Source organism: Lotus japonicus, chromosome 5, assembly GCF_012489685.1.
Source record: "Lotus japonicus ecotype B-129 chromosome 5, LjGifu_v1.2".
Taxonomy (NCBI): domain Eukaryota; kingdom Viridiplantae; phylum Streptophyta; class Magnoliopsida; order Fabales; family Fabaceae; genus Lotus; species Lotus japonicus.
In genome coordinates, this window is record NC_080045.1 from 11080560 (window position 1) to 11141507 (window position 60948).

The window sequence follows — 60948 nt, forward strand, 5'->3', positions numbered from 1 at the left end:
CCAGATGGGGTTCTTAGTGCAATTGCATTTCCACCAGTAGGATAAAAGGACCCAGAAGTTGTCCCCCTACCCTGAGGACGAACATACGGCTTCTTCTGGAAATGCCTACCCTTGTCACCTCTTCCTTGGTTAGTCCTAGCCGGACCTCCACTTCCTTGGTAAGGCTTGTTCAGACCTTGGAATTTGCCCCTTGCATTATCAATGGCCTCAATCCCCTTGGTCTTCTCCACCAGCACTTGGTAGCGATTCAGTCCTAGCGGTTGCACCGCCCTCTGCAGCTCATAACACAGCCCCTCAATGAATCGCTCACACATGTAGCCTTCATCAATCTGTCCTCTAAAGTAACGGAAGTGTTTAGCCAACGACTCCAACTTTGCAGCATACTCAGCAACGGTCATGCCTCCTTGACGGAGTCTCAGAAATTGTGCTTCCTTAGCGGCTCTAGCACTTCTAGGAAAGTACTTGTCCAAGAAAGCTCCACGGAAACACTCCCAAGTGATGGCTTGATGGTCAGCCTCCATCATAGCCCTAGCCCCACGCCACCAATACTCAGCTTCACCCGTTAGCAGGTAGGTTGCATAATCAACTTTCATCTCTGCAGTTGTACGCAAGAAGGTAAAGATCTTCTCCAACTCTTGGAGCCATAAGTCAGCTTCTTCCGGATCGAAGCCCCCAGAGAACTTCGGCGGATCCTGACGCTTGAAATCATTCAGACCCCTGGTCTGAGCAGCAGCTAATTCACGTTCCTCCCGCTGAACACGGCGAGCATTCTCTTCAGCTTGGTTTTGTGCAGCCACCAAAGCAGCAGTAGCAGCACGTTGAGCTTCAGCTTCCTCCCTTGCAGCAGTGTTAGTAACTTGTTGTGCCATAAGGGCAGTCAGATTAGCAATAGCTTGCTCCATCGGATTCATGCTGTCTGAACCTTGAGTCTCGATCGGTTGTGGAAACCTCCTGTTCCTGTTTTCATGAACAGTCAAAGACCACAACAGATACTCAGGCCAGAACAACACAAAGTTCTATAATAACTAACTATGTATATACTTATATCAAATGTATAATTAACAATAACTAGCATAAGGTTATTCACTTACGAATAACCTTCAAAAATAATCTATATAAACAGTAATCAAGCACACTCTTCCTCCGATTGACACCCCATCAATCGGTCTCAGAGTTCAAACATCTTAAGCAGACACTCTACCCAAAAGCTCTGGTTTTCTAGACCAAAGCTCTGATACCACAATTGTAACACCCCAATTTCTCAACTGAGGAGTCACATTAGTAACCTAACAAAGTCTAAGGACCAATCTGCAATCCCTAAAAACCAAGGGAATTTTTTTCTGTAAAACAACTAAACACTTCGGCTAAAAGGTTGGAAACATACCATAACTTTATTTAGATAACTTGTTTCCCGATATACAGTAATAATAGTTTACAATACCATAAGTAAGGTTCAGAATAAACATGCGCACTTTAACAGTGGCGGAAGCAAGACTTTAATAACAGAGTTCTCATAAAGTAAAAGAGACTCCAACATAATCCACAAGAAGAGAAGCAAAGCTGCTTCTCATACCTCTACTCCACCGCTTACAACTCGATCTCCAACTCGAGTAGCTATGCATCGGCGGAAGGATCTCCATCGCCTAATAGCGTTAAGCGCCCAAACAACAAGTAGCAAATAGAAAGGGTTAACTCCATGCAATTACCATGTATAAAAGAGAAAAATCATGCTGTTCGAATTTAATTACCTGGCATGGTAAATAACTAGCAACATAACTCAACTCATATATCAACAACTTAAACATAAATTGGACTCAGATAATAATAACCTCAACAATGTAACATCAAATCAGATATCAATAAACCAATACGAAAATCCAACAACATAGGGTCAGGTGTTAGTTCCCTATAATGCAACTATATGCTGCTAACAAAATGGATCGATCAATATCGTCTCTCAAGACGGGACAATGATAGGACACACCTCCTCATCGCCACTTATAACGTCATACATGACGGGACAATCATAGGACACACCTCCTAATCGCCACTTAACGTCACACAAGACGGGACAATCATAGGACACACCTCCTGATCGCCACTTAGCATCTCGCAAGATGGGACAATGATAGGACACACCTCCTCATCGCCACTTGACTCAAGCCCTATATGCCAAGTCAGACAATAACAAAGCCCACCCAAGGACCAATCCAAAGTAACCACATGTTCCATCCACTAGGAAGCAGTAACGACAGAAACCAGTAAACGGCCGAAGCCTCTCAAAAAAACATTTTCCAAATTCAGCATAATAATCATAATCATCTGCCAATCAATATAAACATCTTCATCTCAAACACAGGCAGTGCGATAAAAGCATGCAAGACTCAAAGACGCTCTAAAACCGAGTTACCCTTACCTTCGTGAGTAGAAGTTGGGCATGAAAATTGCGAACCTAGAACAAAGAAAACACAATCATCAACACAAGCTTCACTAGGAGCAACACGATCTACTAATACTAATCGAAATCGTAAAGAAAGCCTCTAAAGCTTCAGAGTTCCTATTTAGGCACAAATTGACAACGGAGACTTCGTTCGCTAAAACGAGCATAACTCGAGCTACATAACTCAGAATGACACGAAACCGGCGCCAAAATTTCGACAATTGAAAGAGCTACGCAATGGCTCAGGTCATAGAGACCCAAAAATTATTTTTGGACACGGTACCCAAGCAATAAGGTTTCGGCCACTATGGAAAATAGGGTTTTCGAACTTTTTCTTCGATCTAAATCAATTCACAAGGTAGTTTTAGGGTAAAACTAAGGCAAAGAAATTGTCGGAACAATTTTCGGACAATCGGGTCGAAATACGACTATCCAGGGGCATTTAGGTCCAAAATAAAGGCTCAAAACTTCAAAGTTATCAGTTCGGAAAACAAATTTGACAGCAACGATCCTCATGATATCCGTGACAACAAATCCTAAAGGCACGAAGTCAGATTAAGTCTTTTCGACAATAAAGTTTCGAAATGTGAGACAAAAAGAGTTTTGAGTCAATTTTTCAGATCCTGGACAACTGAATCGCAATCAGAGTTTACTGACAGAGGTTTTAGACTCAGGGGAACATAAGGAACATAACCCAAGCGAGAAATCAGAGAAATCGGACAATTGTAGAAAAAGCTCAAAACTTAGAGCACAGAAACGACTTCAGAAACTCAGCAGAAACAGAAATCAGAGGCAGGATTCATGATAGTTACCTCGATACCTAGAAGTAGGGACGAACTGCACGAAGATTGGTCAAGTTTTCGCGGAAATCTCCTCCCCCCTTGCTCCCCACGAAATCAGCCACAAATGGAAAGAAAATGAGAGGATTTTGCTTTTTCGCGCTATTTATAGGCGGGTGAAATCGCGGGAAAATGAAAATTTCGCGATTCCGATTTTTGCAGCACGATCACCGAGAAATTCTAAGAGAGATTCTGGCGTCAGAATTCCAGAACTCAAAACAAATATCTAGGATTGAAAAACGATATCGAAAAACTCAAAAGCGGTGTCGGTTAATCTGCCCCGAAAAACTACTTTTTGCTGTGATGCTCAAACGACAAAACTTCCAACTGAAGAAAGATTGGAAACGTCGAAACAAGTCTGGCAACATGGACGGAATCTTCGTTAGAAGTCCCGAATAGAAAAAGTCTTCATCCATTGCTCGAAAATAGGGTTTCGAAGCAAAGAAATTAGCGTCGGCGGACATCCGAAAAGTGAAACCTATCGTGCGTACAGTCCAGAGTTCCGAAATGAAACGCTGGTCGAAGGAAAAATAAAGAAAATCTTTAAATTTTCCAAGGATTCGAAATCTCACTTAAAACGTTGCTCTAAAGCGAAATTAGCCTATTCTGGACACGCTTGCCATAAGGCGGGTGTGCAGACGACTCGCTCTAATTCCTAAAATGACTACGCAACATTCCTCAAGCAATTCCTGAACTTTCTTCTTCATTAATCTTTCTCAAATATCAAACTCCTGTCACGCTTACACTGATTCTACGCGTGAGTCGGAAATTAGCTTGTTCTGAAAATCCAGGTCTTACAAAAACCCCGAGCTGCCTCCAAGTGAAGTTGTCCTCTTTCGAGCCATGTGATCCTTAGGCACCCTCTCATGGTCACCACTTGCCACACGGGGAGTGCCACGACTTGGAATCACTCCACTACCACCCCCCCGATGACCACGAATAGGTGGGTTGGGTAATCGGGAACCATCCCTCACCTTCCTTCCCCCTCCCCCTCCTAGACCTTCCCCCTCGCCACCTCCCCACTTAAGGCTCTCTCTTTTCCCCTCTCCTTGTTCCCCTCTTTCCGTTCCTTCTTGCCACCCTCATAAGAAAGCACGACTCCCTCACTTTCCTTCCCTTCCCCCACTATGCTACCCTCCCCCGAAGCCTCACCCTCTTTTCCTTCACCCGAGACACCACCCAAACCCCATTCTCCCTCCTCCTCCCCTTCACCACTCCACTCACCCTCCTGACCCGACCCTGAGCCACCGTCCCCCTGCGAACCTCGCGCCTGTGTACCTCCAGGTCTCCACTTTGGATCTATGTATTTACCCCCCTCTACCTCCCAAGGTCCATAAGGAGACGCCTCTGCCGGTAATGGAAATTTGCAAACCTTCTGGACATGATCCATCCTGCCACATCTATAGCAGAAGTTAATTAGCTTTTCATACTTAAACCGCAGCTTGATAGGATCTCCCTTCTCCGGCACTATTAATTGGCCACGGCGGATCGGTGCATCCACCCTCACCCACGCCCGCAGCCTGAAGTAAGATCCATACCTACTTGTCCCATTCCAGAAAACCATCAAAAGCATTACCCAGAGAGCGAGCAACTTCAGTCGTTATGCCGGCAACCGGAAGTCCTTGAACATGAATCCAGAACGACACCCTCGTAAGCGGAACACTGCCGGGGTCACTCTTCCCGTCATAAGTGGTAAGGGCCAACATGTGACGTTCAAAGAACCACGGGTCGGACTTCAGCACTAAATCTCGATCCTTTGGAGATGAGAATTTGAAGATGAAGAAGTTGTTACCTGCATGGCGTATATCCACACAATTTCGAGATGCCCACAGGTCGCGCATCACGTTCTTAAAGCCAAAGACGCTAACCGATTGATTCACCAGAACCACCCCAAGCAGCCACACATCCTCGTCCAATTATGGCAATTTTTCAAAGCATCCCACATTCAGAATCTCCTTCTCAACCCCTTGGAGTTCGAAATCCGGATCATCACTAAAAGAACCCATCTCGGCAAAGTTAGAAACCTGTCACGTAAACAACAAAACAGCAAGACAACAACGTAACTCGTGGAAGATAGCACCAGGTAAACCAAGCGCATAAAAGAGAGCGAGACAGACAAGAAAGGCTATCACCCACAGGACGTAGGCAAGCACTGAAAGCGAGGCGATATTTAATGTCAAGGGTTAGGATCGAAAATTTAAATGAACAACATAATTGAGGTCTGGTTATTTTTCATTTTCTTAACATAGTGTTCTGGGCAATGTGACTTTACAATATACTTTACTGTATGTTTGGATTTAAATTTGTAAAATAGAGTTTGAATGCATGTGGGTTTGTGAAATGAAGTTTGGTTAAAAGTAAGATTGTTGTAATGTGATTTATGTTTGGATATTTTTTGTTTCTAAAGTAAATTTGACAAATGAATATTGTTTAGATAATATTAATTCAAAGTAGTCATCTTCTTCCTCGATATGAACCCTACAGAAGAGGGGTTTCACCCACAGTGAAAAATTGAGGTCAAGGTTACCAAAATTGGAGGTCCACTAGGGTCAACAACAAGCGGAGCCAAGAGTGGAAGGAAATGGGTGGAGTGAGTGAATATTCATCCTCATCTTCTCGTTCGCAAAGGAGAAAGAGAAGAGTGAAATATTGCGATTGTGGAGTTCAATCTCCACTTGTTACGTCTTGGACTGGTGATAACCCTTGTAGGAAGTTATAGGTTGTGGACTCTACGAGGAATGCAATGTCTGCTTTTCATTTTTTTTTTCGTGTTTATCCTCTGTTTCTTCACCCAGACAGTGGCTCATATGCCTAAATTCGTAATACAAAGGGATTCTGTAGTGGTAGAGCTCCCTTTTGACGTGGTGATATTTCCGGTTGAAAGGGGGCATAAAGTTAGATATGAGATCGAGAGGTGGTTATAGACGGGAAACCTTTATGTATGTAGTGCCATCTTCTTCGACGATCCAACCAGCTTCAGCACATAGAGCCTTCAAGTTATTGTCGCAGTGCTTGTGAAGCTTGAAGTTCTCTTAAGCTCGAACGCCAGTGAAGATCTTAGCATCAATCTCTCTCTCTCCCCCCCCCCCCTCTCTCTCTCTCTCTCTCTCTCTCTCTCTCTCTCTTCTTGTTCTCCTTTCCTTCAACGTCGGTAACCTCCTCATCGATCCACCGCCATCCATTGTTCCGACAAAGCCTCCTCTCCTCTCACCTACACAAATCTTGTCACGATACCAAGCAGAACACAAGTTCTATTTCATCGGTTGAAAAGGGGGCATAACCTAGATCTGCTCCTTTCGTGTTCGCCTACATTCTTTCAAACTGTCAATGCTCTGCTTCGTCGTTTCACTCTTTCTCTCTTCTACTTTATCTCCTTCTCTTTCTCTCTGAAATCACAGTGAAAGAACACCCTAGGATGATTTGGGGGAAAGTAATATCTCAATTGGAATTTTAAAAATTAGAAATGATTAAATTATCCCATGTGTAATTAAACTCATATGAAAATCGGAAAAAATAACACATCATCATTTACCTACATGCTGGCAGCACATATTAGCGGTCAAAATGGTCAAAGGATGAAAATCCAACGGTTTACTAAGTTAAGGGATGAAAAATTGAGAAAATTTAATTGAGGGATGAAACCAAAAATTCGCTAAAGTTCAAAGACGAAAAACTTATTCAACCCCTTTACAAATTACATAAGAGTACAGATTTATTTATTTATTTGTAGTGATATAAAATTAAAATTATATAAAAATGGTAATGTATTTTTCTTAGAAGCCAATAATTGTATTCAAAGAAGAAGAAAAAAATGAAACATAAAAAATGATAATGCATGTATTTTTTTGGTTACAAATGAAAATGCATGTATATTGAAACATGAAAATTGATGATTTATTTTCGTAATTCAAATCGGTACTTTTTTGAAAAGAAATGCCAACTTGGTACTCTGAAGTCTGAACCAAAAACAAATCTGATTTTAATTGGATCGCATGATGACACTTAGTCAATTGTTTTTTTAAATCTGAAACAAACTAAAACAATTAAATTAATTATTGTAAACTATATTTTACTCAAAACTCAAATCAACCCCATACCCCCATTGTAAAATGGCAAAAATACAACTCATCAAGACATGTGTTTCACATGATTTATACATATCCAAGTTATATGCGTCTTGCATTGATATGAATTATTTTGCAAAAGGTATGCTTCTCGAATGTCAATAGTGTTATACTAATGAATGATCCATAGTTTGAATGATTTCTTTTCCCTGTGAAATCTAAAATTGACATAATTATACTCATGATAATAGTACAACTTTATGTCCTCGTAGGACATCTCAAGTAGTAGGAGCTGAGGGACATATGAGTTGGGTAGGAGATGATTCAGAAATCGATTCCTGATGGGTTCAATTTATTTTTCTGATGTAAAAAAAAAAAGTACAACTCTATATCATGAAATATTTTGAGATTTTTCAATTCCAGTCTCAAGGGTAAGAGTAAAATAAGGAGCATAACAAAGAAAAATTAGTTATATGTATACATGGTTTGACTTAAGCATGTGAACAATTTAGGTGTGAACAAATCTTGCAAATCCCTACTCCAAATCCTTTGATGATCTGTATATGATAGTGCACATAGTATTTAATGTTGTCACTCGTTCCAAATCCAAATTTATTGGTCGACCAGGATTATTTTTCTGTTGAAGTCCACACTCAATAATTGAATTTAAAATTCCCCACGCGACAATAGAGGCTTTAACCTAATTAAATACGTGAGTTTGAAAAAAAATCCTAATTAAATAAGTGAGGCTTTATCGTCAATTTATATTATCCCTTTCTAAAAAAAAATTATATTATCTGGATTAGTCTTTTTTTTCTTTCTGAAAGAGATAAGTCTTTATCAGTTGCACAATAAAATTAGCACACAAAATAAAAATGCACGATAAAATGAAACAAAAACAAAAAAAACTCGCTTAATAAAAAACATAAGTCAACATTAGTGTTTTTTTTTGTAACAATGGAAAAGAAACAAATAAAGCAACAAACTAAACAACTACATCCTCATAGAGCAGGGGAACAATAACAGCCGGAGGAATGGTCCAGACTTTCCAATCCCAATTCTCACGAACTGCGATCTTGGTCAAAGCATCAACGACTTGATTTCTATCCCTCGGGATATAGACAACGGTAACGTTCCAATCACGTGCGAGGTTATAAAATTTTATATTGTAATGTACTGTTTATTACAAGGTTATGTTTCGTAATTTGAAAAATATCGAGTTGCCATAGGTGTTAGGTTTAACTCTTCCATTCTCATAGGTTGAGAGTTCGAATTGCATTCGGCAAAAATTTCAATTTGTTTCTCGCACATGACAGATGTTCTACGCGATGCTTGGACAACCGGTTCGACAACTGACTAACAGTAACAAAACCAGCAAAATAATAAAGAAGAACACAGAGGATTGGTAACCCAGTTCGGTGAAACTTCACCTACGTCTGGAGGGTATGCACCCAAAGAAAAGAAATCTACTATCTCAAGATTCAAGAATTACAGACACTCATGAACACCACAGTTCATAGTTCACTTCCTAAATCTACCCAGTAGGGTTGGCAATGGGCCCCGTGGGTGTGGGTTTGGTCATTCCCACACCCAAACTCAAACTTAACACCCAAACCCAAACTCAAACCCAAATTTAATATGGGTGCAAAAGTTAAACCCAAACCCAAACCGCTTTGGGTTACCCAAACCCAAACCCAAAACCCAATGTGAGCACCGAACCGACAAAAAATCAAAAATATCAACCCGGAAACAACATGTACATAAGAGAACAACATGAACATAAGCTGATTAAACCTCATTATCATTCCAATACAAAGGAAAAAATATAGTTCATGAACATAAGCCTACTTAGTAACTTTAAAAAAACTCTACTCAGTAGCTTTAATAGTATATATATAAGGGCTGGTAATTACATGCATAAGACTTCGGGTTTGGGTTTGGGTTTGGGTGCGGGTTTAATCAATCTCACACCCAAACCCAAATATGTTTTAAAATTTGGGTGAAACCCAAACCCGAACCTAAACCCAAAGAAATCGGGTTTCGCCCACAATTTCGGGTCGGATTCGGGTTGGGCCCCGTGGGTTTGGGTTTTCCTGCCATCTCTACTACCCAGTGTATTTCTACTTAGTATCTCAACCTAAGTATGAGAGCTCCTCTCCCTTTCTCTCAATCACTGCCACAGTGATTGGTAACAAACAATCAACAATCAGAGTTTGTAGAATAAAAAAACACAGAACACAACTTTGCTTTATAGAATCAGGGAGCAAAGTTTGTTCACAAGAAATAAGGACAAAGAACAATGAACAACCCTAAAACACTTGATCTCTCTCTATTAGCTTCTGTGGTTTTCAAGCTTTAGGTCTTTGTCCTTTTATAAACTTCAGCAGCAGTGGCTTGGGCACTAGGGTTTTCTTGGGATGAAGTAACAGATTGCAGCAACAAATCAAAACTGAATCTCCAAGATATTTTTGCAAAATTCAAACGTAAAGATAGAAACCAATCTTTTAATAAAGATTGTTTCAACAAATAACAACCCACAATTAAAACCATTCTGGCACAGCTACTTGAACCTCAAGTAACTTTAAAAAACATATATTCATAAGATCTTCAAGGGCCCACATCACGTTCCAAGCAAAGGACTGATGTCCTAGCTTCACGAAATCAGATGTCAAGGCATCTGCTTCGACATCAGGTTGTTTTTGATAAAATGCAGACAACAATGTAACAACAATCTCCCCCTTTGTCAAATTTTGTTTAAAACAACTCACAGATCAGAGAGGGTAAACATAGAGAACCAAAGCTCCCCCTTAGCAGCAGAACTCCCCCTCAAATGATACATCCATACCAACAACAATCATACTCCAAAAAGCATAGTTGGATCAAAGAACATAGCAACAGAACATACTAATTATCCAACAAGTGTAAACCAGTAAATCAGCAGTAACTTGAACATAACAGCTTGGAGAACTACACAACAGTGACTTGCCTTGTCTTGAAAGAGTCTTCAAATTATTACAGACCAAAGCTACCAACAGAAAACAAACATGCAACAGAAACAACACAAATTCTTCACCACAAACTACTCCCCCTTTTTACACAAATTTGGCATTGGGTGCACAACATAAACAAACCATCACTTCTAAGACCAGAATGACAACAATTCATGAACATTTTCAATAACTGACTTCTTATAACCGGTAGATGGTTCAGAACCCAAGGTAGATTGATGGATTTGGAGATCAAGTTCAGATGTGTCAACAATGGGGTTTGGATTTCCAACAGAGGGTTCCATATTCACATCTGAAGTAGTCTCAACTAATGTCTCAACATAGGGTTTAACATTGGGAACTGAAACAGATTCAACTGATATCTCATGAATCACACTAGGCACAATAGCATTAGGATCTGCACTTACAGATTCACCTATGCTTGCATGAACAGTTGCTGGTACATTTGAGACTTCAAGAGAACTTGCAGCAGCAAATTTCTTCCTCCACTCCTTCATAACATCTACACCAGAACTCTAAGATTTAAGAAGAGAAACATCCTTTGAATATGATATATTCACCCTAGATGGTTGTGGAGACATCTCTTCCTCGCCGAAGAACTTGACCCTAACTCCTTCTTTAGGTTTCCATTCTTTCCTTGCTGGAGCTACTTGCGAATTAGTCCTTGGTTGATCATGAGACTGAGGATATCCATATAGCTTGTAACAGTAGGGCCTTATATGACCAAGTTTGCCACAATGATGACATCTCCAAGTAGATTTCTTGGATTTTCTGAATTGAGGGTACACATGTCGTACAGAATAATGCGACATTAGGTCTGACATTGGTTGCTTAGTTTGCTTTTCAGATGAAGCAGACTTATTTGAATTCTTGTAGCTGAAGCCTATCCCTTCCATATCTCCAACTGTTTTTCCAACTTCCAAAATCTCCTCTAACACATTAGTACTATTATTCATCATACGAATAGACTTTTTCATACCTTCAAGCTTTGAGTTCAGTAATGTTACCTCCTCCTGCAGCTTTGCATTAGTGATATGAAGTTTCTCATTCTCCTCACGCACCTTGCTGATGGTCTTTACTTCTTCTTGCAAGCTGGAGTTATTACTCTGAAGTTGCTTCTTCTCAGCAACCAAATCCTTGACTTCTTTTCTCATTTTCTCACCATACATACATGACTCCTTCCACTTAGCCAACAACAATTTGTAGGTTTCAACTAGTTCTTCCTCATCATCATCACTTGACTCAGCATCAGAATAGCACTTCCCAATGAGAGCCTTTACATGAATAGCCTTGGTTGTATCATTCTCATGTTTGCCTTTGAGTTGAAATTCAGTATTCTTCACATTGTCCGACACATTGTCCAGGACATTTGTATTTGACGTTCTGCCCAAACTCTTCAACGCTTTGTTAAGTAATGATATAGCTTATGCAATACTTGCATCGGTATCCTTCTCCCTCTGATCTTCATCTTCTTCAGTGTTGGACACAAAAGTTATACTCTTCGCCTTCTTCTCAGATCTACCATTAAGAGACATCTCAAAGGTTTGCAAGGAACCAATGAGTTCATCAACCTTGATGTTACTGATGTCTTAGGCTTCTTCAATGGCAGTTACCTTCATACCAAACCTCTTGGGGAGAGACCTGAGAATCTTTCTTGCTAGCTTTTCTTCAGACATGGGTTCCTCTAGGGCAAAAGAAGAGTTGGCTAGATCCCTTATACGCATGTGGAACTCATATATGGATTCATCCTCATTCATCTTCATAGTTTCAAACTGAGTTGTAAGAAGCTGAAGCTTTGACATACGAACTCTTGATGTTCCTTCATGGGTAGTCTTGAGAATCTCCCATGCTTCTTTAGCCACAATACATGTGTTGATTAGCCTGAACATATTTTTGTCAACTCCATTAAAAATAGCATTCAAGGCTTTGGAGTTTCCAAGAGCTTCATCATCTTCTTTCTTTGTCCACTTTTCTTCAGGCTTCAATTCAGTTGTGGATGCTATCACAGGATGTTTCCACCCCTTGACTATTGTCTTCCATGTTATACTGTCCATAGATTTGAGAAACACCATCATTCGAGCCTTCCAGTAGTCGTAATTGTGACCATCCAAAATTGGTGGCATATAGATTGATCTTCTTCCATCCATAATGTTGTCCTTGAGAACAGAATATATTCCTTGGAGCTCACCCAACAGAATAGGGTGCCTGCTCTGATACCAATTGTAATTACGATTCTCGCACATGACAGATGTTCTACGCGATGCTTGGACAACCGGTTCGACAACTGACTAACAGTAACAAAACCAGCAAAATAATAAAGAAGAACACAGAGGATTGGTAACCCAGTTCGGTGAAACTTCACCTACGTCTGGAGGGTATGCACCCAAAGAAAGGAAATCCACTATCTCAAGATTCAGGAATTACAGACACTCATGAACACCACAGTTCATAGTTCACTTCCTAAATCTACCCAGTGTATTTCTACTTAGTATCTCAACCTAAGTATGAGAGCCCCTCTCCCTTTCTCTCAATCACTGCCACAGTGATTGGTAACAAACAATCAACAATCAGAGTTTGTAGAATCAAAGAACACAGAACACAACTTTGCTTTATAGAATCAGGGAGCAAAGTTCGTTCACAAGAAATAAGGACAAAGAACAATGAACAACCCTAAAACACTTGATCTCTCTCTATTAGCTTCGGTGGTTTTCAAGCTTTAGGTCTTTGTCCTTTTATAAACTTCAGCAGCAGTGGCTTGAACACTAGGGTTTTCTTGGGCTGAAGTAATAGATTGCAGCAACAAATCAAAACTGAATCTCCAAGATATTGTTGCAAAATTCAAACGTAAAGATAGAAATCAATCTTTTAATAAAGATTGTTTCAACAAATAACAACCCACAATTAAAACCATTATGGTACAACTGCTTGAACATCAAGTAACTTTAAAAAACATATCTTCATAAGATCTTCAAGGGCCCACATCACGTTCCAAGCAAAGGACTGATGTCCTAGCTTCACGAAATCAGATGTCAAGGCATCTGCTTCGACATCAGGTTGTTTTTTACAAAATGCAGACAACAATGTAACAACAGTAGACAATCTTCCTATGAGAGATCCCCATCACTCCTACCCAGAAGTGGGCTTCTGCTGACATCCCAGCATGCCACTTGGATTAGGCGATCCCCATCACAGCGTGGTGGGAATGTGACACATGGGATCGACGAGGGCAGAGAGTGACCGCCTAGGTGAAGGAAAACATTTTCTCCATGAAACTACTTTAGTTAAAGCTTGAAAATGAAAACTTTCATGACAAAGCTTAGACTTAGCTTATTTCCTTTTTTTTCAGGTCCACCTCTCTTTCAAACTAACATGCAACATGTTTTTAGAGATCTCAGAGCCAAAGGAAGCAAGTTCCATCAACAAGGAAGTGGTGGCCATAAAGGCCGAGAACGAGAAACTTGATTTCTCTTTTCCCAAGCTTTGTTCCCTTTCTTTGAGCTTCTATAATTAACATGCATGACTTATGGTCATCCCATAACCTTGGAACTAGGAAAAATATTATGATGGGGCCAAAATAAGATATTAAATCTAAATTAAAGTTTTTTTCATTTAGAATGGACTCACATATACAAAAATAATGATTAAATTATATACTCATTGAAAACTTATCATAAGTTATATTTTTTAATGTTTCTCTTGAAAAAATATAATTATTTTAGTTATTAGCTTTTTAGAGACATTTATTTATATATATATATATATATATATATTTAGCAGCATTTATATATTAATGTTATGTTCTAAGACTATTAGTTTTTTTTTACCAAAACAAGACTATTAGCCTTCCTCTTGCAGTAAAATAATATTTTAATTCTTGTATTATTTAATTGCATAAAATTTATTAAGTAAGAATAAGTGAAATAATAGAAAAAAAAGTTTGTCAAAATGGAAAAATAATCAAAGATGTCTTGGAGAGGATTTGAACACACTACTTGGTGGTGAAAGAGCACAAATACAAACCATTGGAACAATTAATTCGTGACCTTTGGGGGGGGCTGAAGCCCTCCCCTATCTCAACGTGGCTCCGCCATTGGTTCAACGCATGCAAGGGCATGAAAATATAGAAAACTAACAAGAAACACTTTAACTTCAATGAATTTGAAAATCTAACCTCCAAGCATGTTAGATGTGGAAGTGGGGAGTATGTTGATAAGAACTGGCTCTAAATTGGTTTCTAACCAGGTCACATGGGTTTTCCAAGTCAAAGACTCACAACTTATGAAGTACTTGAGAGCATAGTTTTAAAACTCGGCTCGGACCGACCGGGACTCAGTGACCTGACCGGTCCGAGCCTCTGAACAGATCGGTTATGCAAGCAGCTCGGTTTGAACCGGCCGGTTCAATGGTTAGCTCGGTGACTCGGCCGGTTTTTAGTCAGACCGGCGAGTCACCCTTTTTTTGTAAATTATTTTCTTTCATTCTGTTAATGGATAATGCATATGATACAATGGGCATTTCAATTTTTTAAAACTCTGCCCACATTTGTTTGAATACAGTGGGCCTCCCGTTGTTTTTGTGACAATAGTTTGATAGGAGTGGACAAAAACCAGTAATTATATTAAAAATTGGTACAAGTGGGATTCGAAGACAGAACCTGAAAGTAAATTAACAAATCCTTTACCACTGTACCATGAAGTCATTTGACTATAAAGACACGTTTTTTATTATTTATAACATAACTTCACAATGCAAGGATTTTTTATAATATTTTATTATATACCGAGTCAAGCATTCGACCCAGTGACTCACTGGTCCGACGAGTGACCCATTGACTCGGTACCCCACCGAGTCGATGACCGAGCCGAGTTTTAAAACACTGCTTGAGAGAGTCTGCCATCTTATGAGCATGTTGAAAGAAGCAACAATGGAATTTGTTCCGAGAGACCAAAACCGAATGGCATATGTGCTCGCCAAGCTTACCAGCTCGAGGAAACTGAGAAATTATCGAACAATAATTCAAGAAACCTTACAAGCTCCAAGCATAGAAGGCAAGATTATTTTTTCGGGTAAGCATGATGAATACATAGATGGAACCAATTTTTGAAATTCTGGCGAGAAGCTTAGATGAGAGCTCAAAGTATCCGAAAGATGTAAGAAGAGAAGCAAGTTACTACACCCTGATTGACGGTCATTTGTTTATAAGAGGATTCACTTCGCCCTTTTTGAACTGCATTACATTAGAGGAAGCCAAGGGCATGACAGATGAAGTGCATGAATGGGTGTGTGCGAGCCACATTGGAGGTTGATCTCTAGCAACGAAAGTACTGAGGGCGGGGTTTGTAACGCCCCAATTTCTAAACTGAGGTATCGCATTAGTAACCTGTCAAAGTCCAAGGACTATATTGCACTCCTAAAAACACAAAGGGTATTGTTTTTGAAAAGAAGGTGGGAGCAATACGTCAAAAAATTGCAAAATTCATCATTCAAATAGAGAAACTTAGAATTTTGAATGTAAAAGAAAAAGGGCAAAGAAAGATAATGGTACAATACCCAGAAAATGGAGGGCAGACCCATACATGAAAGCATTCAGTAGGGCTCCACTATCAATGGCGTTGTTCCGAGAAAGGTACCGCATGTTCTTCTTCTCATATTTTAGTGAAGAGAACTCAGTTCAATAGGCATCGTACTCGACTTCAACTAGACCTTCAGGGATCTCGGTCCAATAAAAGGGGAATCTAGAGGTTCCATCAGAATATGCGAAGGGCTGGCGAAATTTGGGCTAACTACAATCTTAAATAAATTTTTAGTGAAGGAAAACTTTAAATTATTTTTAAAAGGCGAGAAGCGACTTCTATAGGAATGAGCTTTCATAGAAATTCAACCAAAAGTTAATAGGGACTTCTGGTCAGCGGAGTAAAAATAGAAGAGCAAGGTGCACGTAGGGCGAACGCCTACCAAATCGCAAAGGATTTGACGCGGGGTATGATGCCCCAAGAATTTGGATAAAGTTGAGAAGGTGTGACATTTACAGATTCAAAACAGAATAGATAAAAGGCGAGAAAGATTTACTCCCAATTTTTTTGAACAAGTAATTGTATACGTAAAAGAATGAGGACACATGTCTTCTGGGTCGTTGGTTAAAGAGACAAGTTTGTCATCATTTTAAGATTTCTATTTTGCGCATCGGGGCTGACTAAAATACTAGTATACTCTAAGAGAAATGCTACCCAGAGATGACTCAGTTGGTAATGACAAATCACTTGTCCTTAGAAGGTTATGTGTTCAATTCACTACACCAAATATGGTCTTTAACAGCGGTTGAAAATAGCCTTTTACAGCGGTTTTCAGTGGTCCAGAACCGCTGTAGATCTCGCCGCTGTAAAAGCCTTAACAGCGGTTCTAACCGCTGTAAAAGACGCATTATTTACAGCGGTTGATTTAATAAAACCGCTGTAAATACAGACCTACAACAGCTGTTCTCTAGAATAACCGCTGTACTTGAGTCTTCTTTTACAGCGGTTTCAGCTGGTAACCGCTGTAATTGATAATATATATTACAGCGGTTCCTCCACGTAACCGCTGTAATTTGTTTTTTTTTTTGTTGAATTAACTACCACACCTGTTCAGCCAAAAGATCAACATTTCTTTTTTTTTTCTTCTGAAAAGAAGATATATTGATCATAATTTAACCGAAAGGGTACACATTTCAAAAGCTATGAAAGCTGACTGCAAAATTAATACACATCACCAAACTAAAACAAGGTATAGCACAGTAACATAAGCTAAAACAAGGTATAGCATATAAGCACAGTAACATCTCGTGTAAACAGAACCTCTGTTCTTGTAGCAAGCATATGGACAGTAATTCCATGACAGCAAAAAAAAACTCACATAAATGAGTTTCTGCAATAGAAATGTGCCTTGAGTCTCCAAATCATAAGGACCCTCTCCCCATTTGAGTCTTCCAAACAAAAAAGATCAACATTTTCTAAACACAGGATATCAACTCAGCCATAAAATAAACATTTTCTGAACTTCAGCATATCAAAACCAATATATCTAAATATCAAAAGCTTCATAAATTCGAAGCAATTTCTAAAGTGAATAATATCTCAACCACGTCCTTAACTTCATCTACCACCATCTCATAGATAACACTATCCAATAGATTAAATACTAAAAACAATTGTAAAAAACATAAGCGGCCCACTCATCTTTAACTTCACGCAATTGCTCTTCATTGTAGGAAATGAACTGACAATCTTCAAAATACTACAAAACAACATAAAAATAGAGTTAAGTTACAATTAGAGCTTTTAATATCCAATGCGAACGCATATCAAAGTTTCTTACTTTCGTTGGGATCACAAGTTGTTGGTGAGTGATGATATCTTTCATGAACTTCATCACATAATATCCGCAATCAACACTATTAGTCTGACGAGGGCACTACAAAAGCCAAAGAATAAACACTAAATGAATGCTGTAAACTCAGATATCTTTGTTCTATATAGAAAACTTCATGTAAATAAATAGACAAGTTTATAAACAGACACTACTCCATTTTACATTAACTTAGCTACAAGTTATAGGTTGCCAGCTATATCACGAGGCAAAGGATACTTAGCAGCTACTATATCACAAAAATTACAAGTACTTACAGATTAGTGCGACAGAAGCAAACAATGTCTTGTTACAACAAAAGCACTACAAACTTATGACAAATTAGGACAGGTAGCATTCAATCCTAAATACTATAAAATTTCTCAAAATTGTTAGCACTTAGCATTATTACCGCTGTATATAAACGTACTAAACGGTGATAACGAGTTAATATTATACCTCAATGATATCCCACGGAATATAATTTTGCTTTGCTTTGGGTACACTCATACCAGAAGTTGACCGATGAACCTTCAGAGCCCTAATAAATCCAAGAAAAAAATAAGATTTAGAAGTAAACAATTTCCCTTATCATTTCGTATGTCAAAAAAAAAAAACAAAATCTTGTACTTACGTATCAAACATAAGCTTCATTTGTTTGCGTTCTGTCAGCTCTTGACGTAAATGATCCAAATAGTATATTCTTTCTTTAAACACATCAATCACTATCAACACCCAATGTTCCCTATAGATAAAGCAATACATGAAAAAATCCACAACACATGACAATATAACCAAATAATTCAAACTTTTCAGCCAAACACATATGATCAGTTCAATATACACAAATTACTCCTCAACAATTACATAGGTTAATAAAAAAATTGACTTACCCAGCATTGAATGGTGCGAGAAACAATTTATCTCTTCGCACCTGTGCCGTGAAGGCCTCATGTATATAGTTAACTTGTTCATAAGAGAATTTGGTGGTTTGCGCTGGAGACAAAAAGCTGAATCTCTCTCTCAAACCATGTTCGAGCATGACGATGTCATATACAAACCTTAAATGAGAATACACAAATGAATAACTGAAAAAATTATTATTTCAATAAAAAATAGTAAAAAGACACTGGTTGAATGATAGTTTAAGTAATACACTACCTCATGTATAGACAAATCACAGATGCAGATAATTGCTCATGATTCACAACATGCATGATTTCAGGTAAACCAATGTGAAGCATATCTCACATTAGACTCAGAACTTGTCTCACCATGATTTGTCCAACATGTGTACCTTGGATCAATTCCATTAATTATTAGATGATCTTTCAGCTCAGATTGATTGACTCGTCTTATATGGTAACAACGTAAGCAAGGGCATATGATATTATCAATGGCCTCGGCATGTTGAACCGCAAAACTGACAAACTCGTTGACTCCACCCTCGTACTCATTTGACAAACGGTTCGCAAACATCCATTTTTGATCCATATTATCCCAATCTACCAAACTAATTATGAACAACAATTAACAAAAAAAAGTTAGACGAAAGCATGAAAGATAAGGCATCAAATAATAAAAGGAGAGTAGCAAAACCACGGACTTGACAATCAACATTCAGCTATTCAATTATGGTCTCATAGATTGCTCAAGCAGTACCTTGGATTAGTGCTCCAATCATAAAAAGAGTATTGTGCGTATGTAAACATAGTCTAAGGCTACTATTGTTTTCAATCCCCTGTTAATTTCCAATGACTACAAGTACACCAAGCTTAGCAGATTAACATAAAACCAATTAGTTTTCAAAAAATCCTAAATTGAATTTACTCATGACCAAGCAGGAACAAAACTAGGAAACTTAATGAGGGGGCAAAAATTTACAAAATGCTAAATAAAATTTACAATGAAACAGCTATAAAAATCAATTAAAGTACAATTAACTTTAAATGTATGAAAGGTTAAATATCAAAGCAGGTAAATAATATCATATCCCCTTGCTTTCCTTGAATTTCCTAGAAGATGGTAAATAATTATTTATCTAGAGTCTTAGCCTTTAAGTGTTTGAATTGTCAAAGCTTATCAAGTAAAAGTTTGATAAGCATGAGTTGTCAAGTTTGATTAGGCCTTTGAATGAATTCTTACCTTGTGTACTTTGGTTTGTTTTTTCTCTTGCAGAGTAAATTGGGTAAATGGTATTACAAGAGCAAACGCCAACCCACAGTTCATGAGGGGTACATGTTCCCTTTGCTTGTTAGCAAGGAGTTGGATAACTGGCCTGAGATGAACACAAGAAGAAGAAAATGGGTAAGTTAACTACATAGCCTCTATTCAGTGTATTCACGGTCAATTATATTCATCTTCCCAATTGCAAATTTCTTAATTAAGTAACATATTTGTTTGGTGTCCTAAAGTTTCATTGATTTGCATCATGCAGATTACTGTGGCTGAAGCAAAAGAAATATGCCCATATGCTTGGATGAAAGAAGCTTTAGATGAGTTGGTTAATAGACAAAGTACTAAAGTTCAGCCCAAAAAGATGGAGATTTAATTAAGTAGAAGTTGTTAATTGTAGGGTGTTCCCTTGCTTTTGGAATCTACAAAGTTAGTACAGAAGCATTCATTTGATTCTTTAACAGTCTATTATGGAAGGTTTTGCCATTCAAGATCATTTATACAGATCAACTTTGTTGATAACATGCTCAAAAAATTAGAGAGCCTCCTACACTTGAATAAGATCAGTCAAGTTAGGAGCATAGATTTCAAATGATAAATTACTACAGAATGATTAGTTTTCTTTATAATAAAGCCAACCATTATGAAATTTCTATACCAAATTAGAGAGCCTCCTACACTTGAATATTTATGTATGATCTCCATTATGAAATTTCTATACCAAATTTCTCAATGACTGGCCATATCCTGAGAACCAACACCAGAGATAGCTAATGCAACAGACTATTCTATTATAGGTGAAAAGAGCAATTGCAACATCTTTTCAGTTGTAGATTTCACTAAAATCTTAAATTTATAACATTCCACTTCAGAAACAACATTGCAAGAGAACCTATTTCCATAGTAACTCTTATTCAAGTTTCATTCCAGAAACAACATTGCAAGAGAACCTATTTCCATAGTAACTCTTATTCAAGTTTCATTCCAGAGTTTTAACAACAATACAACCACTTAATAGGCTTATATGCTCCTGTGCTCTCACATTTGAATCTCTATTGTTAGTTGCTACCCATTGAAGTATGATGGTAGTTTATTATCAACTTAGTCTTATCAACAATGGTCTAATACCCACATAATCTACATATCATTTATACATGAGTTTGATAACTGTATATTGTCTCTTCAATTAAAAGTTTGTGTGACATATTTACTTGTCATAGCATCCCATTCAACTAAGCAATTTATTTTAAATTGCCAACAACAATTCATATATAGCTATATACAATCATCTGTATCAAAATCAAAACTAAAGCATTACTATTCAACTCAGGGTGCACAAGAATAAGGAGCAGAAATCAAGTTGTACATATTTCCAGTTCTGCAGAGCTTACTAGACCAGATTCTAAAACAATGTTTAAAGAATCAACATTCAAGCAACAGTTATAGTGAGTGAACCGGCGATCATAAAACACACTCAAACCCTAGGTTGCATTTACAAAATTGAAGAAAATCATACCTTATGAGGAAGAAGAAAATTGCTTGATCGAGGAGAGGAACTATGGAGCGCTTTTGAACTCTGAGGACAGGGCAACGAACCGTGCACGAAGGGACACAACACAAGAGCGGCAACGGCGCAGCAGGGACGGAGGCGGCGGCAAGGACGGCTCCGGTGGCGGCAAGGACGGTGGAGGCACAAGGTGCAGCAAGCTTTTGAGAGATGAAACAGAGGTTAAGATGGCAAGAACCGTGCACAAAGGAACACAAAACAAGAGCGGGAAGGACGGCGGCGACAAGGACGGCTCCGACGCCGGCTAGGACGGCTCCGGCGGCAGCAAGGACGGTGGAGGCAGAGGTAAAACGCGTTTGAGAGAAGGAGAAGAGGTTAAGAGTCGAGAGAGTGAAAGTGTGGTAAAGAATAGGGTTTACAGTTACTGGGTTTTGTTAGTGGGGTACGAATTCAATATAATATACTTATATATAAAAACCAACATATTTAATTAAAGCTCAGTCGAGCCCAGTGGTAAGAAGTCATACAATTTTTTTATGTACCCGGGTTCGAATCCCAAATGAAACACTTTTTTAATTTTCAGGATATATTATTTACAGCGGTTAGTAGATACACGCTGTAAATAGTGGAACCCAATTATTTACAGCGGTTTAGAACATAACCGCTATAAAAGCCTATTATCCGCTCCGCGTTTTTGTGTTCACAGCGGCTGCAAAATTAACCGTTGTTAATAAGTAATGATTTTACAGCGGTTTATTCTTTAACCGCTATAAAATCCTATTATCCGCTCCGTGTTTTTGTTTTTACAGCGCCTGCTAGGTGAAGCGCTGTAATAAGGGCGCTGTAAAAGCCCTTTTCTTCCAGCTTCTGATGTGAGGGTTGTGCTAGTACACGATCTATAAGAACCCTGACCTGTAGTGGTGATCGGAGCCGAACTCACCCGAACTTTCCTATAACAAAAAGATAATGCTAATAACATTCATTCTTGAGACTCTCTTTCAACACACTCTCTCTTTTATTATTTAAAATCAAAATGAATACATGTCTTACTAGATCGGGTTAGGGTATTCGGTGATGTTACAAAAAATTGAGAGTGAGGCCAATATAATGTAGTGAACTCCAACGCTTTGTTTGGTAGAAAGAGAGAGTAGAAAAGATAGAAGTTAAGTAGGGAGAAAGAGTTGAGAGATTTAGAGATTGTTTGGTATGATAAAATGAGAAGAGAGATAGAAGTGAACGACAATGGAATTGACTAAAAATACAATTTTACCCAAATAAAAAAAACCATTGAAGGAGTTTGCACAATTTTGGAATCTGTACCATCTCTCTTCAATTTGTGAAGAAGTCAAAAAGTGTGTGGGATCCACACAAACTCTTCTCTCTGCTGTCTCTCCCTTGCACCAAACAAAAGTGACTCCACCTCCTCTCTCGAACTTTCGCTTCTCCATCTCTATCTACTCAAAATGTAAGACCCAGGATTTTAGAATTTAATAAATAATTAATTTCCAACTCACGCGTAGGATTTTGTATCAGCGTGAGAGGAACTTGACTTGTGATTGATGTTTGGATTAGTATTATGAAGGAGAAAGTTCAGGAAATGACTAAGAATAGTATTATAGTCGCTATAGGTTATAGCACGAGTTTTATTCACTTTCGTCTTAGGGCGAAAGCGTTAGTAAAAGGCTAATCCGCTCTTAAAGCACTGTAGAAGCAGAATTCCAAAATATTCAGAGGATTATAAGAATTTCTCTTATTCCTTTCCCTGACGTGTGTTTCGACACGAAACCCTGGAATGTACGAATGATCGATTTCGATTCTCGGAGGTTTGCCGAAACTGAATCCCTGATAGCTCAAGAACCTTAAAGTAAACTGTCGATGAATACTTTTTCTATTCGGAGCTTCAAACGAAGATTCCACACGCGTACACCCATTTCCTTCGATGTTTCCATCTTTCTTCAAAAGGAAGTTTTCTCTTCCGACATCGATTGCAAAAAGTAACTTTTCGGGTTAAATCGATTAACACCGTTAGCGAGTCGTTTGCTTAAAATCCAGGAAACCTATTTCGAGTTCTGGAATTTTGTCGCCGGATTCTATCTTATAATTCACCGAGGAATGCACAGGAAAAATCGAAATCGCGGAATTTTCATTTTCCCGCGTTTTTCATCTCCTATAAATAGGAGAAAAACTCAAAAATCCTCACCATTCACCCATGGTGGCCGCGAGCTCAAGGGAGGAGAGGGAGAGGAAGATTTTCGTCGTTTCTTGCCTGATCGTCGCTCTATTCGTTGCTACGCGTAGGCCTCGAGGTATTGATGCTTTTCCTTACCTCTGATCGTAAATTCTGTCGCTTTTCTCTATGTCTTTCTGTGCTCAAAGTTTTGAGCTTTTTGTAAAACTGTCCAAATAACTTGATTTCTCTGTCTAAACTTATTCCCTGCATGCCCAAGAACATGTTTAGCGGATTACATTTCGCCGAATCTCGCCGAATCGCCGCAGAACTTCAATTCTGCTCAAAAACCCATTTTTATGCTGAGGTTCTGCTTTTTGAATCAAAAACTCTCGACTGAGCTTAGCGTCAGTAGGATTAGTTGTCATAAACGTCGTGGGTATCGACCTCATCCAATTTATTTTTCGAAATTTCGATTTTGAGTTTCCGAGCTAAAACTCTTGACCAAAATACCCTTGTTCTAGTTTTCGATCCGATAATTTTTCTGAGAGTTTCCCTGGCCTAGATATCGCCTAAGAATACCTAGGAATTGATTTAGATCGAAGAAAAAGTTCGGAAACCCTATTTTCTAAAGTGGCCGAAACCTGTTTGTTAGGGTACCGTGTCCAAAAATAATTTTTGGGTCTCTATGACCTGACCTATAACGTAGCTCTTTCGATTATCGAAATTTTGGCTTTGGTTCATGTCATTCCGAGTTCTGTAGCTCGAGTTATGCGCATTTTAGCGAAAACATGTCTTATTGTCCATTCGTGCCTAAATGTCGAACTCTAGAGCTTCGAAAGCTTCTTTTCGGGTTTTAATAGTGTTATTAGTTGTTTTGTTTCTTAGCGACTAAGCAATGATACTTTGCTTAAGGTTTGGAACGAGTTGAGCTGAGGAAAGAGACTTTGGAGCAATTGGTGAGGTTTCACAACTGAGGAGGACGTCGGGGAACTTGCTGGGTTCGGGAGCTTTATTTTGGATTGGACTGGGATATTGAGCTTGGATGGAGAAATTGGCTAAGGTAAGGGTAACTCAGTTTTAGAGCGTCTTTGAGTCTTGCATGCTTTAATCGCACTGCTTGCGTTTGAGATGAAGTTGTTTAAACTTGATTGGCAATTGATTGAAAAATTGGCATGTTTTGCAATGTTGTATGCTTGCTTATGTTGAATGTTTTCTGAGGCTTGTGCCAAATGTTTTCTGGAGGCTTCGGCCGAGTTAACTTATTGAGACGTGTGTCTCCGATTTCTGAGAGGCTTCGGCCGTTTACTGGTTTCCGTCATTACTGCTTTCTAGTGGATATGACATTATTATGTTTTATAGCACTGAATTATTGTTTCATTGCTCAATAGAGCTTGATGTGTTCGTGCAAATGTTGTGATTATGAATAACATGTGATTATGCTGATTTGATTATTGAATTTGAGTTTGTTGTTTGAGTGACTACGGAATTGGATGAGATGTTTTGATTTGCTTGAAGTGGTAGTGGAGTGGATATTTTCACATGACTATCCCGTCTTTCGGGGCGTTATCAAGTGGTAGTGGAGTGGATATTTTCACATGACTATCCCGTCTTTCAAGGCGTTACTTAGTGGTAGTGGAGTGAATGTTTTCACATGACTATCCCGTCTTGCGAGACGTTATCAAGTGGTAGTGGAGTGGATATTTTCACATGACTATCCCGTCTTTCGAGGCGTTACTTAGTGGTAGTGGAGTGAATGTTTTCACATGACTATCCCGTCTTGTGAGACGTTATCAAGTGGCAGTGGAGTGGATGTTTTCACACGACTGTCCCGTCCTTCGAGGCATTATCAAGTGGTAGTGGAGTGGATATTGATATTTGATTTGATGTTATATTGTTGAAGTTATTGTTATCTGAATTAACCTATGTTGTTAAGTTAATGTCTGAATAAATGTTACATCGTTAAGTTGTTGATATCTGAATTAACATATATGTTGTTAAGTTGTTGATAAATATTATTGAGGTTGTTGATAGTTGATTTAAATCTATATTGTTGAATATATGTCGTGATCTATCTTGAATTAAGTTGCTAGTTTATGTGCCATGATATGCACTTAAATTTGAATAGCATGTTTTTCCCTTTTATATGTGGTAATGACATGGAGTTAACCTTTTTCTATTTGCTGAGTGAATGTTTTCACATGACTATCCCGTCTTGCGAGACGTTATCAAGTGGCAGTGGAGTGGATGTTTTCACACGACTGTCCCGTCCTTCGAGGTATTATCAAGTGGTAGTGGAGTGGATATTTTCACATGACTATCCCGTCCTTCGAGGCGTTACTTAGTGACAGTGGAGTGAATATTTTCACATGACTGTCCCGTCTTGCGAGACGTTATTGTTTGATTGATATTGTTGAGGATTGTCGATATCAGATTTGATGTTATATTGTTGAGGATTATTGATATCTGATTTGTTGTTATATTGTTGAGGATTGTTGATATCTGATTTGATGTTATATTGTTGAGGATTATTGATATCTGATTTGATGTTATATTGTTGAAGTTATTGTTATCTGAATTAACCTATGTTGTTAAGTTGATGTCTGAATAAATGTTACATTGTTAAGTTGTTGATATCTGAATTAACATATATGTTGTTAAGTTGTTGATAAATATTGTTGAGGTTGTTGATAGTTGATTTAAATCTATATTGTTGAATATATGTCGCCATCTATCTTGAATTAAGTTGCTAGTTTATGTGCCATGATATGCACTTAAATTTGAATAGCATGCTTTTCTCTTTTATACGTGGTAATGACATGGAGTTAACCCTTTCTATTTGCTACTTGTTGTTTGGGCGCTTAACACTATTAGGCGATGGAGAATCTTCGATGGAGCTTGACCTTCGTACGAGTCGGAGAGGAGAACTTGAAGAACTGTGGAAGACTTGAAGAATAGAGTCGGGTGTAGAGTTAGAGCCTTGAGTTAGAGAGTTAACCATTATTGGTTTAAGCTTGCATAACGGGTTTAGAAATTTATATTTGGGGTTTCGGGTACTCGCCTTGTTCAAGGCTTGATGTAAATCCCTTTGTAGTTGGGAGTATGCATGACATGTTTTGGAAATACATTTGAAAAGAAAAAATATACGCATGGTTATAAATCATTTTGGAAAATATTGCATATTTACTTTAATAAGTTACTAAAGTGACACCCGAAAACGGGGCGTTACACAAAACACCATCTACCAAACAAAGCATAAAAGTTTAAACTAATAAAAAAGAGGGTGTTAAAAGTCAGAGTTGGTAAGAGTGTGTTAAAGTGACTATCTAAACCATACATATAAGTATTTGTGCGATTTTACAAATTACAACCACTTAGCTTTTTCAGCTTTTAACTTTCTTTTAGTTTATGAGTTAAGCGTTATTGATAAAAGAGAGTGTTAAAGTGAGTGTTCACTCTCCTAAAAAATTATATCTAACATGAAAAATGCTAACAACTCACTCTAATTAAAGACACATTTCTACACAATCCCTGTGATTGATTTATTTTTTGAAACATTAACATATTTCTCTTATTTCTAAAAATTGTATGTTGATTTTTCACAAAAGTAAATCAATTTGGAATGTGTGTTCATGTTATTTTTTGTACATCAGAAAGATAAATTACTCTTTCTAAGGATTTGCCACCCTAGGTATGAAGCTTGTCACCCTACCTTTTTTTTTAAATCCCGAAGTACCCTACGGAACTTAAAGTTTCGTATTAAATGAAGTTGAAAATGCCTCTATCTTTACATACTGAAACAAATACAAAATTTTATATCCCGTATTGATACGGAACTTTAAATCCCGTATTGAATAAATGGGGTGCCAAACCCCATACCTAAAGTGGCAAACCCAAATCCCATTTGATCTCTTGAATTTTCTCACCCCAACTCATATATATCGCCTAACCTCCAAATGTGTGTGTATGTGTGTAACATACTAGTATGATAGAACCGGATTAAGAAAACCCTTGGACACACACTTCATTTTTATTTTGTCTTTTGTTGGGTCATAAACTCCCCCCTCCTTTTTCATGTTGCATTTGTTGCTTGATTCGACACTTTAACCAAGGGAGAAAATAACGGTGACGTTGTGTTTAGATCTCAGAAAGAAAGACGCTGCTACCACCACCGAACCCCCTTCACCCACACAGTTTCATTTCATACATACATACATACATACATACATAGAGATTCAGAAAGAAACACGAATCGATTTCGAATCCACAACGAATGACATCCTCTACGACGTCGTCTTCTACCTCCGCCAACCTTCAATCAAGGTTCGCTTATTTATTTATTTTTCAAATTTTAATTCATCAATTTTCTCCTTCTCAAATCTCATGCTATACATACTCTGTTTCATTCATTCGGAAATTCAATTCAATTTTGAAAACAACACATTGCTTTCTTCAATTTATCTATATGTATCTATGTATGTTTTCATTTTTATTTTATTTTTTTGCTATTTTAGATAAGTGTTTTTTGAATTCAATTTGATTCGTTGGGTTTGTTTTGGGTGCACTGCACAACAGGAGGAGGATCTGAAGGCTGGTGAGCAGGAGTAGGGTGTGCTGATTGCTGCAGGCAGTTACAGTGGGGAGCAAAAACGGAGTGGATCGGAGGAAAATGGACAAGAGCAGGAGCCGAACCGATCTACTCGCCGCTGGCAGGAAAAGGGTATCTCATCATTATTGCATTATCAATTTCAATTCGTTTAGTTTTGTTTTTGATAGACAAATGTTAAGTCGTTAGTAATGTTAGTAAATTAGTCCCTCTCAGGTTCGAACCCTAACCTTTCACCCTTCATCTCACCCAACCCTTATGTCCCCTAACTCTTTATTGGTTTAGTTGAGTGCGTGTGTGTTGTTAGGAGAATGAGCTGCACCGCATGCACCTCTTCTGTTTCATGATTTTTTTTTGTAGTTAGATTTTGGTTCAATTTACTGTTGTTTTTAGGAATTAGGGGGGTGGGGTTGGATCATATGAACTGTGCAGGGTGAACTTCAGAGAATAAGATACCAAGATGTGATCACTAATTCACGATTCACGATTGATGAGAACATGAGTGGTTTAGAATTTTATGAAATACAAAATGCCAGTGAGTCTACTTGATTGATTTTCTCATAAATTTTGTGTCATGCATTTTAGTACCTGAAGGCTGATGTGTGAACTGGATTGTTTTTTTTAATAGGATCAGAAAACATGTGATTTTCTTTTTTTTTTTCTCTTCCTAGTTGGTTCCTTTTACTACTCGGTTTCAACATATGTCATACAATTGAATGGCTGCAGTTCTTAGTTTTGATTATCATGTTTTTGTTGTCAGCTCCAACAATTTCGTCAGAAGAAGGATAATAAAGGTGGTAGTAGCCGTGGAAAATCATCAAAAAAGTCTGATAAACCTCAGCTACCTGAGTCTGATGCTGATGCTGACGCTGCAAGTAGTACCTCTATTACAACGGGATCATCACCTGTTCCTGATGGAAGTGTTGAAACTGACAGTGACTCGAATGTAGTGATCACAGAATCATTAGACCCACAATCTATGGAAAACTCGTCAGCTCCTGACAATATTGATCCATCTGTTGATTCATTGTCAGAGGCAACGACTTATGATACAGGCAATGAAACTGAATTGGATTCTAATGCTAAGTTAGCCCTTCAGGTTCATGGGGTCATCGAGAATGATTCTGAGTTGTTCGCCCAAGATCAGGGGCGAAGTGCTCAGGATATTGATGCTGATGTGGCAAAAGATGTGTCTTTGAGCGCTTCAGATATCCTGGGTCCTGAAGCATATGATCATTCATCTGCACCTGTTGCAGTTTTCTCCTCACCTGCTTCTGTTGTAACCGCAGTGGGTGCGAACAATGAAGGTGTAAAAGATGGTGAAAATACGGAAGAATTGTTGCTTTTATCTGAGGATATTCCCAATACATTTGTGATGCAAACAAGGGAAGATCAGGTAACAGATTTAGGTTGTGCTCTCTCTCTCTCTCTCTCTCTCTCTCTTCAATTTAACTTTGTACTTTATGTTAAAGAACTAGAATATTAGTTGGGCATGGTGGGGAAATTGATATGTAGATTTGATTTATAATTTATATTCTCATTTGTTGCTGGGTAGGGGCTATGCAGGAAGCTGATGGTTTAGATGTGAAGAAATCTTGTCAAAGCACTGATGTAATGAACAATGATCAAAAAGAGCTTCCTTGGGTCAAGGATGGTGAGAGTGATCATTCTCTTTCAGGAATTGCTATGGAGAATACTAGAATTGAGGTGGCATCTCATGAAGCTGAACAACTAGGTGAGCCAGTTGAATTATTCTCCTCTCTTGAGAACATTATGCCAGATAAGCTTTCAGGTTCTGATGAAGGCCAGGCAGATAATATTGCAACTGCGGTGACTTCTATGAAAAATCAGGAGAGAGAAACATTACGATGTTCATCTTACAAGGAAATACTTCTTCAGTCTAATCAAGAACAGAGTCGTAAAGGAGTTTGTAGTGAACAGGACATGGGGCTTCATGAGGGGCTTACCCAAAAATGTACTCCTGTTGGATCTGCAGTTGAGGATCACACTCACGAGATGTCACTGGGAGCTCATGAGGGTAATTCAACCAGACAGTCTGACCGCTCTCCTATTTTTGATGTGAGCTCAGTTAATCTCTTGAAGCTGGCTGAAATTATTAGGGGGCTTAATGAAGAAGAGTATCAATTTCTGCTCGAGGCAAGAGGAGCAGTTTCTGATGCGGATCCTTTACCCAGTAGTTCTGTTCTAACAGTGCTTGAATTTGCAGAAGCATTTCAGAGACTGAAAGAAGATTTTTTTCTTGCTAATTTGATGGAAAATATATTCAATATACAACTAGTTGAACAACTGGAGCTACAAGTGGAGTCTGATAATCAGCGCTTCCAATTGATTGGTGAATTATCTCAGCTACGTGCTTCTCATAATGAAGTTAATGAAAAGAATCAGCAACTTACTGATGAACTTGCTAATTGTCATTTTGAACTTCGTGATATTTCTAGCAAGAGAGTAGAAGTACAAAACCATTTCAGTGCTGCCATGGCAGAGGTTGATGCTCTTTCTGCTAGATTAGTTGAGCTGCAGGTTAATTTTGAAATGTCTCAGAAAGATTCATCGGATCTGTCCACAGAGTTGATGGACTGCAGAGGCTTGATCTCTAGTTTACAGGCTGAAAAGAAGGGCACAAATGAAACTCTGGAATTGGTGACTGCTGAGAAAAATAAACTTATGGAGGAAAAGGAATTTCACATGTGTGAAAGTACAAAGCTGGCTGCTGAAGTAGCTGACATCAAGAGTTCAACGGAAGCAGCAAAAGTTGAAAATTCGAACCTAATTGACATGATCTCTTTGTTGACTGAAGAGAGTCATAAGACCAAAGCAGAAGTTGAGCATCTCTTGCTTGAGGTTGATAGGCTATCCTTAGATTTGGTTGAAAATAAAGATTTGGTGGCAAGTCTACAGGCAGAAAATTCCAACTTAAATGGGAACCTTGCATTGTCAGCAGATAAGATTAAAAATCTTGAAGATGAGAATCATTCTGTTTTTATTGAGAATCAAGGGCTCTCTTCTCAAATCGTTGTCCTACAAGAACAATTGTCTATAGAAAAGGGGGAGCGGGTGAGGTTCGAAGGTGACCTTCAAGAAGTCACAATACACTTGGTACAACTTTCCAATGAAAATGTATTTCTCAATAGCACTTTGGAGGAGCACAGGGCTAAGCTAGCAGAAATTGGAAAGAAACACAGTCAACCATTATCTCAACCTGCAGACCTTGGGAATCAAGCACAAATTACACGGGGACATAGTGAGGGTCTTGAAATTGCAGTTGCTGAAGATTCTATGCATGTGGATCAGGAGCCAGATGAAGGTGCACCCAGTGAACTTGAAGTCTTCAATGATTCTCATGGGTTTGTTTCGTTGAAGACTTGCTTGGATGAGGGGGAGAACCTTTTGGTTAAACTTGAAAAGGCAATTAATGAGTTGCATTCTCGATCAGTATTTGCCAGCAGGTCTGATGGGAAAGTTTCTTCACCTGCGGTATCAAAATTGATTCAAGCTTTTGAATCAAAAGTACTTGAAGATGAGCATGAGGCAGAGGAAAGGGATAGCAGTGATGTTCAATCATCATCAAACTCACTTATCATGTTTACCATGGAGCAAATTGAGAACTTGCGAAAATTGCTTTCAAAGTGGGAGCTGGAGGTTCAGAGTGCTGCTGCTTTGTTCAAGGGAGAGCGAGATGGTAGGAAAATTGGTGATGCAAAGTACAGTGATCTCGAGGACCAGTTCAAAGGACTGACGCAGCATTGTTCAGATTTGGAAACATCCAACATTGAACTATCAGTTCAATATGAAATTGTAAAGCAACTTCTGGGTGAAATTCAAGAAAATAAATGTCAACTTGAGGAACTCTATGAAGCTCTCAAGCAAGAGAATACCTGTCGTAAAGGTAAAGATACTGAACTCCATCAAAAGCTTGGATATTGTCTATCAAAAGTTAGTGAGTTGCACACTGAAATGTATGGAGTGAGACAAAGTTCAAATGAGATGGCTATTATTATTGGCAGTCAACTGGAAAATTTGCAGAAGGAGGTGGCAGAGAGGGGAATGCAACTTGAGCAAGGATGGAATGCTTCTATCGCTGAGATTGTTGAGTTAGTTGGGAAGCTGAATGAATCAGTTGGGGAAACTTTGTACTCAACCATATCTTCTGATACTCATGATAGCTTGGATATCAGTCATCAGTTAGAAGTTTCTGTTAAGGCTGCCACTGAATTGATTTTCGATCTGCGGAAGAAACTCGAGGCTACTTATTCAGAACATGAAATGATGTGTACATCATATAAAGAAATGAATATGAAATGCGATCATCTGCTTGGGAGGAATGAAATGTCTATTGGTGTATTACATAAGATGTATAGTGACACTAGGAAACTTGTGCTCAAAAGTGGTGGGTCTACGGATGAAAATGTGATTGATGAACAATGTGAGGCTCTGCCTGATCTACTGAACTATGATAGCTACCAGCCCATCATGAAACATCTGGTGGATTTATTGAATGAGAAGCTGAAACTTGAGTCTGGTACCAAGGAGATGAAGTCAGAATTGATGCACAAGGAAACAGAATTGGAAGAATTGAAGATGAAGTGTCGTGGTTTAGATTCCATTGGGAAGCTAATTGAAGATGTTGCACGTGTGCTGAATGTGGAAAATCCAAATGTTGAAATAAATAAATCACCCCTTTTGTACTTAGATTCATTAGTGTCCAGTCTTGTACAGAAAACCAAAGAGGCTGAAATCCAATATCACACTACTAAAGAAGGCTACGGATCTAAGGAGATGGAATTGGCTGAATTGAAAGAAAAGATGTATTATCTAGACACACTACGTCTTGAGAATGAAAATGAAATCCTTGTTCTAAGGGAGAGCTTAGATCAAGCTGATGAAGCTCTTACTGCTGCTCGTTCTGAATTACACGAGAAAGCAAATGAACTTGAGCATTCAGAACAGCGGTTGTCCTCTATTCGGGAGAAACTTAGCATAGCTGTCGCTAAGGGTAAAGGGTTGGTTGTACAGCGGGATGGCCTCAAGCAGTCCCTGTCGGAGACTTCCAGTGAATTGGAAAGATGCTTGCAAGAATTAAATTTGAAAGATACAAGACTTCATGAGGTTGAAACAAAACTTAAGACCTATGCAGAGGCTGGTGAGCGTGCAGAAGCTCTGGAATCTGAGCTTTCATATATTCGTAATTCAGCTAATGCTTTGAGGGAGTCGTTTCTTCTTAAAGATTCAATGCTTCAGAGAATAGAAGAAGTTTTGGAAGACCTAGATCTGCCTGAGCAGTTTCATTCAAGTGATATAATTGAAAAGATTGATTGGTTGGTTAGGTCAGTTGCTGGTAACTCATTGCCCATGAATGATTGGGAGCGGAAGGATTCTGTAGGTGGAGGTTCAAACTCTGATGCTGGTTATGTTGTTACAGATTCTTGGAAAGATGATATTCAGCTACAACCGGAGTCACAGGATGATTTTAGAAAAAACCCTGAGGAGATGCAGAGTAAATATTATGAGCTGGCTGAGCAAAATGAAATGCTGGAACAATCATTGATGGAAAGAAACAGCTTAGTTCAGAGATGGGAAGAGCTTGTCGATAGGATTGATATGCCTTCGCATTTGCGGTCTATGGAGATGGAGGACAGGATTGAATGGGTAGGAAGAGCACTTGCCGAGGCTAATCATCATGTAGATTCTTTGCAGCTGAAGATTGAAAAATATGATAGCTATTGCGGATTGGTAAATGCTGATCTAGAGGAGTCTCAAAGGAGAGTGTCTGCTCTTCAAGCAGACCTTAGAGCCCTCACATCTGAGAGAGAGTTCCTTTCTGAAAAATTAGAGGCTCTAACGTATGAATATGAGAAAATATCAGTCCAGGCAAGGGGAGCTGAACTTGAGATTGAAAGGCTGAACAATGAAGTAACTAGTTTGAAGGATAATTTGGAACAGAAAGCTGAAATAGAAGAACAAAATTTCACCATTGATGGCAGGATCAGTAAATTGCGCGACTTGGTTGTTGAGGCCTTGTCAAAATCTGAGACAGAATATCTGGTTGCTGATAGGGAAAATATTGATTCCTTGGAAGAATTGCTGCAAAAGCTTATAGAAAGTCATGCTAGTCTTTCATCAACAAAACCCACATGTGGCGTTGTATTTGATGAACACAATTCACAAAATGATCACATTAATCTTCATTCGGAAAGAAGTATAGATATGCATGATAAGGAAGGGGCTGATATTGATAGATACAAAGCAGATCTAGAGGAGGCTTTGAGTGAATTGGTACATTTGAAGGAGGAGAGAGACAGAAATTTGGAAAAGCAAATGTCTTTATCTGGTGAAGTCGAAACTCTGAATAAAAGAACTGAGGAGCTGCAAGAGCTTGTTAACCTGGAGGAGCAGAAGTCAGCTTCTGTTAGAGAGAAGTTGAATGTTGCAGTCAGGAAAGGTAAGTCATTGGTGCAACAACGAGACAGTCTAAAACAAACAATTGAAGGGATGAGTGTTGAGATAGAGCGCTTGAAATCTGAAATCAACAACAGGGAAAGCACACTTGCAGACCATGAACAGAAGTTGAGACAGTTGTCAACCTACCCCGATAGGGTGGAAGCTCTTGAATCTGAGAGTTTGCTTCTGAAGAACCACCTGGAAGAAACTGAGCAACATTTGCAGGAGCAAGAATATTCTTTGAAACTGATTTTGAACAAGTTAGGTGAGATTGAGGTTGGTGGTGAGGGTCATATAAGTGATCCGGTGAAGAAGTTGGAATGGCTTGGAAAATTATGCAGTGATCTGCATGATGCTGTGACTTCTTTAGAACAAGAATCCAGGAAATCTAAAAGAGCATCAGAGCTCCTCTTGGCAGAGTTGAATGAGGTTCAAGAAAGGAATGATAGTTTTCAGGACGAGCTCGCAAAGGTGGCTGCTGAACTTGTGGATCTCAAAAAAGAAAAGGATTCAGCTGAGGCCGCCAAACTGGAAGCACTTTCTCATCTTGAGAAGTTATCAACCGTGCATGAGGAGGTTAAAATGAGCCAATCTTCTAAGATCATGGAATTAAAATCTAGCATGAACCAAGTCTGCAAAAGCCTTGGCGAGGTTCACAATTTATTGACTAATGTTCTTCTCATGGATTTGGACTCCTTTCGGAATCTGAAGGCTGGTCTTGAGTCTTGTTTGAAAGGAAACAAAACGGCAAATATGGTGAATTCATCTGTCAACAGAGAACAGGCTGGCATAGTCTGCAGGTCATCTGATACTAAGGTATTAATATCACACTGATACTCAACAAATTGCTCGAAATGATATTTTACACCAATTTTTTAATTTATTAACTTCAATATTTTTTTGACATGGCATATTATGAGAAAAAGAGAAATAGAACATAGACTGCAATTGGCTGATAGTGACAATGATCTCTCTTTTTTTTTCCTGCTATTTTTTTTCTGGGTGGGTAGGCAGTCTGTGTTATTACGTTCTCTGCTATTTTACTATGCTATTGTTATACTGCCATTCTCTGATGTATCTGGTTCTAGCTGAAAGCAGACTTGTCAATAGCGCGCGTGGTGCGGGGCGGAGCAGTGCTCCCCTGTGATGGCAACTGCCATAGCGGTGCGGATGGCCATTGCAGTGGTCGCGCATGCAAAAGCGGCCAGAACCGCCTGAGTAGCTGAGAGTTTGCAGCGCAAGAGAGAAATAGGTTTTTCTGAAAGAGAAGGTTCAAAAAGTCTAAAATGCCCTCAGAATTAAAACTTAGTGCTATTAGTTGAGGGCATTTTTTGTTTTTTGGTTCTATTAGTTGGGGCTATTTTTGGGTTTTCAGTCTATTAGTTTGGGTATTTTTGGTATTTCAATTTTTTTAACCTAGAGAGGCCCCCAAAATACAAAAAACACAACAGCTGTCTTCTTCTTCTTCCTCTACCTCCTTCCTCCTTCTATGCGTTATACCGCTATCGCATTTTTTAGGTTGCCGCTCCGCTATCCGGGATTGACAAGCCTGGCTGAAATCACCTTTTCCAAGTTGTTCATTTGTGCTTACATATGTGGTATAACGTTGTGCTCATGCCCACTGTTTGATGTTATTTGAATGATTATTGGAAGGTAGTTGTTATTATATTTGGTATAACATTGTGCTCATGCCCTCTGTTTGATGTTTTTTGAATGGTTATTTAAAGGGAGTTTCCTCATCTGGTATGCAGAGGGATTGGACAACTTAAGTACATATTTGAGATCTCTAGTCACATTGCTTAATGCTTTCTTCTAGTTTCTTTTTCCTCAGCCCTTATTGCATTTTGTCACTTTATTCAAATGATATTTTTAAAGTAGAATAAATTGGGCAATGTAAATTTTGTTGCAGAAATATTAGTTTGGTTTTCACATTTTGGTGCCTATAACTGTTATGTGGTCATTACTTTAAATTAATTGTTTCTTGAAAGTAATTTTTCTTAACTTTTTTAGCAATGTAAGATATGTTTTAATGTGCTTTCTAAGTTAAGGTTTGTAATAAACTTCTATGATTAATTGGGTATTTTGGTACATTGTTTTTATGATATTCAAGCCTGTAATTGTACGTGGAAGGTATTTATATTATATATAGAATGTTGCAGCTGCAGTTCCAACACAAAAAACCCTCAAACTCTGTTTTAGTTGATAGCCCAAATTTTATTCCTTACCTAATATGACTTATAGTTTGTCTCGCTGTATTAAATTTTCATGAGGCTAAAAGAACTCGTTGCATTCCTTATTATTATTGTGTAATCCGAGTTATTAACTTCCTTAAATGCTTGTGATATTTCCTGCCCAGAAGAGCTCCATGTCTGCAGATTCTTGGCCAGATTTCAGCTCAATTGACCACCATGATTATAACAACGTAGTTGAAATTTTTCATCTATTTGGGAATCAGCTGAAAGAGTTCTTGGAGGTGGTTGGTTATCTTAAGGAAAGAATAGACATGCACTCAAGTTCGGCACTGGAGCAAGACAAATCTCTGTTTAAACTAATGGCAGATATCCAAAGAGAAATAACTTCTCAAAGAGAGTCATGTGAAACCATGAAGAAAGAAGTCAGCGAACGAGATCGGGAACTTGTTGCATTACGTGGGAACATTCTGTACCTTTATGAAGCATGCATTAATTCTGTCTCTGTACTTGAAAATGGAAAAGCTGACCTGGTTGGGAAAATGTTTGATTCTTCAAATCTAGGGATTAACTTGAAAGCGCCATTTTCCGATGAAATATCTGAGGAATTAATTAAAACCATGGCAGATAGACTGCTTTTGTCTGCAAAAGGGTTTGCTAGTATGAAAACTGAATTCTTAGATGCTAATCAAAAGGAAATGAAGGCTACTATAACAACTTTGCAGAGAGAGCTTCAAGAGAAGGATGTTCAAAGAGACAGTATTTGCTCAGAGCTGGTAAAACAGATTAAGGATGCTGAAAATGCTGCAAACAGTTGTTCTCAAGATCTTCAATCCTTTAGGACTCAAGAAAGTAATTTAAAGAAACAGGTAGAAGTGATCGAGTCAGAAAGGAAGATACTTGAACAGAGAGTCACTGAGCTACAGGACAGGCAAGGAGCTGCAGCTGAATTAGAGCAAAAAGTGAGATCTCAGACTGGTATGCTGGCTGCCAAAGACCAAGGTGGGCATTGTGTGATTCTTTGTGTCTTTAAATAAGTAAACATGTATTATATCTTTTATAGATGAGAACTTATAATGTTTTTGAAACTTAATGGTGTATTGCAGAAATTGAAGCACTGATGCATGCACTTGATGAGGAAGAGATGCAAATGGAAGAACTGACAAAGAAGATTGTAGAAGTTGAAAAGGTTGTTCAGCAAAAGAATCTAGAGATTGAGAACCTTGATTCTTCTCGCAGTAAGGTCATGAAAAAGCTGTCCATAACTGTAAGCAAGTTTGATGAGCTCCACGACTTGTCTGCTAGTCTACTTTCTGAGGTTGAAAAGCTTCAGTCCCAATTGCAAGAAAAGGATTCTGAAATTTCTTTCTTAAGGCAAGAGGTTACTAGATGCACTAATGATGTTCTCATTGCATCACAAACGAGCAACCAGAGAAGCTTAGATGAGATCTTTGCGTTCTTGATGTGGGTTGACACGATTGTATCTCAAGATGGGATGGATGAAATACATCCTGAAGTGAAGAGCAGTAGTCATCTTAATGAATACAAAGAAGTACTTCATAAGAAGCTGATGGCTATACTGTCAGAATTGGAAAATCTCAGGGAAGTTGCAGAGAGCAAGGATTCAATGTTGCAAGTGGAAAAGATTAAGGTAGAGGAGTTAAACCGCAAAACAGAAACTCTTGAGAAGTCCTTGCATGAAAAAGCACTGCAATTGAATTTGCTTGAAGGTGTGGAAGAAACTGGAAAGAGAGTTGGTTCAAGCTCAGAAATTTTGGAGGTTGATGAACCAGTGGTAAGGAAATCATTTTTTTTATGTAGTTGAGTTGCACTGGTACACTAGTCTGAAATAAAGATTCTATTGGATCTAGTTCTATAGTTAGTGATGAAAGGATATTAAAGATATTTTTTTTTGTCAACATTACATTGACACAGTTATGGTCAATTTGATTGTGAAATGTGAAGGGATTGAATTAACTTTTTTTTATATAGGTGAATGAATGGACAGCATCAGGAGCTTTTGTAACCCCTCAAGTTCGTAGTTTACGCAAGGGCAATAATGATCATGTTGCCATTGCTGTAGATGAAGACCCTGGTAGTACTAATAGGATAGAAGATGAAGAGGATGACAAAGGTAATTCTGCACTACGTAACCTATTTCTGGCTTCTGATGCTCTACAGTTCCTTTTATTTAACTTTGGTTCCCCTCTTGTGTTGCAGTTCATGGTTTCAAATCACTCTCATCATCCAAAATTGTCCCAAGATTTACTAGACCTTTGACTGACTTGGTTGATGGCTTATGGTAGGCATACTCTTCCATGTGTTTTATGGTTTTAAATTCCTTTGAATTCAATGTGAATGGTTTGTGTTCATATTCTTCCAGGGTTTCTTGTGATCGGACTCTAATGAGACAACCTGTCTTGCGGCTCGGAATTATAATGTATTGGGCGATAATGCACGCACTCCTTGCCTTCTTTGTTGTTTGAGGTGAGAGGCCCTGATTTGAATGATGCTCTGTGTTAGCCTTGTATAACTAATTGACCTGCTTTGTAAAATTTGAAGCCGGGCACAAGAAGTGCTACATGGATTTGGGATAGCTGATTGAATCTATTGATACGTGAGAAAAGGACTCAGTTTAGTTGTACAGTATCTTCCTGTGGCTTGCTTTTCCCAGTGGTCACATATGACAGTTCCCTATAAACTGAAATAAAGCAAAAGATGCACCTGCCGGAAAGATTAACCGGCAGCGATGAAGAGAAGATGAGAGATTGCTCCATATTTGAAGAGCAATTCAAGTAGATTCTGCTCCAGAAGACCTAGTTGGTGGTGTTTTCTCAAAGGACCTGAATACTTGATGCCTTTTTACCTTTAAACTAGATCGCCACTCTTTTGAAGGGATATATTACTTGAAACGTCTTGGGACACTCGTGTGTGGATAAGTGACCAGTTAGGTATAGAAAAACTAATTCTTTGGTACTTCTTTAAAGGATTTTTTTTATCTCCTTAGCATAAGAAATAACAGTTGCCATTATTTTTGTATTCTTAAATCAATCATAGCATCATTATTAATCTTTTAGCTGCGTCGAGCATTAACATATTTAGATTTTGACCCTCTTATATATGCTTGTGGCTTGGTTTCTGCAACAAAAGAAATTTATTCAGGAATTGGTGGAGGCATTAGCTAAAAGGTTGTTTTTAACTTGGATTTGGCTCTGTTCAGTTGTATTAAACTGGTCAATATACGTATAACAATTATGTTTAAAAAATCGGTTTGGTTTGTTGAATATCCAGAAGCATTGGCGATGCGTAACATTTACATATAAAAGCTAAAAGTTGCAATTTCTTTTAAGTAAATCAAGTTAGGTTTAGCTCAAATGGTAAGAACTAGGGACACAAGAGTTTGGTGGGATGAAGAGTTTAGGGTTCGAACCTTGAGGAGAGACTAATTCACTAACATTATTAACGGTGCCCACTAGGGTGGGCAACTTTAAAATTTGGTCCACTGGTGGACCATCATTATATGCTGTTGGATCTGAGAATCTTGAAATATTCTTTTCTTTAATGGTTAGGATTGAATGATAATAAAAAGGATAGAAATGTAAATTTATAACTTCTCTTCATCTTCCCCAACTCACCCTGTTCTTCATCTTTCCCAACCCACCTTCGTCCCTCTCCCCCACCTCCTCCCCCCTCACTCCCACACCACCACCACAAAAAATTCCCAAAACCAGAAACTCAAAAATCTCCAATGTCTAATACCCAGAAAATCCCCAAAGTCAGCCCACTTTCACCTGTGTGGCACATACTCGGCGGTGTTGCTCATGCCACTGGTGGTGGGATAGGCGCGGGCTTTCTTCCACAGATCTCTAATCTCCGTCGCAATCGGCCCATAGACGCTTCCACACGCCACGAAACCACGCCGGTGAGGAGGAAGAAGGCAAGGTCGTCGGCCAACGGAGAAAATTTTTAGATCTGGGTTTGATTAACATAACCAATTTTCAGAATCAAAGATATCTCCCAGAACAATTTTTCTTCCTTTTTGTTGTTTTCTGATCATCAAGGTATGATGCTTGAAAAAAGCACAAGGGAAGAAAGCATAACAGAAACATAATAAAAAAAAGTGAGATCCAGATGAAAAAATTGTAACTTGTGATGATTTATATATGAAAAAAAAAACGATGAAGAGAGTGAGAGAAAGTTTTTCCGTGTTTATTATAAGAAAATTGAAGGGAAAAACAGGAATGAGAACATAATGGGTAATGGATGAAGGGTGAAATTTCCGTCAGCAGCCATGGCTCTGGATGACAGTGTGATGTGTGAAATTTTTAGGGTTCAATTTTTACATAATTTTATAGAAAATTACCAAAAACACCCTTGGTCCATGGGTGGACCAGTTTTAAAATTGTCCACCCTAGTGGGCACCATTATTAACAATTAACATTTGCCTATAAAAAAAATTACTTAAAACATTATTTATGAATTTGACTTTTTTTTCTACCTAAAGCAAAATTGTTATTGAAACAAATCGCATTGAGACAACGCTTCTCAATATAGGCCCAAAACCAAAAACTGAAGGAGACAATTAAGATGAAAACAATGTCCGCCCAAAATGAACCCAATCCCGCCAAAGACAAAAAAAAAAAAAAAAAACTAACATAGAAGAACACATCCCAAAGGCCAAAAACCAAACAAGGGAATTGTTATTGTCATTACCCCAACATCTATTCATACCATCCTTAAATTCGTAAAATCAGAAAATTCTCATAATATTTTTTTGCTCGGACTTTCAAAGTGCGATTGTAACACACTTTAAAATGCGAAAGCGACACACTTTATTAAATTGCATATGGGTTGCACTTTAAAGTGCATTCAGCCATACAAAATAAATGCCTGAGGAATGAAAATTATCAAACATAGCTAAAGTACTTGGAATGTTAAACTGTCTTTAATTTATGAATAAAAACACTAGTACAATATTCAAATATTACAAATGAATGAGTGAGTCAATATTACAATTTATTCTACTTAGTCAGCGGTGAGATCTAGGATTTCATGGCTATTTAATGAGTTTTGTTGTACAAGAGTTCTCTGATATCGAGCCATGTGATCCAAGTGTGGTTTCTCCCAAGCAAGAGTTGTTTTAACACAATGATGATGCCATTGAGGAGTAGTAGCCGGTATAGGGAATCCATTTTGTAAGTCCACCTATAAAATACGTAATCTTAGTTAATATCTTATTTTATATACATTGTAATGTAATGTAAAACATTTAAGAAAAACCATAACAAGTTATACATGCACCTAGTAATTGTTATTGACATGTAGTAAGAGGTAAGAATGTGGGGCAGCCGTTATGCGACAATATCACAAAAACAACAAGAAACACTAAAGCAACAAGGTTTCCCTCCAGAATTCTCAACCACTTCTCTGTTACAATCTCCTTTGGACTAACATGTAAGGCTTGAATACAATTTATTGGATCATAGAGTTCCATATATTTGGAATTGTTAGTTGTAAGCTCATTTACAATTTTCATCTGCCTACGAGGATCCCTGCAGGGATTGCCCCATTTGAGGCCATGATCTTGGAGAATTTTTCCTCTTGCAGATGAGACGAAAATCCCCCAAAACAAATTTGGGGATGAGATCACCTCCCTGCCCCGCGTGATCCCTCCTCGTGTACATAGGTAAAGATTCAATGCTTATCAAAAAAAAAAGGTAAAGATTCAATGATTCCCTTAATAATAAATTCAAGTAGCTAATAAAAAAATATAAGGATCATAAACACATTCAATTAGGTACTTCAAAACTTCAGTTTGAATAACAGATATTTAATCTTAAAGATGTTCCTTGAGGTAAAGAAATATGTGATTTCTATATTTAACCATACTTATTTCTTCAAAGGTATAGACGTTGTCCCTTTCGTTGACTGGTTAAAAGCAGTAGACGATACTTTCTTCAAACGAGACTTATGGTCTAAAGACGTTAGTGAAGATAGACATAGATTATCCTGAAATAATGGGACATAAGATCTTTAGAGAAATTTTTGTATCTTATAAGAATGCAATTAAGAACGTTGTTATTACTCAAAACATAATATTAAAAAATTAAGTATCTAACATTTGAACTTTACATGTATATGAGCATTTTAGATGATAATTTCTAAATACATATTTTCAGGGTCTTCATTTTGATGATCTAAGCATTAACTCTTAGCATTATTTATATTTAGTTGTTTCAATTTAGTAATTTATATAATGGTTATGAGTTTCTCTAATATAAATAGAGGACTACCATATATATGTGGAAAAATAATAGAAATTTCTCCTCTTTCTATATAGTCTTCATTTTTATTTGTCTAAGTTTTTTTTTGGAACCAGTGAAGATACAGTGGTTTGGAAGAAATTAAATATTGTCACTCGAGACAACTGTGATTGATGAGTCACCGGTGTTTACCAAAATTAGATATTCTTCTAAGTTGTTGACTTTGAGAAGGTGCATAATTTATTTGTACCCGATAGCACTCAAATATGGGAATATTGGAGGCAAAGTTGAATTCAATGAGATTGAATGAGTTTGTGGAATTGCTGGTATAGGAAGTGTAAGACCTGGATTTTCAGAACAAGCTAATTTCCGACTCACGCGTAGAATCAGTGTAAGCGTGACAGGAGTTTGATATTTGAGAAAGATTAATGAAGAAGAAAGTTCAGGAATTGCTTGAGGAATGTTGCGTAGTCATTTTAGGAATTAGAGCGAGTCGTCTGCACACCCGCCTTATGGCAAGCGTGTCCAGAATAGGCTAATTTCGCTTTAGAGCAACGTTTTAAGTGAGATTTCGAATCCTTGGAAAATTTAAAGATTTTCTTTATTTTTCCTTCGACCAGCGTTTCATTTCGGAACTCTAGACTGTACGCACGATAGTATTCACTTTTCGGAAGTCCGACGACGCTAATTTCCTTGCTTCGAAACCCTAGATTCGAGCGATGGATGAAGACTTTTTCTATTCGGGACTTCTAACGAAGTTTCTGTCCGCGTTGCCAGATTTGTTTCGACATTTCCAATCTTTCTTCAGAAGGAAGTTTTGTCGTCTGAGCATCACAGCAAAAAGTAGTTTAACGGGACAGATTAACTTACACCGCCTTTGGGATTTTAGATATCGTTTTTCCCAAATCATAGATAATTGTTTTGAGTTCTGGAATTCTGACGCCAGAATCTCTCTTAGAATTCCTCGGTGGACGTGCTGCAAAAATCGGAATCGCGAAATTTTCATTTTCCCGCGATTTCACCTGCCTATAAATAGCTCGAAAAAGCAAAATCTCTTCATTCTCACCCATTCAAGGCCGCGAGCAAGGAGAGAGGAGGAGAGGAGAAATTTTCGCGAAAACTTGACCAATCTTCGTGCAGTTCGTCCCTACTTCTAGGTATTGAGGTAACTAGCATGAATCCTACCTCTGTTTACTGTTTCTGTTGCGTTTCTGAAGTCGTTTCTGTGCTCACAGTTTTGAGCTTTTTCTAAAATTGTCCGATTTCCTTGATTTCTTGGTTGGGTTATGTTCCTTATGTTCCCATGAGTCTAAAACCTCTGTTAGTAATCGCCGATTGCGATTCAGTTGTCCAAGATCTGAAAAATTGATTCAAAACCCCATTAGTCGCACATTTCGAAACTTTATTGTCGAAAAGCTGTAATCTGACTTCGTGCCTTTAGGATTTGTTGTCACGGATGTCATGAGGATCAATGCTGTCAAATTTGTTTTCCGAACTGATAACTTTGAAGTTTTGAGCCTTTATTTTGGACCAAAATGCCCCTGGATAGTCGTATTTCGACCCGATTGTCCGAAAATTGTTCCGACAATTTCTTTGCCTTAGTTTTACCCTAAAACTACCTTGTGAATTGATTTAGATCGAAGAAAAAGTTCGAAAACCCTATTTTCCATAGTGGCCGAAACCTAATTGCTTGGGTACCGTGTCCAAAAATAATTTTTGGGTCTCTATGACCTGAGCCATTGCGTAGCTCTTTCAATTGTCGAGATTTTGGCGCCGGTTTCGTGTCATTCTGAGTTCTGTAGCTCGAGTTATGCTCGTTTTAGCGAACGAAGTCTCCGTTGTCAATTTGTGCCTAAATAGGAACTCTGAAGCTTTAGAGGCTTTCTTTACGATTTCGATTAGTATTAGTAGATCGTGTTGCTCCTAGTGAAGCTTGTGTTGATGATTGTGTTTTCTTTGTTCTAGGTTCGCAATTTCCATGCCCAACTTCTACTCACGAAGGTAAGGGTAACTCGGTTTTAGAGCGTCTTTGAGTCTTGCATGCTTTTATCGCACTGCCTGCGTTTGAGATGAAGATGTTTATATTGATTGGCAGATGATTATGATTATTATGCTGAATTTGGAAAATGTTTTCTGAAGGCTTCGGCCGAGTGAACTTATTGAGACGTGTGTCTCCGTTTTCTGAGAGGCTTCGGCCGTTTACTGGTTTCTGTCGTTACTGCTTCCTAGTGGATGGAACATGTGGTTACTTTGGATTGGTCCTTGGGTGGGCTCTGTTATTGTCTGACTTGGCATATAGGGCTTGAGTCAAGTGGCGATGAGGAGGTGTGTCCTATCATTGTCCCATCTTGCGAGGTGCTAAGTGGCGATCAGGAGGTGTGTCCTATGATTGTCCCGTCTTGTGTGACGTTAAGTGGCGATTAGGAGGTGTGTCCTATGATTGTCCCGTCATGTATGACGTTATAAGTGGCGATGAGGAGGTGTGTCCTATCATTGTCCCGTCTTGAGAGACGATATTGATCGATCCATTTTGTTAGCAGCATATAGTTGCATTATAGGGAACTAACACCTGACCCTATGTTGTTGGATTTTCGTATTGGTTTATTGATATCTGATTTGATGTTACATTGTTGAGGTTATTATTATCTGAGTCCGATTTATGTTTAAGTTGTTGATATATGAGTTGAGTTATGTTGCTAGTTATTTACCATGCCAGGTAATTAAATTCGAACAGCATGATTTTTCTCTTTTATACATGGTAATTGCATGGAGTTAACCCTTTCTATTTGCTACATGTTGTTTGGGCGCTTAACGCTATTAGGCGATGGAGATCCTTCCGTCGAGGCATAGCTACTCGAGTTGGAGATCGAGTTGTAAGCGGTGGAGTAGAGGTATGAGAAGCAGCTTTGCTTCTCTTCTTGTGGATTATGTTGGAGTCTCTTTTACTTTATGAGAACTCTGTTATTAAAGTCTTGCTTCCGCCACTGTTAAAGTGCGCATGTTTATTCTGAACCTTACTTATGGTATTGTAAACTATTATTACTGTATATCGGGAAACAAGTTATCTAAATAAAGTTATGGTATGTTTCCAACCTTTTAGCCGAAGTGTTTAGTTGTTTTACAGAAAAAAAATTCCCTTGGTTTTTAGGGATTGCAAATTGGTCCTTAGACTTTGTTAGGTTACTAATGTGACTCCTCAGTTGAGAAATTGGGGTGTTACAGGAAGCCATTGAGTGGGTCAAGCTTCTGTGAAGCTAAACTATGTAAAGGAGGATTTTCCTATGACTTTATTCGAACTGAATGGTTACAAATTTAAATATTTTATAAATAGAGTACATACATTAGTAAAATAACTAGTCTTATGGATAAGTCCATAACAATACTTACAAAGATGTAAAGATAAAAGTAGTATTGTGTAACAGATATAGAGATAACTTCTATAACTAATATTTAAGATAGGCATTTCTATAACTGTTAATAGCATTTTGCCACCCGCTCCAGATTGATGGACGGAAGATATTCCCCTCAGAACAACAACATAAAGGCTATCGCATATAAAATATTTATAAATCCATGATACTATGAAATAACATAGTTCCTATATTAATTACAGAAAGAACAACGAATATATAAGCCTATACATTTGAATTTGTATAATCAAACTTTCAAATTGAAAAAAAAAAGATACAAAGGTCACTGGAAAGTGAAAAAGTTGTATGATTGTCATATTTTCTTGTTAGGCTCAAAGACAAATTTGATAATGGAATCTTTGATGGACAACAAATTTGGGAACTCCTTTTTGAGCTTGGAAGCATCCATTTCATTGTTACTCCTAGAAGCAACTATTACCTTTGCCTGCTCTTCCAAAGTAAAATTCTCCCATTTAAATTTTGGGTCCATGTAATCCCTATACAATTCCAGTATCTCATTATGGCTTATAACTCCTGGATTGGTAAAGTTCCATATCCCTTTTAAATTCCTCTTAGCCATCTCAATGGATATGGGTAAGAGCTCATCTAACACGGTCATGCTGTTAGGTATGTTTACCACCTTGCTATAACGAGAAATCTTTGTTATGAAGTTTCTTGGATTGCTAAGATCTGATGATATTGGCATTCTAACTCTCAATGTGCAGACATTATCATAATCTTTGAGAAGGTCTTCCACCTGCATTTTTTTTCTATGTTATTAAATGTAATTAATTCACATTGCTAGAAAATATGCATGATGGATTGTTAAGGCTTATGTGTGAGTAAAAAATAAAAAGATGAATAAATAAGTCCCGCATTTAATTAAAAATTAATTGTTAAATTGTATATAAGTCCCGCATTGAATTAAAAAGATGAATAAATAAGCCTCACATGGACTGATAAACCTAATACTTTAAGTTTTGGGTGAAAAATGGGTTGTCATTCACTAATGCAGCTCATGCTCCTTCTGATGTTATAACTGTGAGAGGTACCCGACTATCCGTCACATTATAGTAAGTGGTATCACATCCAATGCCTTAAAGGTTCTGGGTCGAAGATGTGTATCTTTCACTAATGTGGTCCATTAGTCCAACATGGTTATAAATATATATTCATGATCGTACCCTCTTATTCTATCTCTTATTCTATAACTGTGATACCCTCACACTATAACATAGATTTCAGAGTTGAAATTTTCCTCATTTTTTAATAAGTAACTTCCAACTGAGTGAAACTTCAGTAGCAAAAGATGATATCAAATGTGGCTAAGGTGTTCGTGGGAGAAGTAAAATCATAATGTCAAATAGGAAATAGTAAAAAAAATCTTAGAAATTTGGATCAATGATACTGCGATAAATAAGATGAAATGGAAATGTAGAGATAATACCATGGCCTTGGTCTTTGAATAAAATGAACCGGAGAAATTTGGCTTGTCCTCCTCCTTAAACCCAATGCCTGACCCAAGAGGATGTTCTTTATCATACTCAAATATGCAACCAGTTGCAAAATTCATCATATATAAGCCATGTTCCTTGCATACATCAGCAAGTGTTAGAGTTCCCACCACATTAGTCCTTATTGTTTCAACTTTATGTGATTCACACCAATCAACATTTGGCCTTCCAGTAACACCAGCTGCACTTAACACATGGGTTGGCATCACTCTCTTTATGTCCTCCATAAGTGATTTCCTATCTTCCAACCTTCCTCTCCCATACTCCCAAGAAATTCTCTCTTCATCACAAAGCTTTCCCAGCAACCCTCCTATCCAACCAGTCCTTCCATATATGAGGAATTTTAACCCAGAATTAGCGCGTCCAACTTCGGTGAATGATCTCAATAATCTTGAGTATCCATATTGAAAGGTCCATTGAGCATCATCGGAGAGATTGATTGCTGAAAAACGCGGATGAGGGTTTAAAGCAGTGGATACATCGCCCCACCAATCAGGGTTCTTTTTGTACCAATCAATTGTCATCTTAAGTCCTTCCTCCCAAGGAGTTCTCTCCTCCCAACCAAGCTTCTTCAGTTTTTGATCATCCAGAAAATATCTCTTGTCATTGAAAGGCCTGTCTTGAACAAACTCAATAACTTCTTTCGAGTTCGATCCGAAGAGCTTGCAAATGTCCTCTGCTACATCTAAGACGCTCCTTTCTTTCTTAGTGCCAATGTTGTATATTTGGCCAATCACTCCTTTGTGAAGTATCACATCAAATGCTTCCGCCACATCTCCACTATAAAGATAACTCCTCACATTGGATCCGTTCCCGTGGATCGGCAATTTCTGGCCTTTCATGGCGAGAAGAATGAATTTAGGAACAAGCTTTTCTGGGTACTGGTTCGGACCGTACACATTGTTGCCGCGAGAAGTTATAATTGGAAGGCCATAAGACCTGTGATAAGCCATCACCAACATTTCTGCACCAGCTTTTGTTGCAGAGTAAGGATTGGTTGGTAAAAGCTGAGATGCCTCATGATTTCCAATATCAGTCTCCAAGTTAGTTTCACCATAAACTTCATCAGTGCTAACATGAATAAACCTTTTAACGCAATTCGTGACCCTGCAGGCCTCAAGAAGCACATGTGTTCCATATATGTTATTATATGTGAATTCCATAGAGTTCCCAAAGGAATTGTCCACATGGGTTTGAGCAGCGAAATGCATAATGGTGTCTATTTCCTCTTCTATCAAGATATGATTCACAATGTCAACGCTTGCTATGTCACCCTTGATGAATTTGAACTTTGGTGATGAATTGCATGATTGAAGATTCTTGAAAGTGGAGCAATAGTCTAGCTTATCAAGAGCTACAATCTTGTAGGTAGGGTAGTTGTTTATTAGCCTTGTAGTGACATGGGAGGCTATGAAACCAGCTGCTCCAGTAATAAGGATATTTCTTGGTTCATACATGTCTGGTTTTGATGACATGCTTCTTTTTTATGTCAATGATTTTTTTTTTAATATCTGCAATATTCTGTTGCTGAACAAAAGAATCTAATCAGGGGTTAATCACTAGATAAGGGAAAATTAATAGCTTCTTGTACAAGAAAGGAATGTGAAACTAAACATATTTATTTTTGACATTTGTAGCATAGAAATGTTGAACAATAAGGGATAAAAAGTACAACGAATGGTATAGGTAATCCAAATGGATGATGTACAACATCATCTATTGATACACTTATTTAGAACATGCATATCTTACTTTGTGGACAATGTCATGACACAATTCAAGCACATAAAGAATGATGAAGAAAAACTTTGTTATTCATGATTGTAATACCTTGAGGAGGAGCACGAGCTGGGAGACATTTGACTTACAAGAAATTTTGTGGTGTGGTCATAGGATGATTGAAAGAAATGACACCAACTAGTGTGCATTGTGCCATGATCAAAAAAAGAAGAGAGAGAAATTTCTAATGTATGTTGGAAATTGATCTTGTACTAGAGGCTATAAGTTTCAAACGTGGACTATGATCCGATAATTATTTTAGAAGCTAAATTTGGTCTTCAATTGTTGATGTCTCCATGACCATAACCCTTAATCTTAGGATTTTATAATGTACTTAACATTTACTTTTGTGAGCAGAAGTACCTTGTAAATGATTGTGTTATAAAATGAAATATGTAACTTTTAGCTCTACAAAGATAAGGAAATGGAGGTGAAGGATAGCACCACGAACACTCATGAAAGAGATGTTTGATAAGAAAATTGTGAAGAGAAGCCATGCATATTTGATATTTTTCATTGCCCGAGTAAAAATTAACATAACAATAGTTAATTTTGATATATTGTCAATCTAAAATTTCCTTACAATGACCTCCAATAATTCAACGTTAGTCGTTACTTTCTTATTTATTTTAATTAAATTAAAACTTTATTTTCTCATGTGACGACTAATCGTTAGATGTTTGTATAAATAAATTTTACAGTGTACACATATTAAATCCATTAATTTTATGATCGCAGTATACCATATATTCCCTAGAAATATAGAATAAAATATACCACCTACTAAAACTTATAAATGCACTTGTAGCAAAAATAAATCATTTCAAAGAAATCCATGATTTTGACACGCAACCATACATGAATTAAACTCTTTTATTACAAAGAAAAAATTAAATACATTAAAATAAGAAAAAATCTATAAATAAGTTAAAATTTAAGAAATAGAGAAGTCCAACATAGTTGATTTCTACTAAAAATAATAGCAATTTACTAACTAACCATAAAGGGGTAGCCCGACTTGGGTATATTAAGAAAAGAATAATGAGTTGTTGACACTGCTTTTTCACCTTCACCTCAATAAATAGGAAGAGAAATGGTAGAAATGAGTGATATGATGTTGTTGGATTACAAATAGTATTGGGGACTAGGTAGTTGTAAGACCGAGATAGTTTATGTGATTAATTAACTAGTTATGTTATTTGTTTAAGCTTGATAAACGATATTAAGCATAAGTTGATGTGATTATCGTGCATTGTGTGCTTTCATATAAGAATATATGTTTCTTAATCATGTTAGATGATGTTACCTTTACCATGGTGTGTTTTGGAACGACGTCATTAGATTCGTTCAATTTTATGAAAATGTTTGTAACGACACCTCGTCGTGGGAACATCACCAAACTCTAACTAGGGTTAGAGCGACATCTTAACTTTTACAATGACGACATATGTTTGATTTGGTAAAAATTGACTGTGTCATTATTATTATTATTATTTTCTTACTTAAAAGAAAAAAAAGTTAAAATATTAAAAAAAAAGATAAAATATTGGGGTGGATGATGACGTGGGAACAATACTTCGTCGTGCCTTCAGATGTTAGTAATGGAGCGATTATCAACTAGGTGGCATTTACTAGTCAGAGGTCGATATTGGAGTGGATATTGGATCGAGTGAGTGTTGTCCCGTCTACAATGTGTGGAGCTGGCGTTATATCTGGATTTGATGAACATTGCATGCGCACGAGTATATAGACTGACTTAAGGTCTAACTTAACTTCACCTGACTGATGTTTGTGAGAACATATTGATGTATGTTACGATGCATGCTGCTTCTTGATTATAACATGAACTATGATGTCATGTGTTTTCCGATATTTTCTTATGTGAATTAGTTTGATTGTTATGAATGTTTGAGAGATTTTTCACGGACAACTCTCGTATTGTGACGCAAGTCACGTGATGGGTAGATCGATGTGAGTAAGCGTAAATAGAAATGACTCTTGAATATACTATATTGTATGAGTACAAATAAGTATGATGTTATGTGAATATTGTCGGACTTATTTATACTTACATTTTGGTGATCGCGCACGCCATTGTTTGTATGTTTGTGTTTGGGCAGTCGGTGACTGCCAGGTGATGAACGACGATGTGATCAAGTACCATGCTTTTGGAGAAGTCATAGTGGTGCTACCTGATGAGGAGGATCCACGATGACCTGATGAAGTGCCACGACGAGGATCAAGCAACGACGACATGATTACAACTCACCAGAATACGACCAAGGCAGTGACGCAAGAATAAGATGAATTAGCCAGCTCGTGAAGGTGAACAACGATGCATCGACGAAGATTAATGACACGATGACGGTGGGGATACACTACTTAACTATCAAGACGAAGAACACAATTCCAACAAATTAGGGATCTAAAACCAGCTCGAGAAGATGAAGAACAAGGCAGGGACGAAGATGAAGAACGCGACGACGACGACATGAAGAAGATGAATACGTCGTCAGAGATCTCGACGGCGAAAAAGATGAAGAACTGGAAGGTGGAGGCGACACAAAGAAGATGATGAACGTAGTTGTAGGAGATTGTGAAATTGAAACTAGGTCATGTGTTTTCCCCAAATTAGATTTTACCTCAAAATAAAAATCATAAAAGATTTTACTATGATTTAATTGATTCAGTAGAACATGATACCTTCCTGGTGCTGCCTTTAGTTGGTGAGGTGGCGTCTTGGCTAGCTCGAGGTTGGGAAGTAGCCACAGGTCAAATCCCCCGTGAAAGCAACGAAGCAGCAGACTACATGGCTAAGTTTGTTTCGAGGACCGGGTGCAGGGAATGAATATCTTGGATACTCCTTCCCATGACCTGGAGACTATTCTGCTTAGGGAATCCTTGGTGATTCCATTAGTTGTGCCTTAGTTCGTTTGTGTAATTTTCCGATGAAGCAAAAAAAAAAAAAAAAAAGAACATGATACACTTGTTAATACAAATAGTTGAGGGACTAGAATTTTAATTTCAAACGTTAAAATGACATTACACCCACTTACCCATGTCAATTCTAACTGGGTAATACACAAACAACATTGTTACCCCTTTTGGAACCATCATGTAAAAATTAGCCTAAAAAATGATGAAATTTCTTATAAAAACAAAATTACCTATTGTTTTTAATCAAGTTTTTATAAATTAATACATATTTAATAATTGATAAATTTCTTAGAATAATATTTTTTTTTAACATTTTACAAATAAATATTTTTAAAATATTTATAATTATATGGGTAACGAAATAACTGTGAATGGGTAGTTAAATATGTTAAAAAATAAATTACTGTTTATATAAAATTATATTTTTAATTAATAAAAATAGAATAAAAATGTTGTTACATCGTAAAGATAAAGTACAACTCTTCTGGGTTGATCATGAATCTCTCCCTCCCCAACTAATATGTCAATTAGCTCTTACCACTTGAACTATTATTTGGAGGAAAAAACTTGACGTTTGTTTTCACCTTTTTAAAGACTTGTTATTATTTTAGGTGCCCACTAGTGTAGACACTTATAAAAATGGTCCATGGTGTACCAATGCCTAAGAGCCGTTGGATATAGGAATATAGGAATATTCTTAAATAAATGGTTAGGATTGAGTTAATGTTAAAAGGGTAAAAGCATCATATCCTCTTTCCCTATCTCAATTCTTCTCAAACTTTCCTCTATAAAAAACTCATCGTAGCTGGCCAATCTGCACCTCTTTCTATCTTTCTTTCTTCATGGTTCCGCCACCACCACCATTGGTGGAACACAACGTCGACTCCTCCTCCCCCGTTGTCGTCGCCTCCTCTCTCGAGTCTTAGAGATCTATTCCAACACCGTTTCTTACCAAAACGTACCAACTCGTTGAGGACCAATTGATATCGTCGAGTTCGTCGGCGTCGCGAGGTCCGACAGAGCTTCTCGATGAGAACGAGAGGCTGAGGAAAGAGAACATTCAACTGAACAAGAAGCTTGCGGAGATGATGTTGCTCTGTAACAAAAAATATATATATATATACACTCTAATGTCTAGCTATGCGAGCAGCGATGGTAACAACCAGCAAGCGGACGTCGGCAGTAGCGGCGACGGCGCGCAGGGGAGCAAAGAGTCCGTGTTGACGGTGGTGAGGCCGCTGGCGATGGAAAACGGTCTGACGAAGATGAATCCATCGCTATTTGTTCTTACCCTATACAGTAAACCCCAGAATTTCATCATCCCACAAAATGGTTCCAAGCTATAAAGGGCTGAAATTCTAGCTAAGAAAGATGTAAATTTGAATAGAAATTAAAGCAAATTTGTTTACGGAGAAAGAATATGAGGTAAAATACAGTAGTAAAGTCGGAATCTTTGCAGATACAGAGAATTAGAGAAGAACTGTGAAAACAAAATTGGGGGAAATAATCAACGCACTATGATCTCAGTTGCATCTATTGTTGTGCCACCACAACTTCAATTTTGATTCTAAGTTCCCGACGGCGGCAGCGAAGCCGCGTATCATGGGTTCGGCAAAGAAACGGCAGGAGCTTCATTTTAGATTCAACAACAATTGTTTGGGTATGTATTTTGATGGGTTAGTACAATTTGTCGTCGACCACTAGATGGGTCAAGGGTCAAGACCCATCCATTAATTTGTTTCAAAAACATCAACAAAAATCAGAAATGCATTCTTGCACACAACAGGGAAGAGAAGAAAGAAACTTGGTGTTGAGTTCATCTTTTATGTGTTCTCACTAGGGCTGCCATGGGGTGCATGGAGGAGGGAGAAAGGGTGGGTTGAGGGTGGCGTGGGGGAAGGAGGAGAGGGAGGGAGATGGGGTGCGACGGGGGAGGGAGAGAGTTATGGGGTTGGGATAGGGAAGGGAAATTACTAAAGAGGGCCCTTGGTCCACCATGGACCATTTTTATAATTGTGCACCTTAGTGTGCACCATTTTTTTTTTGATACATCAGAAATATAAATTGCACCCGTCAGGAATCGATCCCTGAACTCCCATACCCAACCCACATGTCCCCCCAGCTCCTACCACATGAGCTATCCTACGGGTACGGTGGGCACCATTATTTTAAAGAGTTAAAATCAAATTATTTGAAAAAACTATGGTGATCAACTTATCATAAAAATTTATTGTGATAAAAATTTACTGTTTGGTGCGACGTATAGTATAAGGCCTGATAGTATAAGACCTGATAGTATTAGGCCTGATAGTATAAGCCCTGATAACTTTTTTATACTATCCAGCGTTTGGACATACTCTGTATAATTTACCATATCGTTTAAATTGATGCAATTTTATGTTTAATGAAGTATTGAATAATGGTATATAATAAAAATCAAATATGGAGATGATTATAACGGTGGTGGCGGTGGTGATGGAAGTAGTGGTAGGTTGGTGGTGGTGGTGGCAATGGTGGTAGGTTGGTGTTGGTGGCGGTGGTGGTGACAGTGGAGATAGGTTGGAGGTGGTGGTGGCAGTGATGGTGGTGGCGATGATAGGGTGGTGGTGGTGGTGGTAAGGCGGTGGTGGAGGCAATGGTGGTGGTGGTGGCGATAGGGTGGTGGTTGTGGTGTCGGTGGTAGCAATAGAGTGGTGACGACGATTATGGTGGTGGTGGCGATAGGGTGGTGGTTGTGGTGTCGGTGGCGGCGGTAGGGCGGCGGCGGTGGTGGTGGCGATGGCGGCAACACCGGTGGTGGCGGTGGTGGTGATCGGGTGGTGGCGGTGGTGGCAGCGATGGTGGTTGTGGTGTTGGCGACGATAGAGTGTGGTGGTGGTGGTAAGGCGGTGGCGGCTTAGTAAGGTGGCGGCGATGGTGGAGGGTGGAGGCAATGGTGGTGGTGGTGGTGGCGGCGACGGTGATCGGGTGGTGGCGGTGGTGGTGGTGGTGGCGACGACGGTGATCGGGTGGAGGCAATGGTGGTGGTGGTGGTGGCGGCGACGGTGATCGGGTGACGGCGACGGTGGAGGGTGGAGGCAATGGTGGTGGTGGTGGTGGCGGCGACGGTGGAGGGTGGAGGCAATGGTGGTGGTGGTGGTGGCGGTGACGGTGATCGGGTGGCGGCGGTGGTGGTGGTGGTGGCGGCGACGGTGATCGGGTGGTGGCGGTGGTGGTGCCAATGATGGTGTAAGTTGGCAGCAATAGAGGGTGGTGGTGATGGTGACTTATACATCACAACCTTATCATGCCTTATCCATCACTCACATGATGGATTAAATAATACGTCATTTTAACGTATAAGGGGACTTTGATGGATAAGCTTATACAATACAATGTCATCATCAAACAATGGATAAACTCATAATGTATTGTATAAGCTTATACTATCATGCCTAATACGGCGTGCCAAACGAGCCCTTATAAAATGAAAAAAGAATAATGGGCTTTATAAAGACCACACTCGACTAAAAAGGGTCAAAACCAGTTTGCGAAGGAGGCTGCTAGGGTTTTTATCTCACATCGCTTCAGGTTCAGATCTCTCTTCTCTTTTCTCAAATTCCAACCTCCATCACCTTTTTCCATCACAAAATTCTTCAATTTTCTTCATGCTGCACGGTTTCCCCTATCTTTCTTCGATTTTCATGTTCGGTTTCGTTGAAATTTTTCAAAATTCACTTTTTGTTGTTTAATTTGATTTGCGTGTTTGCTTGTGATCGGCAGGTTTCTTTTGAAAGGCTGAAACGATGTCTCGTGTGTATGTTGGTAACCTGGATTCCAGAGTGTCAGAGAGGGACCTTGAAGATGAATTTCGTGTTTTCGGAGTTATTCGGAGGTAGCTCAAAAACCCTGATTTTTTTTATGATGCTGCAATTTGTTTTCATGGTTCTATAAGTCTTGTTTGTTTTCAGCTTATGCTAATAATAAAAAAAAGCCTTTTTTTCCCAGAATTCTCATTGTAGTGATGTGAATATGAGATTGGATATATTGTTTTTTTTGTAATCATTAGTTTAAATCAGGAATTTAAAACATGGGAGTTTTTTTTTGGAATGGAAAGATGCTCACTTTTTAGAATCCTCTATTGTAGCAATTCGGTCGAATTGGATGGCGATGAGTTTTGTGGATGGCTAGTTGTTTTGTGTTAACTTTGGGTTTTTCTTAACTGAACTTATGTGGGGGTTGTTAGTGTAAGAGGGAGATTTTTTTGGTTTCCTGAATTGAATTGAGCGTATATGTGATTACAATAGCTATGATTAGTCTTCTTTCTCAGTTTTTACAGTGTATTCTTTTGCTGTTTGTTCTTATTTTGAACACAATTGTATGTTTCATGGATGTTTATGCAGTGTTTGGGTTGCACGGAGACCACCAGGTTATGCTTTTATTGACTTTGATGATCGCCGAGATGCACAGGATGCCATTCGTGAATTAGATGGTAAGTGTAGAAGGACTATTGAGTATTGAAAATGTATTGAAGTGCCACATATGTTTATTTACCACATTCTTCTATCTGCTAATGCTGTATTATTGTTTCCCCCCTTTTCCGGTTGATATGTTGAAGGGTTTTCCTCACCTACGTATTTAAGTCTTCTTTTTCATTTGAGGAAGTCATAGGCCCATGGGCAAGCAGATGCTTCTTTCTTCTACTTCTGCCTTGCAAATCTCTTATGCAAGCAGGCCTCTGCAGTAATGGTTTTTTCGTTAGTCTTCGGCAAAATCTGCTGATTTCTACAGTTTGTCTGCATGTAAAGAGAATTAAGAATGTGAACAGAGGATTTGCACTGCTTTGGACTGTTATCGCAAGCTACACATCTGTTGCATAATGGGTTTGTTTTATGAGATGTGTGCTGCTACGATTAACCTGTGAGTCATGTGAGTGCTGCCTGTGTTCTGTATGTCCCTATGAGCAATTTGTGCTCCTAGTTGTGAAAATATTATGGTAACACAATTATTGTCTTTACTGAATGAAGAACTTGTTCTTAGTTGTGCGTATATGATGCTTACTCTGTCTCATCGATTATGCCACATTTAAATTTTCTTTTGTTGATTTTTTCTTTGCACTTGAAATTGAAGCCCATGAAAAATCTTATTTCATAGGGATCTATTGAAAATTTTGACCCTTGATGCAGCCTAGTAAGTCATTGATCCTTGATTATAGCCCTATTAATGTCATTTGTTCCGTGTAGCAAAACTTAGCCTATTTTTTGGCACTTATTTTATTTCAGGTACTTCTCATCTGTAGTTTTTGTAAACAAGTTTTGTACATCTCCCATTGTAAATTTAATCTAGGCTATTCTGTTATTTTTAATCATTTAATGCTACTGCTCTCTCTTGTTTAAATTATTTTTAAAGATGAATGTGTTTGCAGGGTTATGGTTCAATTCCACAAATTATATACTTATAATATCTGTCCCTGAGAGCTAACATCGATGTGATATTTTTGTTATAATTTGTTTTTTTTAAAGTTTGACGTATCAAATATGTGATCTGTTTCAATTGTCTAATAAATCTAGTCAATTGGATTACTATTATTCTTGTCTTTTAAATTGCTCTCTATTTACCGTGACTTTTCTTTTCTGTTCCATGGAGCAGGCAAGAATGGTTGGAGGGTTGAGCTTTCTCACAATTCTAGAGGTGGAGGTGGCGGTGGAGGTGGTGGTCGTGGTGGTGGACGCTCTGGTGGTGGTGGCGGTGGTTCTGATATGAAATGTTATGAGTGTGGTGAACCTGGTCATTTTGCTCGTGAATGCCGCATGCGTGGTGGTTCAGGAAGACGCCGTAGCCGAAGTCCACCTCGATTTCGTAGGAGCCCAAGTTATGGGCGAAGGTGAGATTGCTTTGTCATATTTTCTTCGGATCCTGTGTGAAAATGTTGTGGCACTTGTATTTTGCTGAAGATGATATTTTATATTTTGATATTTTACTTCATAATCATGCAGTGAAAATTGTTGATCTACATGCTTTAGTAATAATTTTATGATTATGGTTTGTGGTTTTTTTTCTTTTCTTGTTTTGCAATTGAAGTTGTGAAATGTCTACTCTTTTGCACCTTCGAATTTTGCTCATTTTTCCATGTATCTATAGTTGAAAGGTTGGAAGTGTTTGTTGTGATAACGATTGTTTCTTATAATGCATATTAATTGTATTTCGCACCTTTATTGTGTATGATCCAGAAGTTATAGTCCTCGTGGGCGCTCCCCTAGACGCCGCAGTGTTTCACCTCATGGTCGCGGCAGCTACAGCAGGTCACCACCTCCTTACCGTGCCCGTGAGGAGGTGCCTTATTCTAATGGGTTAGTCTGGAATTATGCTCACCCTTAAATGTTTCTTATGGTTATTCATTATCACACTGGTAGATGCCTAATTTTTTAATGAACACTCTCTTAAATGTTAAGTTTTACTTAATCTGATATTTAAAATGATTATGTTTTTACTTTTTCGTGAGATTTGAGTCTCATGTGTTGAAGAAAAATTGTATTTTAAAATGACAAGGATACTATGCCTTATATGCTTGCACTTTTTCTTTCGGTGTTTATCCAACGTATTTTCTCCCTGTTATGATTGAGGCTCTAATTTGCCTTGTATGTCTCGTTTGGCATATTTACTTTTATGTTTGTTTATCAAGAGTACAATGACAAATAAACATGATGACTGCAGTGGGTAGGAACTGGATTTTTTTAATGGGAGCCTGTGTCATATATTCAATTTGCTTGGCATGGGGAGTTCTTAGTTCTACAATTCAATTTTCATTATGCGTTTGTTCTGACATCCTTCTAATAATATGCAGAAATGGCCTTAGGGAAAGGCGCCGAAGCAGAAGTTGATTTTAAATTTGGTAACTGCAATTAAGAGGACAGTGAGATTTTGTTAATTTAGGGGTGCTTGGACTTGCAGTATGTGTCTGTTTTGTTGGGCAACGCCCTGAGATTCTACTCTTGTATTTGATTAGGTACTTTAATGATGTCTCAGGTAATGTTTCTTTTTTCTATGCAAGAATGCTTGTAGTCTAGTTGCATGTCCTTTAAGCTTGTTGCTACTATTTGTTAGAAATTCTGATCTTTCTAAGACATATGCTTGGCTTCTCTGTTGAGGTTTCTTCTGGTACTGCTTCATTTTGTGCTGCTTCATTCATTGGGATGAGGTCCCAGTTGGTTCTCTGGGATTTTCACTTTTTCGAATGCTTTTCTTCATGGCCGGCTACATTCTTGTCTCATTCATCCGCAACACTAGTGATGTGCGCTCCTCAAATTTTTAATGGCATTTAGTTTTAACTGAGGTTGACTGGCCCTTGTTTTACAGAATTGGTGCTTGTCTGTTTTTCCATGACATGATATTAAATCTGAATGTTAGGGTATGATATTTCTAATGGATTAGTGATAAGTTCAGTGGTGACTTCGATCATATTTCCTATGTTGGAACTTGACATTAATGTTCTTTGTCCATAAAACAAATCTACTTATCCTTAATGGGCCTTTTATTAGATTTGTTTCCTTCATCCGTCTTATAAATTATGTTCTTTACTGCAAAAAATGCTTCAATATTTTTGTAGCTCACATATTTCTGGTATTTAATTGCCAAACAAGGAGGAATAGAGATGAGTCAGCATGTATTTTGGGTGTCAATGTGAACATAGCCCACAGAGCCAACCCTGTAGGCAGGGTGGGTTAGTCAATTTAGCCCAACAATCTACATAATCCGACCCTCATGACTTGCTAAATCAATGTGATTCATGTATTGTTTTTTCATTGTGCAACCTACACCTCATTTTAGCTTAAATGAATGTGTAACATTCATCCCAAATGTAATAAGGCCTTAGCTAAATTTTTATATTTCAATGATCTTGCATCCTTGTATGCAGGGTAGTTCTATAAAGTATGAACACTAACCTCAATAAAAATTAAGAAGTTCCACTCCATAGATCCAAATGGCCAACTAATATTTATTTGTAAAATTATTGACATACATGATTAAAGCTACACACATCACACTTGCCATGGGGATATATTCTTGCAGACTCATCGGACTTCTTTAAGAACCTCTAGTTTGTTCTTTGTTTCTAACACTTGGTCCTTGTAATTTACTCTTCTAAAATTTGGAGTGAATTAGATTGTTGTAGCCTAGGTCATAGGTCCTAGCAAATGGTCGGACCTATTTACTCCCCTTAGCTTTGGG

The 60948-nt window shown here is 38.2% G+C and overlaps 5 protein-coding genes across 12 annotated transcripts; 3 read left to right on the forward strand and 2 right to left on the reverse strand.

Annotated features, from left to right (window-relative positions):
• Window positions 1–17527: 17527 nt before the first annotated feature.
• LOC130719074 (uncharacterized) lies at window positions 17528–19228 on the reverse strand. Its single transcript, XM_057569716.1, has 6 exons — window positions 19032–19228; window positions 18628–18795; window positions 18369–18479; window positions 18194–18275; window positions 17705–17800; window positions 17528–17623 (listed from the first exon to the last, which is right to left on the reverse strand). The coding sequence occupies exons 1-6, from the start codon at window positions 19226–19228 to the stop codon at window positions 17528–17530; spliced, it is 750 nt and encodes a 249-aa protein (XP_057425699.1).
• Window positions 19229–19852: 624 nt separating this feature from the next.
• Window positions 19853–20290, forward strand: LOC130721174 (nudix hydrolase 21, chloroplastic-like). Its single transcript, XM_057571919.1, has 2 exons — window positions 19853–20041; window positions 20172–20290. Exons 1-2 carry the CDS (start codon window positions 19868–19870, stop codon window positions 20283–20285), a joined length of 288 nt encoding a protein of 95 aa, XP_057427902.1. The 5' UTR covers window positions 19853–19867; the 3' UTR covers window positions 20286–20290.
• Window positions 20291–27614: 7324 nt separating this feature from the next.
• LOC130717153 (trans-Golgi network-localized SYP41-interacting protein 1) lies at window positions 27615–39913 on the forward strand. Of its 6 annotated transcripts, XM_057567282.1 has the most exons (10): window positions 27615–27906; window positions 28159–28303; window positions 28950–29598; window positions 29745–35464; window positions 37005–37839; window positions 37944–38632; window positions 38830–38971; window positions 39058–39139; window positions 39221–39324; window positions 39400–39913. In XM_057567282.1, the coding sequence occupies exons 2-9, from the start codon at window positions 28253–28255 to the stop codon at window positions 39321–39323; spliced, it is 8271 nt and encodes a 2756-aa protein (XP_057423265.1). In that variant the 5' UTR covers window positions 27615–27906; window positions 28159–28252; the 3' UTR covers window position 39324; window positions 39400–39913. The 6 variants fall into 6 exon arrangements, with proteins under 6 accessions (XP_057423265.1, XP_057423264.1, XP_057423267.1 ...); XM_057567281.1 differs by having other exon boundaries at window positions 39221–39913; XM_057567284.1 differs by having other exon boundaries at window positions 28950–29585; window positions 29756–35464; window positions 39221–39913.
• A 6730-nt stretch (window positions 39914–46643) lies between these two features.
• Window positions 46644–49976, reverse strand: LOC130716652 (trifunctional UDP-glucose 4,6-dehydratase/UDP-4-keto-6-deoxy-D-glucose 3,5-epimerase/UDP-4-keto-L-rhamnose-reductase RHM1-like). Of its 3 annotated transcripts, none has more exons than XM_057566638.1 (3): window positions 49855–49976; window positions 47958–49551; window positions 46644–47267 (listed from the first exon to the last, which is right to left on the reverse strand). In XM_057566638.1, exons 2-3 carry the CDS (start codon window positions 49497–49499, stop codon window positions 46824–46826), a joined length of 1986 nt encoding a protein of 661 aa, XP_057422621.1. In that variant the 5' UTR covers window positions 49500–49551; window positions 49855–49976; the 3' UTR covers window positions 46644–46823. The 3 variants fall into 3 exon arrangements, with proteins under 3 accessions (XP_057422621.1, XP_057422622.1, XP_057422623.1); XM_057566639.1 differs by having other exon boundaries at window positions 47958–49545; window positions 49855–49953; XM_057566640.1 differs by having other exon boundaries at window positions 47958–49565; window positions 49855–49942.
• Window positions 49977–56206: 6230 nt separating this feature from the next.
• LOC130717336 (serine/arginine-rich splicing factor RSZ22A-like) lies at window positions 56207–59860 on the forward strand. The gene is made up of 6 exons (XM_057567537.1): window positions 56207–56310; window positions 56503–56614; window positions 57123–57211; window positions 58369–58603; window positions 58950–59069; window positions 59564–59860. The coding sequence occupies exons 2-6, from the start codon at window positions 56526–56528 to the stop codon at window positions 59598–59600; spliced, it is 570 nt and encodes a 189-aa protein (XP_057423520.1). The 5' UTR covers window positions 56207–56310; window positions 56503–56525; the 3' UTR covers window positions 59601–59860.
• The last annotated feature ends 1088 nt before the right edge of the window (window positions 59861–60948 follow it).

What these genes read in the sequence shown, in the direction of transcription:
- LOC130719074 (XM_057569716.1), bottom strand. Translation starts at nt 19,228, where the DNA reads ATGGATCAAAAATGGATGTTTGCGAACCGTTTGTCAAATGAGTACGAG. An exon ending in CTCGCACCATTCAATGCTGG is followed by an intron (nt 18,480 to 18,627) that starts GTAAGTCAATTT and finishes CTTTATCTATAG; the next exon opens with GGAACATTGGGTGTTGATAG. An exon ending in ATGAAGCTTATGTTTGATAC is followed by an intron (nt 18,276 to 18,368) that starts GTAAGTACAAGA and finishes TGGATTTATTAG; the next exon opens with GGCTCTGAAGGTTCATCGGT.
- LOC130721174 (XM_057571919.1), top strand. Translation starts at nt 19,868, where the DNA reads ATGAATTCTTACCTTGTGTACTTTGGTTTGTTTTTTCTCTTGCAGAGT. An exon ending in ACACAAGAAGAAGAAAATGG is followed by an intron (nt 20,042 to 20,171) that starts GTAAGTTAACTA and finishes TGCATCATGCAG; the next exon opens with ATTACTGTGGCTGAAGCAAA.
- LOC130717153 (XM_057567281.1), top strand. Translation starts at nt 28,253, where the DNA reads ATGGACAAGAGCAGGAGCCGAACCGATCTACTCGCCGCTGGCAGGAAA. An exon ending in TCGCCGCTGGCAGGAAAAGG is followed by an intron (nt 28,304 to 28,949) that starts GTATCTCATCAT and finishes TTTTGTTGTCAG; the next exon opens with CTCCAACAATTTCGTCAGAA. An exon ending in AGATGAAGAGGATGACAAAG is followed by an intron (nt 38,972 to 39,057) that starts GTAATTCTGCAC and finishes CTTGTGTTGCAG; the next exon opens with TTCATGGTTTCAAATCACTC.
- LOC130716652 (XM_057566638.1), bottom strand. Translation starts at nt 49,499, where the DNA reads ATGTCATCAAAACCAGACATGTATGAACCAAGAAATATCCTTATTACT. An exon ending in ATTCAAAGACCAAGGCCATG is followed by an intron (nt 47,268 to 47,957) that starts GTATTATCTCTA and finishes AAAAAAATGCAG; the next exon opens with GTGGAAGACCTTCTCAAAGA.
- LOC130717336 (XM_057567537.1), top strand. Translation starts at nt 56,526, where the DNA reads ATGTCTCGTGTGTATGTTGGTAACCTGGATTCCAGAGTGTCAGAGAGG. An exon ending in TGCCATTCGTGAATTAGATG is followed by an intron (nt 57,212 to 58,368) that starts GTAAGTGTAGAA and finishes TCCATGGAGCAG; the next exon opens with GCAAGAATGGTTGGAGGGTT. An exon ending in AGCCCAAGTTATGGGCGAAG is followed by an intron (nt 58,604 to 58,949) that starts GTGAGATTGCTT and finishes TGTATGATCCAG; the next exon opens with AAGTTATAGTCCTCGTGGGC.